The sequence below is a fragment of the Rattus norvegicus genome, chromosome 14, assembly GCF_036323735.1.
Source record: "Rattus norvegicus strain BN/NHsdMcwi chromosome 14, GRCr8, whole genome shotgun sequence".
Taxonomy (NCBI): domain Eukaryota; kingdom Metazoa; phylum Chordata; class Mammalia; order Rodentia; family Muridae; genus Rattus; species Rattus norvegicus.
In genome coordinates this window covers 19,796,621-19,868,709 of record NC_086032.1, presented here as the reverse complement: position 1 = coordinate 19,868,709, position 72,089 = coordinate 19,796,621, and the positions used below count along the sequence as shown (strand labels likewise).

At 40.0% G+C, this 72,089-nt stretch overlaps 4 protein-coding genes across 4 annotated transcripts; 2 read left to right on the top strand and 2 right to left on the bottom strand.

The window, feature by feature from the left end:
• The first annotated feature begins 3,233 nt into the window (after positions 1–3,233).
• On the top strand, positions 3,234–27,937 carry Enam (enamelin). Its single transcript, NM_001106001.1, has 10 exons — positions 3,234–3,448; positions 3,750–3,810; positions 3,944–4,021; positions 5,107–5,163; positions 5,275–5,319; positions 6,803–6,844; positions 8,750–9,022; positions 10,109–10,171; positions 21,385–21,435; positions 24,576–27,937. Exons 1-10 carry the CDS (start codon positions 3,309–3,311, stop codon positions 27,906–27,908), a joined length of 4,143 nt encoding a protein of 1,380 aa, NP_001099471.1. The 5' UTR covers positions 3,234–3,308; the 3' UTR covers positions 27,909–27,937.
• Positions 27,938–37,637: 9,700 nt separating this feature from the next.
• Positions 37,638–45,734, bottom strand: Jchain (joining chain of multimeric IgA and IgM). Its single transcript, NM_001402445.1, has 4 exons — positions 45,642–45,734; positions 44,041–44,161; positions 40,280–40,360; positions 37,638–39,329 (listed from the first exon to the last, which is right to left on the bottom strand). The coding sequence occupies exons 1-4, from the start codon at positions 45,703–45,705 to the stop codon at positions 39,116–39,118; spliced, it is 480 nt and encodes a 159-aa protein (NP_001389374.1). The 5' UTR covers positions 45,706–45,734; the 3' UTR covers positions 37,638–39,115.
• An 11,453-nt stretch (positions 45,735–57,187) lies between these two features.
• On the bottom strand, positions 57,188–59,508 carry Mgst3l1 (microsomal glutathione S-transferase 3 like 1). The gene has a single exon (XM_063273814.1). It carries the CDS (start codon positions 59,100–59,102, stop codon positions 58,644–58,646), a length of 459 nt encoding a protein of 152 aa, XP_063129884.1. The 5' UTR covers positions 59,103–59,508; the 3' UTR covers positions 57,188–58,643.
• A 7,781-nt stretch (positions 59,509–67,289) lies between these two features.
• Positions 67,290–68,944, top strand: Utp3 (UTP3, small subunit processome component). The gene has a single exon (NM_001012036.1). It carries the CDS (start codon positions 67,470–67,472, stop codon positions 68,880–68,882), a length of 1,413 nt encoding a protein of 470 aa, NP_001012036.1. The 5' UTR covers positions 67,290–67,469; the 3' UTR covers positions 68,883–68,944.
• Positions 68,945–72,089: the final 3,145 nt, after the last annotated feature.

Sequence of the window (72,089 nt, the reverse complement as noted above, 5' to 3'; positions counted from 1 at the left end):
CTATAACTTTATTACTCTTCGGTCATAAGTAAGTCATTAAAAGTTAACATACCTCCACAAAAGTGCCTAGGGATATTGATGAGTCAATCACTGGTTACTAATTGCATTGTATATTATTTCATTTATTCTTTAAAAGAAACTTAGGGGTCATTTAATATTACCCCCATTTTACGCAACAAAAAAAATCAAACAAATTTCTAATGGTAAGCATACATTTCGGGACGGTAACTCAAAATCTAGTGGTATTCACCATATCCAAAAGTATTAAGTCAAAAGACTCTTCTGCTCCCAGTAACTTAAAATCTAAATCAGTTGGGGATGGTGACACACAACTTTAATGCCAACACTCAGGTTGCAAAGGCAAGTAGATCTTGGTGAGTTCAAAGCCAGCCTGGTCCACATACTGAGATCCGGGAAAGCCAGGGATACATTGTGAGACCCTATCTCAAACAAGCATATCAACCTAGAGAATCTAAACAAACAGAGACAAAGAGAAGGATAGTGTTCTCTTTTGTGGGGAGGAGGATACTTAAACACAAATGCACAAATTCTGGTCCCAGACTAAGAAGAGTCTTTTTAATGAGAATTAAATTAAATCCTGAATAACAAAAAACAGAAACAGATATACATAATAAAACAAATTTTAAGCCACATTATAAAACATGTTCACAGCAGTTGTAATTGCTTGGAGAGAAAAATAATTATAAAATAAGAAATAATGAATGGAGTAAATGGAGAAAAGTTACAGCCTGGTTCCCAAATAATTTATAGAGTTAGGCACATTTTTAAGTTTCTGTGGGGGGAGGTTGAAGAAAAAAAAGAATTCGTTATTTTTCATAATCTAATTCTATCCCACTAAGTGGATAGATTGGATTTTCATGATCAACACCCAACACTGTAGCACAAACAACTAATATAAGCAAGCAAACAACAGTCATTTTGTGACAACACCTAGTAAGTAACCAAAGCATTTATAAAAATCACGACATCTCACCCCAGGTTCAAAACCCATGCATTTACGTAAACATAGGCTTTTCCCTTCTGAAACAGAACACATCCTCAAAGGCTGGGAGGAAGGAAGGTAAACTGAGAAAGCAATCAAGAACAGGATTTGGTAGCTCCCAGTAGCCTATCTATTAAAGCCAAAATAAAGTATAGGATTTTGTGGGAAGCACATGGATAGCTCAAGGCTGTCAATACCGTGATTCATATTCCATCCCCACTGCTGCTAAGTGACCTACCTTTTGCAAATTCATGTCAACGTAAACAGTGCTATACTTGCTACTTGATTACTATAGAATCAAACAAGGGCAGCCTGACACTGATGGCTGCCTTTATCAGATACACCTTGGAAAATCTTGCATAAATACAGATTGTAAAGTATTTCTAATTCACTCAAACGGTCTTTAGGTTCTTTCTAACAATATCCTATTCTTTGTATCACTAAACTTTGGAACTAGGGTCCCTAAAAACTGCAGTGATGTATGGCCCGAGATGAGACATTGCACTTCCCATGCCTTGGAAGAATGGTAAATGCATAACCACTTGGTAGAGAGAGACATAAGTAGGAGACAGTGGCAGGAGTTGGACATCAACTCACCTGTAAAACATTCAACCCAAACTGTCCTGCCTGCAAGATGCACAGGGATAGAGATGGAGCAGAGAGAGAGAGAACAGCCAACCAATGCCTGGCCCAACTGCGGGCCCATCCCATGGGAAAGAGCCAACCCCTGACATTATTAATGATACTGTGCTATGTTTGCGGACAAGAACCTAGCATAACTGTCTCCTGAGAGACTTCATCCAGCATTGGATGGAAACAGATGCAGAGACCCACAACCAAACATCGGGCAGAGCTCTGGGAGTCTTGTGGAAAAGGAGGGGATAGGATTGAGCAAGCTGGAGGGGTCAAAGACACTACAAGAAGACCTACGGAGTCCATTAACCTGGACCCATGGGGGCTCACAGAGACTGAACCACCAACCAAAGAGCATGAAGTTGCTGGACCTAGGCCCCCTACACATCTGTAGCAGATGTGCTGCTTGGTTTTCATGTGGGTTGCTCAACGATCGAAGCGGAGGCTGTATCTGTTGCCTGCCATTGGATCTCTTTCTCCTAGCTGGACCGCCTAGTTGGACCTTAGTGGGAGAGGGTGTTCTTAGTCCTGCTGCAACTTATCCCAGGGAAGGGTGTTACCCAAGAGAGGCTTCCCCTTCTCCTCAGAGAAGGGGGTAATGGGAGAAGGGATTTGTGAGGGTAGGATTGGAGAAGAGGAGGGAGGGGGCTACAATCAGGATGTAAATTGAATACATAAATGAATTAATGGAAAAAGAAGAAGTAGGAGAGCTTTTGGCAGCAAACTTAGTTCTCCATTTTTTTAATGACAGCATTAAACTAAGCAAACACACTATGACCAATATCTTCTATTAGAAAGACCAGAGTAACCCAGGTCAACCAAAAATGCAAAGCTTGCTCTGTCAGTAAAAAGGAAAATTAAGTTTATTTAGAAGGGAAGTCTTTGATCATGATGTAAAGTGAATAAATAAATAATGAAAAATAAAGAAGGAAACTAAAAACAAAAAAGGAAAGTCTATTTTATAAAAAATCATGCTGTTGAAAAAATAATAATCACAACTCCAAGTGAATTCCTCAACTACAGCTTTTCCAACATTGTATCATCATAAGCATCTGAGAGGTACTTGTCATTTTGGCCAGCTCCTCTAAAATTCTAAATCCCCAACAACAAAGCTACATCTGATTTTTAAAGGGAACTATACCCTAGGCTTTTATATAATACACAGTAAATAACTGCATTGGTTATAGATATAACCTCTGGTTTAATTACATATTAACTCTATATCAACTAGATCTATATTATTCCAAAACCTTTTGATGGTGGACAGTGATTTATGTCAGTAGCATATAGTTAATAGTCACTTTTGTTCCCAAAATATATTTGTATAAATGAAGTTTCTTTACTTCAAAGCACAAATTCACAGGGAAAGCGCCTTCTAAATCTTCCTGCTGTAAGCTTGTTTTCTAAGCTGTTATTACAGATAATCAGAGACTTCGCTCCATGGCTTCTGTAATAACACATTATACATTTTGCACTGTTTTTTTTTCCACTTACTCTTGTGATGGCAAAACCATTTTTCTCAAAGCTGATTGGTTGTGCATGTCTACAACAGTGCTTAAATGTGACCCTGATATCAAGCCTCCTGACAAGGAGGGATCTTTTTATGTTAAGTCTTTTGGGCACTGAACATGACACCTTCTTAAAGAATTTTTGTTTTATTATTAAGAAATAAATGTGTCTTGCTCCTTGGCTCTCTGTGGCTTCAGCAGTTTGTAGTCATTTCTACCATAGACTATTAAGAACATATTTCAAAGACAGGTTAACAAGGTTCAAGTTTACTTTTTATATAGTACAGCTTCTAAGTGGCATTGGGTGAGTATCAAAGATTATCAACATATATTGTACAGTACCAAATAATGACCTTGTTTATAGATGTTTATTAACTTTCCTATTTTATTTGCAATGTTTCTAAATCACTTTTGTAGACTAATTTTTGATAAAAGTTTCAACTCTTAGTTTATTTGGTGTTTGTTTCTCTTATAGGTTTTCTTCCCAACTGCTCTGACCTCCTTTACACTGTAACTTTGCACATTTTCCCATAAGGAAGTTTTATCAACAATGCACTAGCAGTGTCTCAAAATACGATGCCTGTCTCATTTTCTCTCTGATTTAGCTCTCATCCTAATCTTAAGGCACCGAAGATTAAGCTCGATTGTGAGGACCCTCTCATAAGGGTATGGTTGAATAAAATGATTATCATGACTTGGGCTACTCTTAGAGGTGATGTTGTGATGTTGGTTTCACTTATTTGCTCTCTCTCCAAATTTGAGCTTCTTCTCATGCCAAAATCCTTATTTTTCCCAAAAGGCTTATGAAAGTTTTGGTGAAAACATGTTGCTGCTTCAGTGCAGAAATACAGCTTCTCCTCCAAAGCCATGTGACATGGTGAGTATTCCCCTCATCTGTCTATTATCTGCTCATTCAGACTATAAAGTTCGTTAAGTGCACTTGAGAGGGCAAACCTCACTTAAGTATGTAAGAAAATGGGGAAGATGTAAACCTTCATGGTCATACCTCAGGGCACCACCGAGTATTATTTTCAATCAAAAAAATCAAAAATGATCAAAAAGCAGCTGTTGTTTAGTTACATTCTTTTACATGTAGAAAAGACATCATCCAAAATAATTTGACAGTTTAGCAAAAACAAAGACATTATATATACACAAAAGAAAGTGAGCTGTCTCCTTTCATGTGTACAAAATCTAGACTCACTGTGACTACTGTAGAGATGAGATGGGTGCCTGAATGAGATGAACACCCAGAGTTTCCCAAAAGTCTTGATCCAGGACCTGAGAGACATTTAAAAAGGAAGCCCTCTATCCACTCTCTCTTCACTTCCTGTGGCTTTGTAACCTACACTAAATATACCAGCTTCGGCAGTTACTTTCCTAAGGAAGAGACAAAATATACATTTCTATCTCTTCATTCTCAATTTGCCCTGGCAAGCCTTTGAGCAAAAGTGCATTTTTAAAGGTCAGTTCATAACAATAATAAAAATACAAATAAAGGAAAAGAGGGCAATTTTAACACTGTGAAATTCTACAGTTTATTTCATCAGAATGTTAACGAATTTCTATATAATGCAGTGTTAGATGCAGTATCTTAGAAAACTTAAGTCCTAACTTTTGAAGTGTGCATTCATTGAACCTGAAGATATGTACGATGAATGTGGTTGGACCTTACTAAGCCTTTCTAAATCAACTTGGTAGAGAAAACTCAGAATGAGAAATACTAAGATTTTGCAGGTTATAAACTGCACATCTCCCCATACTCCCACCCCCTACTCCCCACCATCTTTCCTTCTCAGTCTGACATTGGTAATTAATGTCTCCAAATCAACATAAAGTCACAGAAGAATCCCTTTACATTCCTGAACTCAGATGGAAAGCAAAGACACTAGTGCCTAACTGTAGAGTGCCCAAAGCAAATCACTTTAACGTCCCAAGATAACATTCAGTGTCATATTCTAGGTAAAGATGAGTCTCCTTGTTTTCCTGGGTCTGCTTGGGGTCTCGGCTGCCATGCCAGTGAGTATTCTGTCTGTGTTGGGCATTTCCTTTGTGTTCTGTTGTTGCATGGCTCAGGGACAGCTGACAGATTACTCCAGCTAAGGCTCTACATTTCTCCCTCAGTTCCAGATGCCAATGCCCCGAATGCCTGGATTTAGCAGTAAAAGTGAAGAGGTATGTATTATACTCCGTACCGGAGAAGACATGTGCCAGGTCCTACTTAAAAGGTCAGGAAAGGGAGATTATTGGTACTTTTCTTAGAAAATAAAATTTCTAATGAATAGACCAAGAGAAGTAAAGTTGAAAGTCTTGCATTCAGATCAAAGGAAAATTTTTGTCCCCCCTGAGCCTACTTATGTGTTTCAGTGTTGATTTAGGTTAAAATGTAGTCATTAGCTCTGGGGCCAGTTGTGTTCACTAGTAAAGAGCCATCTGTACCTGGGAGAGTTATAAAGTACACGTTTATATCTTTAGCATAATTAAAACTAGTAATCATTAGTCAAACCCCACGTTCATTAGAAACAGCAATCTTCGTTTGCCTGGGTGTTTTGTTTTTGAGACAAGGTCTCTATTGTGTAGCCCTGGATGTCCTGGAACTCTCATCTTTCCTTCTTAATTTGGCTTTGGTAATTATTGTGTGCTCATTAATACAAAATCACAATAGAATCCCTTTATGTTTGTGAACTCTGCCTCAGGGAAACGTAAAGAAGGTAGTGCCTGACTAACCGTAGAGTTATATAGACCAGGCTGGCCTTGAATTCACATAGACCCACCTGCCTCTGAAAGTGCTGGGGTCAGAGGTGTACCAGAGAAGCAGATATCTTTTTACCATGGGATTATCTTGTTCTAAAATCCTGAATTCTAAATAAACAGAACATTCAAAATCGTCAAAGTAAATTATATTTATTTTCTATCATTCTATATTGATTCAATATGAATTCTGACTCAAATTCAGAAATTCAGGGACTGGAAAATTGGTTCAATTGGTAAAGAGCTTGTGGTACAAGCCTGAAAACTGGAGTCTGATTCCCAGAACCTCCAAGTCTGGTGACACTCACTTGTAATCCCAGCACTATGGCGTAGAGACTAGAGGATTCATGGAGCGCCCTGGCAAGCCAGCAAGGAAGGAAACCCCAAAATCAGGAAGACCCAGATACTAAGGAAAATTTGTCTCACAACAGAAGGTAGATACCTCCTAAGGAACAAAATCTAAGATGCCAGCTTCCATAAGCCCTTTGTGTACATGGGGCTCAAGAGATGGTTCAGCAGTTATGAGCACTGGATATTCTTCCAGGGAATAGGGATATGATTCCCAGCACCCACATAATTATCTGTAACCCCAGTGCCAGGGAGTCTGACACCCTCTCAAGTTTTCTTTGGACAGCAGACACACACTGTAACACACAGACATATGTGCAGGCAAACACCCATACACATTAAATAAATGTTAACAATTTTCAAAAAGCTATACGTGTATAAAAATTACATACTCCAGAATATTTCAACAAATACAAATTTTAAACTCATATATATAATTAAGAAATTATGACTATTGTACCTTCAGACCATGGACTCGACTTATAGTTTATGTTTTGAGGGTTAATTTGAATAAAAGCTTTTCATTTTATGCCACATTAATGGATTCCTTTCATTTCAGATGATGCGATATAATCAATTCAATTTTATGAATGCCCCACCAGTAAGTTCTTTCATACTACTTCTGACACTTTCTTTTTATATCCAGAATATATATCCAGAATATTTTATATCCAGAATATGTGCTGTTTGTCTTAGCTGATAACAATGCTAATTACCATACACATGTCTTAGTTAAAAAATAACCATTAACGCAAGGCCCGTTTCAAGGAGGGCTGGAGAGATGGCTCAGTGGTTAAGAGCACTGACTGCCCTTCCAGAGGTCCTGAGTTCAAATCCCAGAACCCACATGGTGGCTCACAGCCATCTGTAATGAGAGCTGATGCCCTCTTCTGGTATGTCTGAAAACAGCTACAGTGTACTATTGTATAATAAAATAGTTTCAAGGAAAAAAACCACTCCACATGTTCCTAGTGACAAACATTCTCCTAATTCATTTCTGTTTTTTTCTACAAATGAATATCATCTACTAATAACAAATATTCTTTGTGTCTCAGAAAACGTTGTTCTGGGGTTGGGGATTTAGCTCAGTGGTAGAGCACTTGCCTAGCAAGCTCAAGGCCCTGGGTTTGGTCCTCATCTCAGGGGAAAAAAAAAGAAAGAAAGGAAGGAAGGGAGGGAGGAAGGGAGGGAGGGAGGGAGGGAGGGAGGGAGGAAGGAAGGAAGGAAGGAAGGAAGGAAGGAAGGAAGGAAGGAAGGAAGAAAACGTTCTAACTAAAGTTTCTTGGAATTCTTTCCATGATGAATGACAACAAACGTAGGATAGTGAATACTATTCAAGGAGCTAGATCTCTTTGTGTTATCCTACACAATTCTAAAACTGAGAATCTTTCTGTATTTCGCTGGAGTAAGCATGGGAAATTCTTGTGGTTGTATGCTAATTCTAGAGCAAACTAAACCATGACCATCAGCTGATCTGACAAAATTGTGTGATAGCCCAAAGTACAGATCTCATGTTGCTGTTGTGACATGATTACAGGCTTCATCAACTCTGTCCTAACCTTTCCATTCAGTAATTGTTTCTTAAGGTCTTTACCTAAAGTCACTGTTTTCAATGCTCCCCTACTAGATTCTGGTTGGCCCAACTTTCCTTGCTATTTTTGTGTCTGTAAACTGAAATTTCTACCAACGTAAAATCATGCATCTGTTTCTGGGTTTTACTTGTTTGTTGTTTGGTTGGTTTTGGTTTAGGTTACTTTGGTTTTGGATGTTTTATTTAACTTCTCCCTCATTTTACCTGGCCTTATACATACCAAGTCACATAAGTTTTGAATTTGTCATAATTTTACATAAAAATCTGTATACTGAGAAAAAAAACGTAAGATTCTTATGCAAGGTGTGGTGGTGCACTCCAAAAATCCCCATACTCAGGATTTTAGTGACCTGAAGATTGCTCTGTGTGTATGCATGTTTGTACATAAAGTGTGTGTTTGTGTGTGTGTGTGTGTGTGTGTGTGTGTGTGCATCAGTGCTTGCCTTCAACCTTTTGTGAGACAGTATCTCTTTGTTGCTTACACTGCACAGACCAGGCTACCTGGATATTGAGATTCCAGGGATTCTCTTGTGTCCTTTTCCCATGTCAGCGATAGGAACACTGGGGTATCACACTATTGTGCCCAACTTTAGATGCATGGTTTCTTGTGAGTCAGAATTAGGGTCTCACATTTGTGCACAAGCACTTTGCCCACTCACCCACTCTATAAGCCACCAAGTTCTTGAACTGACATCTGTTACTGAAGTCTGTCTTTGGTTAGTTTGACAGGCTTTCTAGAAAACTGAGATCTCATCCAGTAAGACAAAAACGTGATGAGGTCTTCATTAAAGATCTTAAAATCAAATTCTACTGGATTTTTAAACTTCTTGACTTGGTTTTGGAAGCTTAACTTTAGAAGGTGGGAGAAACTGAACTCAAACTCATTCGCTGTTACTGCTTTTGCTGCTCTTTCAGATGATGCATATGGGCCCATGGCAAAACGGTTTGCCGATGCCTCCGCACATGCCTCCGCAGTACCCTCCATACCAGATGCCCATGTGGCCTCCGCCAGTCCCCAATGGATGGCAGCAACCCCCAATGCCCAATTTCCCAAGCAAAACTGAACAAACCCAGGAGACCGCCAAACCCAACCAGACCGATCCACAAGAGCCACAACCACAAAAGCAGCCTTTAAAGGAACCACCAAATGAAGCAGCACGAGCCAAAGATGAAGCCCAGCCACCTCAGGTGAGGCTTGAGTAGAAAATGTCCATATCAGATGTATAAGCATACCTTAAAATAGAGGTCCATGCCTTTCCAACATACGTACTTCCTCCAAAATTCAGTACAGGTATTGCTATGAAAGGATATGATGATTAATTTTGACATTTATTAAAAGTTGCCTGACAGGTTAATTCCAACCTTATTTAGTTCACCCTTATTTAGTTTACACAAAAGTTGTTGCCTTAAAGATCCTTTTAAAACACAGAATCAAGCTGTGGGTTGTAGATATGCTGATAATACCAGCAATAGGAAGGCTGAGGTGGAATCATAAGGGAAGGCCTCCATGGCTATGTGCTAAGATACTCTTTGAAAATAAAAAAATATATATAATATTATAGTCTTATAATAGAGTCGCCTGACTCTTGCAGAGAGTCAGGAAAGAAAGATCAAGTTCTACCCCAGCCTCCATTGGTCAGACAATGTTGAGGAAGACACCTCACCTTTCTAGACTTGTTTCCCCATGAATAAGTTAAATGGCTTTTAAATTATTTTTAGACCTATGCTTTGATGCTACAGATTTCTTTAACTTCTTTCAGTACTTCTAGATGACTCAAATGCAGTCGTAACGCAAGGCAAGAAGATGTACAGATGGTATCCCAAGATCCCCTGCAGGGCAGAACTTCAGAAACAGTGGCTTTTGGTTGTTTGTTATCACATATGGTTATACACACAAGAGATGCAAAACTGAATAAAAAGGCACTCCTAGATTTGAGTCCTGATTTCAGTCACTCCTCTGCCATTTGGAGCAAATAATTTCTCTGAGCTTCAGCTTCTCCGGCCAAACAAGAACAACAATAGTGAATGGCTGTCTGAGGTCTAAAGGAGTCCCATGACTGACTACTATTTGAATACATGTTTAATAACACTATTATCATCCTCTCCCCCCGAAATATGCAGAGAGGGAGAGAGAAAAGGGGGGAGAAGAGAAAAAAGATTTGATGCAAACAAAAATGCAAGCAGTCTCCAGTTTTCAAATAATTATTATCTATTTCTGTCATTTCTCATTTTCGATCTCACTAACAAATAACTCTAACTTGTCTTTCTTTCTAGCCATTCCCACCATTTGGCAATGGGCTTTACCCCTATCAACAACCACCATGGCCAATTCCACAGGTAAGAATATGCTATATGCTATAAATTAAAAATAATATCAGTATGTAAAACTAATATAGGCTCACATACTAACAGTCAGCAGAGAGTATGAAACAGACTATCAAGTTAGTAGCTATTCAGAAAAAATGATTAAAAATTGAATATATTTTTTACCCAGACCAGTTTTCAACATGAACAGAGCCACTGATAGCATAATTTAACCATTTAATTTTAAATGGTTGTGCTATAATGCCCTCACGTAAGAGATTAAAATATCTTCAATGAATATCATCACTTAATATAATACAAGAATAGCACTAGACCAGACACAGTTTAAAACTAAGAAGCAAGCCATGATTACATTGTAATCTCTCCATTATATATTTTTCTAACAACAGATATGCCATTATAAAGAATTTTGCAAAATAATACATGAATTCTCAAAGAGTTCTTAAAGTTTAAATTAACAAAATAAAGTATAATATTTAGCTTATTTGAACAAAAAGAATAGTAAAGGCAGTGGTCTCAACCTTCCTAGTGAAAAACCCTTCAATGCAGTTCCTCATGTTGTGGTGACCCCCAACCATAGTATTTTCATTGCTATTTCATATCTGTGATTTTTCTATTGTTTTTTAACAGTAATGTAAACAGCTGTGTTTTCCAGTAGCCTTAGGTTACCTTTGTGAATGGGTCATCAGCTCCCAGAGGGCTTGCAACCCACAGGTTGTGAACCACTGAGTAAGACAAGCTGTTGAAAACAGCTACACACCAAGAAGTACTCAGTGACTGTTTATTTGGCTATGAAACAGGTTTTTCTTGCTTCTAATTTACTGACCAAGAGGGATTTAATGAGGAAAACTTCACTCCTTACTTTTTTCCTTAAAAGGGTGGCTTTTTGCCTCGTGAAAGTAGGAAACATAGACCATCCCAGGTAATTTAAAAGCAACATGATTTTCATGTTGAAATGACTACTAATGTCATCTATATCAATCTATTGATGAGAACCAAAAACAGCTTCTCAAACCCTTGCTACTTTGTAACAATCGCTAAGCTTTCATTTCTTTAAATTTAATATACTCTTACTTTTTTGTAACTTTTGACATTAGTATACAAAATAATGGTTTCATTTTAGCACCTACCATGTTCATGTGTTTGTAGTATGTATGTGTGTCTGTGTAGGTGTGTGCACATGTGGGTGTGGAAGTGGACGTCCATGTATATATGTGGAGCTGGAGGATAGTGTTCACTGTCTTCCTTAATCACTGTAGCTCTGAGACAGGGTCTCCTACTGAATCTGGAGTGCACATCTTTGACTAGGCAACCAGCCCTAGGGATCTGCCCATCTCTGATCCCAACCCTAGAACTGCAAATGCACATGGCCACACCCAGCTGTTTTATGGGGAGGGTCCTGGGAAATTGAACTCTTGGGGCCTCAGCTTGCAAGGAAAGCACTGTTTCAACCCAGCTGTCTCTTCAGCTCATCATAGCACTTCCACATACACTTGCCTTTTCACTTGTTCCTTATTCATCCTCCTCACCAACTGCGTTGGCTCCTCCTTGGCTCCTCTTTTCCTGGTTGCTTCCCTTGCTTCTAAAAGTTCTGACTTTTGCTTTCGTGACACATATATTTCATTATTCTTTTACCCCTCCCTCTCCTCTCACTTCTTTAAGATCTCTTCATCCCCTCTCACAGTCCTCCTTCTATTTTACTGAGCTACACACACACGCGCGCGCACGCACTCACACAAAATCTAGAATTGGCATGTAAGCAAAAACATGGTGTTTTTCTTTTTAAGTTGAACTTATTATATTGAACATAATGATATCCAGTTAGACCCATTTTCCAGGAAATGTCATTATTTCATTTTTATGGCTAAGTAAAATGCATTGTGTAATCTGGTAGTGGTGGAACATGCCTTTAACCCCAGCACATGGAAGGCAGGGGTAAGCAAGTCTATGTGAGTTCAAGGCCAGCCTGGTCTACAGATCAAAGGTTATGCTGAGAAACCCTATCTCAAAAAAAAAAATCGGGGGTTGGGGATTTAGCTCAGTGGTAGAGCGCTTGCCTAGGAAGCGCTAGGCCCTGGGTTCGGTCCCCAGCTCCGGAAAAAAGAACCAAAAAAAAAAAAAAATCCTCATGTAAATGCATACTATCTTTACCCATTCATCTGGTAATAGATATTTTTTAATTTTATTTTCTTGGACATTTTATGAATTTGTACTTCAAATGTTATCTCCCATCCCCCTGCTTCCATGAGGATGTTCCCACTCTCACCCACCTAATCCTACCTGAATGTCCTCGAATTACCCTACATTTGGGAAGTGACCTTTCACAAGAACAAGGGCTTTTCCTCCTATTGATGATGGACAATGCCATCCTCTGCTACATACTTTGCTGAAGTTATGGGTCCCTCCAGGTGTGTTCATTGGTAGGTGGTTTAGCTCCTTGGAGCTCTGGTGGTTGGTTAATGTTGTCCTTCATATGCTGTTACAAACCCCTTCAGCTCCTTCAGTATTTTCTCTAACTCTTCCATTGGGGTTCCCTTGCTCAGTCCAATGGTTGGCTGCAAGCATCCTCATTTGTATCAGTAGGGCTCTGGCAGAGTCTCTCTAGAGAAACCCATATCTGGTTCCTGCCAGCAAGCACTTTTTGGCATCAGCGATAGTCACAGGGCTTGGTGGCTGCATATGGGATAAATCCCCAGGTGGGGCAGTCTCTGGATAACCTTTTCTTCAGTCCCTGCTCCACTCTTTGTCCCACTATTTCCTCCCTTGAGTATTTTGTTCTCCCTGCTAAGAAGGACTAAAGCATCCACATTTTGGTCTTCCTTCTTCTTGGGCTTCATGTGGTCTGTGAACTTTTTTCTTAGGTAGTCCAAGCTTTTGGGCCAATATCCACTTATCAGTGAGTTCATACCATGTGTGTTCTTTTGTGACTGGGTTACCTCACTCAGGATATTTTCTAGTTCCCTCCATTTGCCTAAGAATTTGGTGTAGTCACTGTTTTTAATAGCTGAGTAGTACTCCGCTGTGTAGATATACCACATTTTCTATATCCATTCCTCTGTTAAGACACTTCTGGGTTCTTTCCAGCTTCTGGCTATTATAAATAAGGCTGCTATGAACATAGTGGAGCATGTGTCCTTGTTATGTGTTGGAGCATCTTTGAGTGTATGCCCAGGAGTGGTATAGCTGGCTCCTCAGGTAGTACTGTGTCCAATTTTCTGAGGAACTACGAGATTGATCTCCACAGTGGTTGTGCCAGCTTGCAATCCTACCAAAAAGAGAAGATTGTTCCTATTTCTCCACATCCTCTCCAGGATCTACTGTCACCTGAGTTTTTGATCTTAGCCATTCTGACTGGTGTGAGGTAGAATCTCAGGGTTGTTTTGATTTGCATTTCCCTGATGACTAAGGATGTTGAACATTTCTTTAGGTTCTTCTCAGCCATTCGGTATTCCTCAGTTAAGAATTCTTTGTTTAGCTATGTACCCCATTTTTTGAGACTTTGTAAATTTATTCTTCTCATATAATATATCCTGACTGCAGCCTTCCCTCCCTCCACTTCTTCTACTACCCCACCACCACCCTTCTCTCCCAAATAAATTGCTTCAGAAAGAACAGGCCTTCCAGGGGTAGCAACAGAACTCTACATAATAAGTTGCAATAACTCTAGGCACACACTCTCCTATCAAGGCTGGGTGAGGCAATGCAGTATGAGGAAAAGGGTCCCAAGAGCAGGCAAAAGAGTCAGAGACAGCCCATTCCCACTGTTAGGAAGCCCACACCCAGCTGCATGACCATAATAATATACACAGAGGATATAACCCATACTCATGCAGTCTTGTGGCTGCCATCTGTCTCTGAGAGCCCCTATGAGCCCTGATTAGCTGATTCTGTGGGCCATGTTCTCCTGGTGTCTTTGATTCCTCTGGCTCAGACATATACCCTATTTTTTAATAGGATTATTTCTCTGGAGTCTAACTTCTTGAGTTCTTTCTGTATATTAGATATTTGCTCTCAATTGGATGTAAGATTGATAGAAACCTTTCCCCAATCTGTTGGTTGCTATTTTATTGTAGTGACAGTGTCCTTTGTTGTAGAGAAGCTTTGCAATATTATTAGGTCCCATTTGTCTATTCTTGATCTTAGAGTATAAGTCATTGGTGTTCTGTTCAGGAAATTTTCCCCTGTGTCAATGTGTTTGAGGCTTTTCCCCATTTTCTCTTCTATTAGTTTCAATGTATCAGGTTCTATGTGGAGGTCTTTGATCCACATCCACAAAGACTTGTGCTTTGCATAAGGAGATAAGAATAGGTCAATTTGCATTCTTCTACATGCTGACCTCCAGGTAAACCAGCATCATTTGTTGAAAATGCTGTCTTTTTTCCACTAGACAGTTCTAGCTCTTTTGTCAAAGATCAAGTGACAGTAGGTGTGCGGGTTCATTTCTGGGTCTTCATTTCTTTTCCATTGATCTACCTGCCTGTCTCTATGTAGTTTTTATCACTACTGCTCGTAATACAGCTTGAGGTCAAGGATTGTGATTCCCCCAGAAGTTCTTTTACTGTTGAGAATAGTTTTTGCTGTCCTGCTAATTTCGCTTTTCCAAATGAATTTGCAAATTGCTCTTTCTAATTCTATGAAGAATTGAGTTGGAATTTTGATGGGGATTGCATTGAATCTGTAGGTTGCTTTCTTTTTACTATATTAATTCTGCCATCCATGAGCATGGGAGATTTTTCCATCGTCTGAGATCTTCTTTGATTTCTTTCTTCAGAGACTTGAAGTTCTTGTCATATAGATCTTTCCCTTGCTTGGTTAGAGTCACACAAGGTATTTTATATTATTTCTGGCTATTGTGAAGGGTGTCACTTCCCTAATTTCTTTCTCAGCCTGTTTATCCTTTGAGTAGAAGAAGGCTACTGATTTGTTTGAGTTAATTTTATACCAGGCCACTTTGCTGAAGTTGCTTATCATGCTTAGTAGTTCTCTGGTGGAACTTTTGGGGTCACTTAAATATACTATCATATCATCTGCAAATAGTACTATTTTGACTTCTTCCTCCTCAGTTTGTATCCCTTTGACCTCTTTTTGTCGTCTAATAGCTCTGGCTAGGACTTGAAATACCATATTGAATAGGTATGGATAAAGAGGGTAGCCTTGTGTAGTCCCTGATTTTAGTGGAATTGCTTCAAGTTTCTCTCCATTTAGTTTGATGTTGGCTACTGGTTTGCTGTATATTGCTTTTACTATGTATAGGTATGGGCCTTGAATTCCTGATCTTTCCAAGACTTTTATTATGAAGGGGTATTGAATTTTGTCAAATGCTTTCTCAGCATCTAATAAAATGATCATATGGTTTTTTCCCCTGACTTTTTTTATATAGTAGATTATGCTGATAGATTTCCATATATTGAACCATCCTTGCATCCCTGGAATGATGCTTAGTTGATCATGATGGATGATCATTTTGATGTGTTCTTGGATTTGGTTTGGGAGAATTTCATTGAGTATTTTTGCATCAATATTCATAAAGGAAATTTGTCTGAAGTTAACTTCCTTTGTAGGGTCTTTGTGTGGTTTAGGTATAAGGATAATTGTGGCTTCAAAGAACCAACTAGGTAGTGTTCCTTCTGTTTTTATTTTGTGGAATAGTTTGAAGAGTATTGGTATTGGATCTTCTTTGAAGGTCTGATAGAATTCTGCACTAAACCCATCTGGTTCTGGGCTTTTGGGGGGTGGGAGACGGGGTGACTTTTAATGACTGCTTCTATTTCTTTAGGGGTAACAGGACTGTTTAGATGATTTATCTAATCCTGACTTAACTCTGGTACCTAGTATCTGTCTAGAAAATTGTCCATTTCCTCCAGATTTTCCAGTTTTGTTGAATATAGGCTTTTGTAGTAGGATCTGATAATTGTTTTAATTTCCTCAGTTTCTGTTAGGTCTCCCTTTTCTTTTCTGATTTTGTTAATTTGGATACTGTCTCTGCCCCCTGGTTAGTCTGGCTAAGGGTTTATCTATCTTGTTGATTTTCTCAAAGAACCAGCTCCTGATTTTGTTGATTCTTTGTGTGGTTCTTTTTGTTTCTACTTGGTTGATTTCAGCTCTGAGTTTGATTATTTCCTGCCATCTACTCCTCTTGGGTAAATTTGTTTCTTTTTGTTCTAGAGCTTTCAGGTGTGCTGTCAAGCTGTTAGTGTATGCTCTCTCCAATTTCTTTTTGGAGGCACTCAGAGCTATGAGTTTTCCTTGGAGCAGTGCTTTTATTGTATCACATAAGTTTGGGTATGCTGTGCCTTCATTTTCATTAAATTCTAAAAAGACTTTAATTTCTTTATTTCTTCCTTGACTAAATTGTCGTTGAGTCTCAGAGATTTGTTCAGCTTCCATGTGTATGTGGGCTTTCTGTTGTTTTTATTGTTATTGAAGACCAGCCTAATCCATGGTGATATGACAGAATATATGGGATTATTTCAATCTCTTTGTATGTAATGAGGTCTGTTTTGTGACCAATTATATGCGCAGTTTTTGAGAAGGCACCATGAGGTGTGAGAAGAAGATATATTCTTTTCTTTTAGGATGAAATGTTCTATAGATGTATGTTAAAGCCATTTGGTTCATAACTTCTGTTAGTTTCACTGTGTCTCTGGTTTGTTTGCAAGATCATACCATTGATAAGAGTAGTGTGTTAAAGTCTCCTACTATTATTGTGGGTGATGCAATGTATGCTTTGAGCTTTAATAAAGTTTCTTTTATGAATGTGGGTGCCCTTGCATTTGGAGCATAGAATTCAGAATAGTGTTAATCCTGGTAGATTTTTCCTTTGGTGAGTATGAAGTGTCCTTTCTTATCTTTTTTGATAATTTTTGGTTAAAAGTCGATTTTATTTGATATTACAATGGCTACTCCAGCTTATTTCTTGGGACCATTTGCTTGGAAATTTTTTCCCAGAATTTTACTCTTAGGTAATGTCTGTCTTTGTCACTGAGATTCATTTCCTGTATGCAGCAAAATGCTGGGTTCTGTTTATGTATCCAGTCTGTTAGTCTTTGTGTTTTTATTGGGGAATTGAGTCTATAGATGTTAAGAGATATTAAGGAATAGTGATTGTTTCCTGTTATTTTTGTTGTTAGAGGTGGAATTATGTTTGTGTGGCTGTCTTCTTTTGAAATGTTGCAAGAAGACTGCCTTCTTGCTTTTTCTAGGGTGTAGTTTCCCTCCTTGTGTTGGAGTTTTCCATTTATTATCCTTTGTAGGGCTGGATTTGTGGAAAGATACAATCCATGTTAATTGAGGGTTTTGCTGGATATAGTAGTCTGGGCTGGCAATTGTGTTCTCTTAGGGTCTGTATGACATCTGTCCAGGATCTTCTGGCTTTCACAGTGTCTGCTGTATTCTGGTGTAATTCTGATAGGTCTGCCTTTATATTTTACTTGACCTTCTTCCCTTATTGCTTTTAATACTTTCTTTGTTTTGTGTATTTGGTGTTTAGACTACTACATGACAGGAGAAATTTCTTTCTTTGTCCAATATATTTGGAGTTCTGTTGGCTTCTTGTATGTTTATGGGCATCTCTTTGTTTAGGTTAGGGAAGTTTTCTTCTATAATTTTGTTGACGATATTTACTGGCTCTTTAAGTTGGGAATCTTTGTTCTCTTCTATACCTATTATTCTTAGGTTTGGTCTTCTCATTGTGTCCTGGATTTCCTGGATGTTTTCAGTTAGAAACTTTTGCTTTTTGCATTTTCTTTGATTATTGAGTCAATGTTTTTTATGGTATCTTCTGCCCCTGAGATTCTCTCTTCTATCTCTTGTATTCTGTTGGTGATGCTTGTATCTATGACTCTGATCTCTTTTCTAGGTTTTCTATCTCCAAGGTTGTCTCCCTTTGTGATTTCTTTATTGTTTCTATTTCCATTTTTAGATCCTGGATGGTTTTGTTCAATTTCTTCTCCTGTTTGGTTGTGTTTTCCTATAACTCTTTAAGGGATTTTTGTCTTTCCTTTTTACGGGCTTCTACTTGTTTACCTGTGTTCTCCTGTATTTCTTTGAGGGAATTATTTATGTCCTTCTTAAAGTCCTCTATCATCATCATGAGATGTGATTTTAAATCCAAATCTTGCTTTTCCAGTGTGTTGGGATATCCAGTATTTCCTGTGGTAGGAGAACTGGGTTCTGATGATGCCAAGTAGTCTTGGTTTCTGTTGCTTAGGTTCTTGTGCTTGCCTCTTACCATCTGGTTATCTCTGATGTTTGTTGGTTTTGCTATCTCTGACTGGAGTTTGCCTCTCCTGTGAGCCTGTGAGCCTGTGATCTTAGGAGTTAGAGTGCTCCTGGGAGACCAGCTCTATCAGGGCAGGTTTGGGGTCCAAGAGCTGTGGGATGGCCCCAGCTCTGGGCACAGATGGAGACCAGAAGGGTCCTGTCCTAGGTTGCCCTGTGGCTCCCATGCCCTGTGCACTCCAGGAGTGTCTCTCCTTGGACAGTCAATGGAGAAAAAGTGGGGTCCCACCTGTGGGCTGTGGGCTTAGGAGAGAGAGCGTTCCTGGCAGACCAGCTCACTGTGGGAAGGTTTTGTGTCCCCTGATAATAGATATTTAGACATATTTTACTTGCTAATCATTGTAAATAAATCTAAGAATCTTTGTGATATATCAACTTAAGAGTTCTACAGATATAACCTCCAAAATGGTCCAGCTATGGCAGACAGAGAGCTCTGTTTTTAGATTTGTGAGTAACTTCCACACTAACATCCATAGTGGCTGCATCACTCCATATTAACACCTGCAGTGGCTAACAGTCTAGAGTTGTAACTTCCACACTAACATCTGTAGTGGCTCTGTCACTTCATATTACCACCTGCAGTTTCTAACAGTCCTCTTCCCCATATCCTTGACAATATTCCTTAACATTTATGTGCTGGAATAAAAACCTTTCTGAGTACATTGAAATAGAATCTGAAATTAATTTAAAATAATTCTGATAGTTAAGAATGTTCAATACTTTCATAATTATTGGCCATTTGTACTTTCTCTTTTAATAACTGTCTCTCCACTCCATTAGACCATTTACTATTTCTTTTAATGTTCAGTTTTTGCAGCCCTTTCTATAATCTATACATCTCTTAAGTATAGTTGACAATGATCCCTTCCCACTCTGTGGACTGTGCCTTCACTCTGGTGATTGTATACTCTGGTGTGCAAAAAAACTCTTTAATGTCATGTAATCCTCCCATTTTCAACTGTTGGGAGTCTATTCTGCTACTGGAGACTTTGTCAGAAAATTCTTAACATATGCCTGCATCTTAAACTATTTTATCTCTGTTTTCTTTTATTAACTTCAAAGCTACAGTTCTTATATGTAAGCTTTCAATTCATTTTTAGTTGGTTTTGCTGTAAGGTGAGAGATATAGACTTAGTTTAATTCTTCAACAAGTGAATATCGTTTTCCCAGCACCATTTGTTAAAGAAGTTGTCTTTTTTCTAATGTATGTTCTTGACACCTCTGTTGAAAATTAGGTGTTTGTAGCTACGTGTGTTTAATTCTGTATTTGACTTTCTATTTTTTTTCTGGTTTTTCTAGTGTCTATTTTCTGTTTGTACAAATGTCATACTAGCGTTGTTATAGCTCTGTACTGTGTAGAGCTATATCAGGTATATTACCAGAATTTCTCTTTCTGTTTAAAATTTCTTTTTCTGTTTAAAATATTTGAATCCTTTGTGTTTTCACATAAATTTTATAATTTTTCCTATTTCTGCAAAAGATATAATGGAAATTTTGGTGGAGATTGAGTTAAATATATGGATCAACTTTAGTAATATGATCATTTTTATAATCTTGAATTTGATAAACCCATGTACATTTTCTTTTCTTTTCTTTTCTTTATTTATTTATTTATTTTATGTATGTGAGTACACTGTAGCTGTCTTCAGACACACCAGAAGAGGGCATCAGATCCCATTACAGATGGTTGTGAGCCACCATGTGGTTGCTGGGAATTGAACTCAGGACCTCTGGAAGAGCAGTCAGTGGTGTTAACAACTGAGCCATCTCTCCAGCCCACATTTACTTTTCTTTTGTGAGCATTTAGATTTTAAGAAAATTAACTTTAAATGTACACAAAGAATGTTAAATAGAACATTATGATCTAATCTCATATTGTTGTATGTTCTAATATAGGTGCTTGAAGCCCACATCACTCAAATATCAATATTTATCTCTCTTTCCTTCTCTTCTTTCTCCTTCTTCTCTTACTCTCCCCTCCCCCAAGATAGTGAGGTAAGGTGATTATTAAGATGTGGATATTTTTAGTAAGATAGCCTAGCATCATCTTACAGCTTTATAAAAATGGAAGTCACAGTGGCCGTAAGTATTGGCAGGTAGTGAGTCTAACGACTTGAGAACATAATTCACAAAATGACTAATGAGCAAATTAGACATCCCTCCTGTCTTACAAACAAATAGCGACATAGGACGTCTTCCTAGGGCTGAGGAGCAAGCTTAATGGGTAAAGTGCTTGCTGTACAAGCATGAAGACTTGAGTTCAGATCCCCAGCACTGCCTCTCAACCCTAGTGCTGGGGAAAGGAGACAGGAAATCCCAGATCTTGCTGGCTCAGCTACTCTAGCCAACCAGTGAGCTCCATGTTCAATGAGAAATCTTATCTCAAAAAAATAAAGTGAAGGAGGTAAGAAGAAGGCATCCAACATCAACCTCCAGCCTCCACACAGATGCGCACATGCACGTGTACACAAACACACATGTACACATACACAAACATACATGCTCAAGTACACATAACACATACACAGTCATACACACAGACACACATACACAATCACAAACCACACAGACACATGCAAACACACACACACACACACACACACACAATCATACACACAAACATGCACACATAGACACAATCCCAGACACATTTCTAATCCAGTCTAATGGCACACAACAGTAATCCAAGCACTTGAAGGCTGAGGGAGGAAGATTGCCATGAACTCAAAGACAGCCCAGACACATAATGATCCTGATATAAATCAACATCCTGTCTTAAAAATGAAAAGAAGGGGGGCTGGGGATTTAGCTCAGTGGTAGAGCGCTTGCCTAGGAAGTGCAAGGCCCTGGGTTCGGTCCCCAGCTCCGAAAAAAAGAACGAAAAAAAAAAAGGAAAAGAAGGAAAGTGATTGATTCCTGTGTTCACTGTGCTGTTCATCTTTCAGACAGGACCACCAACAGGGTTCGGACGACCCAAGTTCAGCAATGAAGAAGGAGTAAGTACGAGTGGCTCTGTCACCCTGGTTAAGAATTATAGTCTACCGACTGCTATCTTTTAACCCAGTGTCACAGGAACTTAAAATCATCACTAAAAATGTCTTTAACTCAAGTTCCTAAGTTTTTTTAAGTGAAATAAAATCAAGCCAGTGATGCAAAGAAGTCAGATGTGGTATTGGTCACAGTAGTACATGCATAGTCTCAGCACAGCAGACGGCTGCATAGATTGGTTTCTAAACCCAGACCATTTAAATGGGGCATAATTCCTTTACATGTATTGAAACATTAAGCACATATTTGCTGGGAAAACTATTAGGCTCTTTGCAAACTCGATAATGAGTTCTAGACAGTAAAACACACAGAAAGACATTAAGATCATCTTAGAATATTCTTTTCATAGGAAATTATATTATCACCTAAATATCTCACTGTATAAATACTGAAATACAAAGAAGATAAATTAATATCCAATTTTTTTCTTGGGTTACAAGTCTTATGATACCATACCATTTTTACAATACTCCAGGAAAGTAATCAGATATACCCAGTCAATTCTTAGTATGTTATCAAATAAACTGTTCTAGTGGTTGTGAGTCCATCCTGGACTTCACTTACTCCTTACCTCTAACTCAGTGAAAGCAGAAATTTAGCTTTGCTGGAGGAGGAAGGAACGAGGTTACTAAACTAATGGTGGTGAAAATTTTATTTCGGTAATATCACAGGACATTTAAAATATCACTATAAAATACCCACGTAAGAGTGACTCAGACCGGGGCTGGAGAGATGGCTCAGTGGTTAAGAGCACTGATTGCTCTTCCAGAGGTCCTGAGTTCAATTCTCGGCAACCACATGTTGGCTCACAACCATCTGTAATGGGATCTGATGCCCTCTTCTGGTGTGTCTGAAGATAGCTACAGTGCACTCATATAAATAAAATAAATACATCTTTAAAAAAAAAGTGACTCAGATCATCGGTTGTGGTGGTACACACCAGTAGGATTTGCTGAAGGAGGCAGAGGCAGGAGGATCACTAGTTCGAGGCCAGCCTGGGCTACACAAGAGTGACTCAGATCATTGTTTACAGTAACTTCACTTACAAACTAGAACTTCAGATTTTCATAAAAATTAACAAGTAAAACAGAATAACTCAGGCATAAACATAGACTTACATCTCTTGGGGATACTGTTCAATTTCTTGTGTGACACTAGGAATATTTTCTCACCTGCCTATCTCATCATCTCTATCCCCAAATGAAAATAAAACTATTTTCCCTTCTATTTGTTTTCAAAGAAAAACTAGGACTCCTCAGATACAGCTCAGTTGTAGAAGACTTAACTACCATGCACAGGGGAAAAATGGGTTTAACCACCAGCACAGGGGAAAAATTAAATTAACCAAATGATACATACATATCAAAAAACTCACATAGGTTGCTCATTTAATTCAAAATCATTAAGTATTTCCTACTGATCTAGAACACTAGAATATCAAAACAGTATTTTTACTCAAAAACTTCCCATGGAGGAGTCAAGTGGAAGGGCCCAGTGAGATGAGCACGTAAAGTCAAACCTGCTGTGCTGTCCAGCAGAAGGCGGCAGACGTCGGCAGCCAAGCCTAAGCCAAGCGCCACAGGAGTCAGGGACTGCTGCTGTGGCGCTCAAGCTGCATCTTGAAGGATAAGTGTGCTGGGAGAGGTAAGGGTGTAGGCGGAAACTGGTTAGATAGGAAGAAGCCTTGCACAAAGACTCAGAGAAATGACAGATGCAGTCTGCAACCACATCAGGTTTATGGAAGAGGAAATAAGGTTAAATGCCATGGCCATGACGCAGATAGTGGTAAAAGCTTTAACGATAGTACATTGTATGTACATATGTAGCACTTATTGGAAACAAAATTCCAGATATGAAGATATACAGAAGAGAGATGTAGATATAGATTCTCATTTGACTCTCATGACAAATTGTGTAGCTTATACTCTTCTATTATTATCGTCTCCATTTTACAATTGAACAAAGTGAATTTAGCCAATGGTTATAGCCTGAAAAAGTAGAAAGATACTGCAGTCCACATTTATCTGGCACCAAGACATACTGCTTTCTAAATTATGCTAAAGAATTTAGAGTTCATCCTTTAAGGGAAAGGCAACTCTAAACACATATTTAAAGAGAAAATGTTGCAATTCTCAGAACCCTATCCCTAGTGTCTCCTACTCTGATGGAAATTAAAAAGAAAAATCAGAAAATAAAGTAAGATTACACATACAGAACTAAGAAAGCAACGTTAATAGTTTGCTATTAAAAAAACAGGACAAGGATACAAGTTCAGATGGGAATGTTTGGACTTGGTAATTAATTGTCTGGGGAAATAGAGAGAGCAGAAGCTGTGGCAACTGGGTTTGAGAATAGAAAGTGCTCCTTATATATATGATACGGAAGAATGACGTTTGTGAGGGGATAAACCCTGTTCTGGGCTCGTTCAGTCGGCAGAGTCTGGAGCCTTACTGACTGGACTTTGGAAAGAACTGTGGGACAGGATTTTTGCCGTTATGAAATAAAAGCATGAATCCATATTTGAGGTTCAGGCTCAACAACACAGGAGGGCAAAATGAGAACACAGAAATGAGGAGGAAAAGGGATGGAATCAAAAACAAAAACTAAATCATGTTGTTGCCCACCTGTGACCCCAGCACTCTGAAGGCCAAGCGGGACGGTCACTGCAAGTTTAGAGCTACACCGATCTACACAGCAAGTTACAGGCCAGTCAGGGTTTGAGGGCAAAAACTCTACCTCAAAAATAAGTAACTAGATACTATTAAAAATTATAAAAGTTGGGGTTGGGAATTTAGCTCAGTGGTAGAGAGCTTGCCTAGCAAGTGCAAGGCCCTGGGTTCGGTCCCCAGCTCCGAAAAAAAGAAAAAAAAAAAAAGAATTATAAAAGTTAACCTGGCCACTGTGGCTCACGTGTGTAACCTCAGCATTCAGGGAGCTCAAGCATGTAGGCTGTCGTGGTAAGAGAAGCCTGTGAGGGAGATTTCCCTGTTACACTAAGCAATTCCAAGCAACACCATGAAAGGAAACAAAAAAAACAACAACAACAAAAAAAAAAAAAATCTCTCCTTTTCTGTCTTCTTTCCTACAGAATCCTTATTATGCATATTTTGGATATCACGGCTTTGGGGGCCGTCCTTATTACTCAGAAGAGATGTTTGAAGATTATGAAAAACCCAAAGAAAAAGATCCTCCTAAACCTGAGGACCCGCCCCCAGATGACCCACCCCCAGAGGCCTCTACAAATTCAACAGTGCCTGATGCTAATGCCACTCAATCAATTCCTGGAGGGGGTCAAGGTGGAAATGACTCTAGCCCAGTAGGAAACACAGGCCCTGGGCCTAATGCTGGGAACAATCCTACAGTTCTAAATGGTGTCTTCCCTCTCCCTAAAGTTAATGTTTCAGGCCAGGGAGTACCGAAAAACCAAATTCCGTGGAGACCAAGTCAGCCAAATATTTATGAAAATTATCCTTATCCAAATTATCCTTCAGAAAGACAATGGCAAACCACTGATACCCAGGGGCCTAAACAGAACGGACCTGGTTACCAAAATCCACAAATCCAAAGGGGTCCTCAGTGGAATTCCTTTGCTTGGGAAGGCAAACAAGCTACTACTCATCCAGGAAATCCAACTTACCACAAACCTTCCCCTCCTACCTCAAGAGTTAATTATCCCAACTATGCAGGAAATCCAGTCAATTTCGGAAGAAAACTGCCAGGGCCAAAAAAACCCTTTATGGGAGCCAATCCAGCTTCAAACAAACCCTTTGTGGGAGCCAATCCAGCTTCAAACAAACCCTTTGTGGGAACCAATCCAGCCTCAAACAAACCCTTTGTGGGAGCCAATCCAGCCTCAAACAAACCCTTTGTGGGAGCCAATCCAGCCTCAAACAAACCCTTTGTGGGAGCCAATCCAGCCTCAAACAAACCCTTTGTGGGAGCCAACCCAGCCTCAAACAAACCCTTTATGGGCACCAATCCTGCTGCAAATAAACCATCTATAGGAACCAATGCAGCCTCAAACAAACCATTTGTGGGAACCAATGCAGGTACAAATAAACCGTTTATGGGAATCAATGTTGCCTCAAATAAACCCTTTATGGGAACCAATCCGGCCTCAAATAAACCCTTTGTGGGAACCAATCCAGCCTCAAATAAACCATTTGTGAGAAGCAATCATGCCTCAAATAAACCATTTGTAGGAGCCAATGCTGCTTCAAATAAACCATTTGTGGGAACCAATGTGCCCTCAGTGGGTCCTAAACAGGTTACTGTTAGCCACAATATGAAAACCCAAAATCCAAAGGAAAAGTCACTAGGTCAAAAAGAAAGAACAGTCACTCCTACCAAAGATACAGGCAACCCCTGGAGAAGCTCTAAACAATATGGAATTAACAATCCAAACTATAATTTGCCTCACCCTGAGGGTAGCATGGTAGGCCCAAATTTTAATTCCTTTGATCAACAAGAAAACACCTACTTCTCAAGAGGAGATTCCAGAAAAGTAGCAAGTCCTAATAGACAAATCCAAAGTCAGAATTTGCCCAAAGGAATTGCTTTAGAGCCAAGAAGAACCCCATTTGAATCAGAAACTAAAAGACCTGAATTAAAGCATAGTACAAACATGCCTGTGTACCCTAAGAAAAACCCTTCTCCTACAAGAGGACATTTCCCTGCTGGAAGAAATAACTGGAATCACCAAAAAACCCTTCCGCCCTTAAAAGAAGGCCATGGGAGGAAAGAAGAAAATTTACGTCATCCTCCCTATGGCTCTAGAGGAAATGTTTTTTACCATGAATATAACAATCCTTATCCTAATGAGAAATCACCGTACCTTAGAGGCAATACATGGGATAAGAGGATCAGCACTCCCGGTACTATGATGCAACCAGAAAATCCACAGTATACCATGTCTTCTCTAGACCAGAAGGAAACAGAGCAGTACAATGAAGAGGACCCAATTGATCCAAATGAAGATGAATCTTTTCCAGGACAAAGTAGATGGGGTGATGACGAGCTGAGCTTCAAAGGAAACCCAACACTTAGGCAGTATGAAGGTGAGCAATACACCTCAACCCTGGCGAAGGAATACCTTCCCTATTCCCTAAGTAATCCACCAAAGCCCAGTGAAGACTTTCCTTACAGTGAATTCTATCCCTGGAACCCACATGAAACTTTTCCAATCTATAACCCAGGACCTACTATAGCACCACCTGTGGACCCCAGAAGTTATTATGTTAACAATGCAGTAGGACAAGAAGAAAGCACTCTCTTTCCTTCATGGACCTCCTGGGACCACAGGAATCAAGCTGAGAGGCAGAAAGAAAGTGAGCCGTATTTCAACAGAAATGTCTGGGATCAGTCAATGAGTTTACACAAATCTAATATACAAAACCCAAACCATCCTTATTCCACTACATCCCCTGCTGGATTTCCAAAAGATCCAACGTGGCTTGAAGGTGAGAATTTGAACTATGATTTACAAATTACTAGTTTAAGTCAACCAGAGAGAGAACAGTTGGCTTTCCCAGACTTGAGGCCTCAAAGTTACCCAACAGGCCAAAATGAAGACCATTTATTTCACCAAAGTCAGAGAGGGTCTTGCTGCATTGGTGGCTCCACAGGACATAAAGAAAATGTGCTGGCTTTACACGACTACACTTCATCCTATGGCCTTCCACCAAGAAAGACCCAAGAAATCAGTCCTGTGCATACAGAAAGCAGTTATACCAAATATGCAAAACCTAATGTTTCCCCAGCAAGCATCCTACCTAATCAAAGAAATATCTCAGAGAACAAACTGACTGCAGAAAGCCCAAACCCAAGTCCATTTGGAGATGATGTGCCTACTGTGAGAAAAAACACTCCAAATTCTGGAAAGAATCAACTGGAGACAGGAATTATAGCCCTTTCTGAAGCCAGCTCTTCTCAGCCAAAAAACACAGCCTGTCTTAAAAGTGACCTTGGAGGAGATCGGAGGGATGTTCTGAAACAGTTTTTCGAAGGCACCCAGCTCGGTGAAAGAACTGCTGGCCTGACCCCTGAGCAGCTCGTCATTGGTAGTCCTGATAAAGGCTCTGGCCCAGATGGCACACACAGTGAAGTCCAAGGCAGTGAGGGTGAAATGCAGCAGCAGAGGCCACCCACCATCCGGAAGTTGCCATGCTTTGGTTCCAAATTAGCAAAACTTCACTCTTCTAGCACTGGACCTCCAACTAACAATGGAGGGCCAAGCCTACCTAATGGTGCTCTCTCCACACCCACCGAAAGTCCTGACACATTGGTTGGGTTAGCTACTAGGGAACAATTTAAAAGTATAAATGTCGATCAACTTAATGCAGATGGACACACAACACTTGAATCTTTTCAAGACACCAGTCAACAGGACCAAGCACACGGCTGTTTACTGCTTCAGGCTTAGGTATTACTTCAACTGAACATTCGTGGGGGACGGAAAAAATAAGCAATCCTTTGTCAATGATTCTGCAACTTTGTACCCTGAGACTCCATTACCTTCTTATGATTCCCTAAGCTTTTAACTCTCCCAACAGTAGAAATAGTGGCCCAAGTAGAGTTAATGAGATTGGGCCTCTGGGGCTGGCTGGATCCAGCACTGTAACAAGTTAGTGCTCATCTAAGAAAAAGCATGAAGGCCATGACCATTCCTGCCTTGAAACTTGTAAGCTATTTGATTGTCCGAGTTAGTTCCCTCTTTCTTGTTAACTTTATCCTGTTTCTCTCAAGTTACTTACAATGCTCTCTGATTCTGCACATCTAGCAGGCTGTTGAGTTTTCCATTTTGCAAACAGAGGTCTGCACACCAATATAGTGCACGATACACTTTTTCCTGTAAGTTGTTTCTGTGTGTTCTATTTCTAGTTAAGAGTCTCTTTGGCTTGTTTTTCTCCCACTGTCTCCTTCTCTCTCCTTCCTTCTCCTTGCAGTTTTAAACGTCCCTGAACATTCTCCATCCGTCCCTTCTCACATGCTAAGGTACTGACCTGTCACCACTGGCGGTTCCTTGTATTTCACACCTCCTTTGGTTTTCCTTCCCTTCAGTTTTCTGCTCTGTTTCCAAATATGTAACTTTGAACTTTTACCAAAATTAACCTTTCCTCTGTGACATTTTTCTCTTCAAATATCACCCCCCCAACCTTATATGCTATTTTCATGCTTTGAGACTATCCATCACTTTCCCTCTCTGAACCCACTCTGCAAATTCTCCTCTCTCTCTCTCTCTCTCTCTCCCTCCCCCCTCTCCCTCCCTCCCCCCCCCTTTCTCTCTGTTTCTCAGCCAAACCATCGCTGTAGATGACACATAGGAAGTAGCTGCTTTCGTTGTTAATTTTCTCATGACCTCTCCACACAGACAGCCTGGGTGGGTAAAATGCATTCTAGGAGAATAGAAGACAGCCTAGTAACCAGAAAGATCATAGGGCTTAGGAAAGTGGAAAATGAAGAAGAGAAGAAATTGTTGCTCTGGGACTGAGTGTCTAGGGATAAAAGACTAATGCTCACTATACTATGTCACCAATTCACAATCTCCAAGATCTGCAGAGGACATTTCTTGAAACACTACCTTATGCAGATAAAGCACTCAATGTTTAGTTTTCCTTACTAGTTCAGTATAAATTATTGTACCATTATATATTAGGACTGTTATGTTTATACTTCATATCCTTGTAGATTTTTCCCAGACACAACTTCTGGGTATCATGATTAAATAGTGTAAATTATTTTGTAAAGTAGATGTTTCTATATTGTCTTGCTTAGAATATATTTGAGTTTTATTGATATTATTTTTACTGTTATTAAAGGCATTTTAGCCTGTTATCTGAATATTACCTGTTTTGAGTCTGGGTGTAAATTTTCTCTAAATTTTCTACAATGTTACTTTCTATTCCTAAAGACATTCTTGGAGAAATCTTCTTGTGATAGATTTTATATGACCCCAAATTTGGTGAAACCTTCCTGAGAAAATTAACTTTGCCCTTGACTCTAGTATAATGTCTTACCAAAAGGAGATTCCTAGTAACTGTTTACTGGATGGCTGGCTCTTGAATACCTGTAAGCACTCACACTGCCACTCACCCTTCCTGTGAGAGGTGTGGGGATACAGAGTAAAGCACCATGTTTTCTAGCCTGTGTTCAGAAGCAGCTGCACTGGCCCACTGCAGATTGTGCTGCCCACTGATGCCCTAAGGTCCTTCCCACCCCACCAGTTTTATATTTTAATCATATTAAAAAAAAAAACACTAGCTTATTGTTTTCCCCAAAATTTCACTGTGAATACTTGTACTACCAAATTTCACTTTCTGTTTCACCATAATGAATGGTGGCACAGTTGTATTGGCAAACAGTATCATGCCAAGAGTGGTGAGCCCAAGGCACAGGGATAGAAGAATTTATCAAGTCAAAACTGATTTAAAAGTTTTGATGAAGAACAGACACTGTAGACAAAAACACAGTGGACAGAATCCCACCCATGAAAAGGAATGACGTGTTTTTTTTAAGAGAGCTTGCCTTGTGAGCCATTCATGCTGTGTCGCATCTGAATAAAGTTGGAGTGGCAGCTCCCTATCTTGAGGTAGCCAATTTTATATGGCATCTTCGCCTCCTTGGGGTGAGGTGCCAGGAACCATTACGAATGAGACCATGGTAAAAGGTGTTCTGATGGGGTTGGGGATTTAGCTCAGTGGTAGAGCGCTTGCCTAGGAATCGCAAGGCCCTGGGTTCGGTCCCCAGCTCCGGAAAAAAAGAACCAAAAAAAAAAAAAAAAAAAAAGGTGTTCTGAGTCACTGTGTCTGACACCAAGCCGTGATGATCCAACTACTACCAAGTGAGTAAGTCTCCTCTTTAGGGGACTTTGGTTTTTGGGGTTTTTTTTTTTAATTTAATTTAATTTTTATTGTTTTGTGGTAGGGATGTAGTGTTTAATTTTCTTCCTTTGGTTTTGGCTTTTTGTCTCTATAAATTGTTGGCACCTTCATATCTGTGAGATAATAACACTGTCATCTGTAATGCAAAGTGTAAAAGCAGAATGTGACCAAAAGCAAACTTATTAAACTTGAGAACATAATAAAGAGAATGGAAACTGTTCCTGCAGAAGATAATGCTTCTTCCTACTAGCCCAGGGATGCTTCTCCAAGCCTGCCTAATGGGCTTGAGTTCCTTCCGTTAAATATGTCCTTTACTCTGTGTCCTGCTCAGGATGCCCATAAAGCTCGTGACGTCTAAAGTTAAGGGGCATGTACTAAAGCTTCTGACAACAGCACACACTTTAGCTCTTGTACCTCCGTCCTGCTCCTGCCACCCACCTCTCTAGTGGATGACTATATCTAACAGTCACCCCTGCTGACTCTAACATAGCTAGGTATAACCTCCTTGCCCCTAGAAGACAACTTATACAGACTAATCATGTCTGAAGGTAACAGAACGTGAGACACCACAGAGGCACATACATACCATGTCACAGTGTCTCCTGAGGCACAAGCCAGTAGTCTTGGGAAAGCTTGAGCTTCTCAGTGCATGCGTGGTAAAGCAGAACGATGACACGCAGGGTCCAGCTGACCTTCTGAGCATTAGACGTGGCAGGCATTATCATGGAGACTCTTCCTCCAGGTTTCTGGAGCATCTAAAGATGTAGACAGCACATCTAAATTTGGCCACTCAAACCAGAGTAACAAATTTTATACATTTTGGTGGTGGTGGTGGTGGTGGGTTTTATTTGGTTGGCTGGTCTCTGTTGCTGCTGTTTGTTTGCTTGCTTGTTTGTTCTGTTTTCAAGACAGAGATTCTCTGTGTAGCACCCCTGAATGTCCTAGAAGTCACTTCATAGAACAACAGGCTGGCCTCGAACTCACAGAGGTCCACATGCCTCTCCCTCCCAGGCTGGAATTAAGGGGTGCCCATCATGCCCAGACATTTAATACATCTTTAAAGAGAATGTTGAGTTACTTTTATCGCTTATTTAGGTATTCCTATCTGTTCCTCTCTCTTGTCTCATTTAATCCAGTTTCAACTACCACCTTCAAAATATAATTTATCACATACCTCTAAAACCAAAAGTCGTTAATAAAAGCCAAAAAGGGAACCAAAAATGTTGGACTTAAAACAGGCATGTCTGTTTCTACTTCATTAAACATGAAAGGTTTCACTGTGAGTCAGGCCACCGGCTAACCCCCAAAGGAAAATGTAATTGACCGAAAATAAATAATCACCATTTTACCCCAGGATGTAATATTTGGTTTTATCCACCTGTACCTCCTTGCCTCTCTGCCTCTCCCTGTTCAATTAACAACCTTTTACTCTCTCTTTGAATGTAGAGTCCATTCAATTTAAAAAACACCAATCAGCTGATTACAAGGAAAGAAAGGAAGGAAGGAAGGAGGGAGGGAGGGAGGGAGGGAAGGAAGGAAGGAAGGAAGGAAGAAAGAAAGAAAGAAAGAAAGAAAGAAAGAAAGAAAGAAAGAAAGAAAGAAAGATTTTAAAAAAAACATGCTAGCAGAGGAAAAGCCTTGCAAAGAAGCAAGAAATAAGCTGAGCTGTAGTCTGACACAGAAAGAACTGTTCAAGGAATAAAACTGTGCCCAGGATCCCAGCCCCTGCAGCATCCTGGGCAACACCCTCTGCTTTCATAGTGCCTCATTTAACACACACCTCTGTCTCGGTGCCCAGAAACATGTATAAGGAGAGGCAGGATTCTTAGATTTCCCAAATGATTCTTCCTCTTTGTCTGGCTTACATAATTTTACAAGATTCTAACATTCCAAGTGTGAAAATCCTATCTGGTTAACATCTTTCCCAAGACTCGGCCCAGCCCTAATGACTCAGGGCTCACAGTGCAACTCATCTCTTACCCTCAACCATATTTGTAAAATATTGTGTGCAAAGTTTCTCTTGTTAGTTTTTCCTATAGGTGAAATAGGAAAACTTCTAGAGAGTAAAATGAGTTGTTTTTCTTTATGTATCTTTCAGAGCAACTAGCAATTGTACTAGCAAGTAAATGAATGCTCCACAAACATCACTTTCTCTTTAAATACTTATGAGTACATAGAAATGCATAATTTCAAAACAAAATAATTGTTTCTCAGATAATAATAAGCATGTTCTAAAACATAATGGTGTATAGAAAATGTATACTAGTTACAGAATATTTGAATAAAGAGGAAATGGAAACAAAAAATATCATATTTTGACCTATTTCCACCAAATCTTTTGTCATGTGTGGATGTATAAGGAGTGTTCTAAAAGTCATTATTTCCTATAATATACTCCATTTTTCTCTTGTTGTATCATCAATTTCTATAAAATATAAAAATTTCACTCTTATGCCCATCAAGAGTTCTGAAGTATAGCATTGTGTTGGTTCTTTCATTGAATGATCAAACATCCAACAAGCACAACTTACGGGGCAGCAAGATTGCTCAGTGGGTAACGCTCACTTGCTGCCTTGCCTGCAAACCTCAGAACAATGCCCAGGCAGGGCCCACATCTTGGAAGGAAAGAACTGACTCCTACAAGTTGTATCTGACCTCCACACATACACTACAGAACACATGTACACACACAGACACACACACATACACACACACACACACACACCCCAATAAATAAAAAAATATAATTTAACTTCTAAGTAGAATGAGTCAAGCAGAAGATGGACAATCAGAACCTAAAAAACAAAAAATCTGAAGCAAATGTGCAGGAAACGTGGGATACCGTATGCGGATAATAGGAAAAAATCAGGGAGAAGCAGCCCGGGTCAGTGGCACAGATCAGATTTTAACAAGAACATAGGAGAAAACTTCCCCAGACTCAAGAATGACACACCCATACAGATGTAAGGACACAGACGGCCAACTAAACAAGACCAGGAAAGAACTACACCATAGCACAACACAGTGAAGACATTAAATATACACTACAAAGAAAATACACTGAAAGCACAAGAGAAAGCACAAATGGCATGAAGAGAAGCACATCTGAATAACAACTGGCTTCCCAGTGGAAATTCTGAAAGCAAGAAAAGCCTGGAGCTGGGCAGTCCAAGTCCCCAGTAATCACAATTGCTGTGCCCAGCAAAACTACCTGCCTTGGTTGGAAGAGAAATAAAATTTTTCCATGTTACAAACATTTTAAAACATTCAGACCTACTAAGTGTGGGAGAGCTGGCCCCACCCCTCATCTGCCATGGAGTAGCACTGGCAAGGGAGAGATGTCCCTCTCACCTGCCTGTGGCAGGCTGGAGAACTGACCCTGAGAGCTGAAGAGCTGATCCCGACCCTCATTGACAGCCGCACCTGGGAGAGCAGGTCCTGAACCCTTCCTGGGCAGCAAAGTAGAGGTGACTCTGTTAGTGGGGGGGAGGGGAGGGGAGGGGAGACAACTCCCCAGCAGGGAGCTGACCTGCCCTGCTGTTAACCAGCTCCATCACTGGGTGAGCTACCTGGGGCCATGCTGGAGAGCTTGTTCTGGTGGTTCAGGGGCAGGAGAGCTGGCAGTCCGACTAACTCAGCTACCTCACATAATAATGGTTGCAACTGTGTTAGTTAGAGTTACTACTGCTATGACGAAACACCATAATCAACACAACTGAGGGAAGAAAGAATTTATTCTATGTATACTTCTATATCACTGCTAATCATCAAAGGAAGTCAGGACAGGAATTCAAAAAGGAAAGGAAGCTGGAGGCAGGAACTGATGCAGAGGCCATGGAAGGGTGCTGCTTACTGGCTTGCTCCCTGGGGCTTGCCATTCTAATATCTGACAAAACAGACTTAAAACTAAAACTAATGAGAAGAGACAGAGAAGGGTATTCTAACCCATGGATCAATTAATTAAGAATACATGACAAAACTATACATATATGCACCAAACTTTTATTCGCCCAACTCACAAGGAGCATACTAATGGAATTTAAAGTATAGATTAACACAAACCTGATGACAGGTGATTTCAACACCTCACTCTCTCCAAAAGACAGTCATTCATCTGGACAAAAAATAAAACAGAGAAACTTCAAGATTAAATGAAATAAACCTAGAAGATGTCTACAGAATATTCTACCCAAACACCAAAGAATATACATTCTACTCAGCAGCACATGGAAGCTTATACAGACCATATACTGGGATAATAAATAAATAAATAAAATTAATAAATAAATAAACAGTCTCATATTTCCTACTGGCCATACACAATAAAAGTTAAAATTGACAGCAAAAGAGGCAACGAAAACAATAATTAAAAAGCCTTCCAACAAAGGAGGAGGAGGAAGGAAGAAAAGAAGACAGCTCAGATTCACAGGAGAACTCTAACAGAATTTCAAAGATCTATAGCCAATACTTCCTCTATAAGAGTAATAAACTCTTAACTACTGAGCTATCTCTCCAGTCACACAAAATGACCTATCACCTGTGCCTATAAAAGAAGCCAAATGTTCCCAACAGGCCATGGCCCAAAATAAGCACTCCTGTTTCAAAAGTGAGGAGTGGAGACACGGCCAAAAAAGGCTGAACCAAAGCCAGACAAATCCCAGAAGGGCAAACTCCAAGTCCTACAGCTGCACATCTAACATCTGGGCTTTTGGTGGCCTTATCCAGGCTTCAACAGTGTTCAGCAGTACCACTCCTGCAGCTCTACCACCCATAGTACAAACGCAATGGCTCTCAGACTGACTCCATTCTGTCCACCCAACTTCCCTTAGTGGACATCCCAAGATTCTAGCATCTTCAACATCCTGAGGTCTCTGTTGCTACTTCGGTGTCACCCTCATGGCTTCTAAGTAAGACTCAAGGAAATGGCTTCTTGGACCCTCCCTGCAGGGAATATCACTGTGCTATACACATCAGCTTTCCAAAACCGTGGTCCAAGCCTCCGTGACCCTGGAGTTTATGCATGTTGGTTTGCCTGCAAATCCAGTCCACATGGACAATGCCGCCATATTCTGATGCCAGTTCAAGATGTAGTTTGGCTCCCTTCTCCTGTAGTTGTAGTGGCCTCTGTGTACCTTGAAGGCTGAACCTATCGAGTTATTTTCAAGAAGAGAGACCTTCAACTGCATTCTTGGTTTAAGCTGTCACCTTTCAAATAATTTATATTTCACAAGATCGAGTCTTTGGTGGGCAGGAACATGCTCCAAAGTTACTTTTCCTATTGTCCCAGTGTGACGAGTAAGGTCTCCACTTCATTGTGCTTACTCTTTAACAATTATAGCTGCTTTCTTTACTCTTCATCATCAACTTTATATAAGCTTTCTCACACTCCTCTCCTTGCCAAAAATGCACATATTTCATATCTTTCTGTTCCATAAGATATTCTTGCTCACTGTGAACCTGGATACGAACAGTAATCAGAAATAAGCCACAGCCTGAATGCTATGCTGTCTTGAAATTTCCTCTCCCCACCATTTTAGGCTATCATTTTTTAACTCAGCCTAACTCCAATTCTCAGGGCACTGGCAGAATGCAGTCACATCCCATTCTAGAATGTACCATGAATAGACCAGTTCTCAACAGAGGTTTTCCCCTCTGAGATCTCATCAAAGAGGAATACACTGTTCACATTTCTCTTTTAACAGTCTGATCTTCTCAATGTTGCCCTCCCCAAAGGTTTGGTGACCTGAATACGCTTGGTCCATAGGAGGTGTGGCCTTATTGGAGGAAGTGTGTCACAGTGAGGGTGGGCTTTGAAGCTCTGTCCAGTGCAGAGAAGTCAGTTTTTCTTCTGGTGGCAGTCAGATTAAGATGCAGAACTCTCTGCTTCTCCTGTGCCATGCCTGCCTAGAAGCTGCCATACTCCCACTTTGATGATAACAGACTGAACCTATGAATCTATAAGCCAGCTCCAATTAAATGTTGTCCTTTATAAGAGTTGCCTTGGTCATGATGTCTCTTCACAGCAATAGAAGCCCTAACTAAAACAGCATAACAATCTGTTACATTTGGTTTATAGCAGTCAAGACTTCTCTAGCCTATAGTTCTAAACTAGTCCACGTTTCTGCAGTTAGACAGTCCCAAAGGCCTCTGAACCACATGTCAGACTCGTCACAGTCACAGACCCACTACTCAGTACTAAATTTTCTGTATCTGTTATTTTTGGTGCTCTGAAAAGGCAGTTTGTTAGGTCCACAGTTTGCAAGCACAGCCCTTCATGTCAGAGAAGGCACGATGTCACGAGCATCTGTATTCAGGAGACCGAGAGCAAGGACTGCTGGTGCTCAGCTAGCTTTCTTCTCTTTACTCAGTCTGTACGATCTCAACCCACGGAAGGATGCCGTCCACCTAGAGATTCCCTCAGGAATCTACCTAGAGATTTGTCTCCCGACTGACTCTAGGTCCTATCATGTAGAAAGCATTAAGAATAACAGCAACAGGCAGTGGTGGTGCATGCCTTTCATCCCAGTAAAGGCAGGTGAATTCCTGTGAGTTCAAGGCCAGCCTGGTCTACAGAGCACGTTCAGGAACAGCCAGAGATTGACACAGAAAACTCTGTCTCAAAAAGAAAAGTATCACAACAACTTAAGGACGGAAGCTGGCTCGTGGTTTGGGGTACAGCCCATAACAGTGGGAATATTATGGCAGTCAGAGTGTTACTTACTACAACAGCCATCCTAAGTGACACATAAGCACACACACATGTATGAATATATCCATCGTTTCATGGACACATACTAAATAAATAAATATGAACTTTAAGCATGCTACTTACAAAATGAAGCTAGAACTCTTTTCATATGAAGGTTAAAGGAGGAAAAAAAAAAAAAAAAAAAAAAAAAAAACCTCCTAGTCGCTTTACTTTGCAACCACTAGGTGGAAGTGGAGGCTCGTACTCCTGCCACTACAGTTGCGTCATTCCCCACAGCAGCAGAATTTGAGAATTTGTAAGAGTTGCAGTTTCTCCAGCTTCTGCACCCAAAACTACTTATCAGCATCTCTAGGGAAGGAAATTAGTAATCATCTTTTCTGAGTCCTTCAGTATCTGCAGGTAAGAACTACAGCACATACTTGTATTTTTCACTAGTTTGTTGTGTCAGAGAGGAGCCAAGAGAAAATTCGCACATAACAACTGTATTTGCTATTGTAATGACTATTGTTAACCACTGTGACTGCCATACTCAGTGACATATAAACACATATATCCATATACTGGATGTATCGTCATTCTTATAAAATCTAGGAAATAGTTATTTGTAATCTCATTTTAAAAGAAGAAATGATCTTAAATTTAATTACCTTGCCTGATATTAGTTCAGCCTTGTAAGAATATAAATTTCAATTGGGCCATTAGCGTTGCCTCCTAGACCTCATATGCACTGCTGGCATACAGCTCAGACCTGGACACTGAACCCCTGTTCCCAGCTCAGAAGTATCTTCACATGAGCCTCTGAATCAGCAGTTACTTTCTGTAGTGCCCTTAGATAAATGCATCAATTGACCATGGTGTCCTACCATAATGTTTCTTTGTATGTGACGAGTTATTCCTTTGAAATAAGCCTACCATTAAAGTGAGATTCTACTGGGATGAAGTTGTAAAAGTTTTGTGGTTGTTTGTTTTGTTTTGCTATGCTTTGTTTTGCTCCCTTCTGTTCACAGTGGTGGACATCAAGGTCTTAAGCATGATAAGCAAGCTCCCTACCACAGAGTACACCTCCTGCTTCCAAAAGGTGCTATGTGCCATGGACTCTGCCTTTGGACTTAATTTTACCTGTGAAATAACAAAGATTTCTCAAATATGTGCTCGTATAAGCTAAGTGACAAGTGCACCATTGCATCATACTTAGAAACCGTTTGCCAATAATAATATATTTAATTTACATACAAGAAGGTTAAACACAAGCAAATTTTTTCCAAAGAATCATTCACACAGGTATATGCTTATCGATCTATTTAATTGTTCAAACTGTACTAGAGAATACATATTTTGCAATACAGATTTCATTAGATTCAGCTGAGATGCCAAAGAGTCCCCTAAGAATTTCAGACAATAATCTCACTGTCAAAAAATTTTAAAGAAAATCTAATGTCAAGTCTATGTATTCTATCAACATTCATTTTTTCATTTGTGCATCAAATTATATGACTTTCATAAACATTAGTAGATAGTTCCAAACCACAACCCTTATAACTTCTCATGAAGATATAACCTGCCCTATGTTTATGTGATGTTTTCTCTGCACAGTGAGAAAGACTAGGATAGAGTGCAGAAGCTCCAGCTCTCCACAGCGAAGGAAGGAAGGAAGGAAGGAAGGAAGGAAGGAAGGAAGGAAGGAAGGGAGGGAGGGAGGGAGGGAGGGAGGGAGGGAGGGAGGAAGGGAGGGAGGGAGGAAGGAAGGGGATTGAATTGAATTATGCCTTTTGATTTTTACCCTTGGAATTTTACTTTCTCCCCTTGCTTACAATTTTTAACACCAGAAAATGAACTCTTAAACACACCTCCTTGGCCAGGCATGAGGATTTACTAATAATAATAATGACAGCAATGCTGATATTCTAACTGTTGAAAGGGAACATTAGTTTTGTACCACAAGAAAATAAAGCACTCGTTTCAAATTCACTAGCAGTGAGTATAACTTCTGGGTGCAATGGAGAGCCTCTGAAGACAGCGCTGCACGGCGAGTGACTCAAACTAGTCAGGGTAGCAAGAATCAGGGGTCAGGGCCGTTTGCACCATTTTGGTCTCACCATGATACCTAAGTGGGACCATAGCTGTATAGCACTTGTTTCTGTCATACATGTAGCAGGTCTCAGGAACACCGCTGTCTCCACTGCAGATATTGCTCTGGGTGGCAGTAACGACCTGATCTTCCAGCTCCACTTCCACAGGATCGCATTTCTTACAGCTGAAAACATACACACGCATTAGAACCCCCAGCAAATGTCATCTCAATACCCAAGCCACTGTGGATGTTAGCGGAGGTCTATTTGTTCTTGCAGCTCTAACCTACAGTAAATGACGATTCTTTCCAGACCTAATCATCTGCACAGCAAGGGAGATAGTATAAAATTCTTGACCTTTCATGTGAAAAATACTTGAAAATAAGCAATATAATTAATAATTTGATGAGAGGATCATCTCACCTATACTGTACAGCAGTTTCCACTGCATTAGTTTATCCCTAGCTGTATACATGTTTCAATAAATTCAGTTTTAGTGACAAGGGGAATCTATTAATGTAGAAATATACATGTACATCCAAATGTATTTAGGGGAACAGTGCCTCGCTATGCTTCTCATTCTGGCCTGGAACTGCCAGTTCTCCTTTTCCTGCACTGTACTCCTGAGGGGAGTTTTTGTGTGGTATTTTTTTGGCATGGGGGAGGGGGGTTCAAGACAGAGTTTCTCTGCACAGCCCTGGCAGTACACATTCTGTAGACCACACTGGCCTCGAACTCAGTGACCCATCTACCTCTGCCTCCAGAGTGCCGGGAATAAAGCCAGGTACCACCACGCCCCAGTGAGAGAATTTTCTTAACTGTTTAACACTGGATTCTATCATCTCCAAAGAAACACATGAATATTAAAATCTAAACACCACTTATTTAAATGTTGAAGAAAATTTGCCCCTTCTACATAAATGACAATAATTTCTTCTTTGGAATAAACAACACTACTATTTTTCTGTGACCCAATTTTATGAAATTTTGGTACCTAATAATAGCCTAAGAATCAGTGTAAAGTCCAGACATTTGTCAATATTTACACCTGAATGTATTTTTGGAAATATCATTATTAATGAAGTTAGTTAAAGGTATTAACTTCCACATATGTAAGAATGAAGGAAAATCTTACACGTCTGACAAATGGTACACAAAGTTCGTTCTCACTGGGGAGGTGGGATCGGAGATATTCTCCCTGTTGTTCAAAGGGACACTAAAAAGAGAGAGAAAACAGTTAAACAATTAAGTATAGATATTGTTGTTTCTAGTAGTAGTCTTAACAGATTAGTGTTTACTGCTGAACTATAGCAGTACTCATCACCACTTTACTCAACTGTAAGCATTACATGGGTGTCACAGTAATTTGTTACCAGTTTCTTGTCTACATACCAGCTGGTTTCTTAGGCTATAAATGGCTACATGTGTGGTATGTACAAGGTGTTCATTGTTTATAGAATTAATAGCAAAAATATCTATATTTTTAAATGTATACATGATAAATTATTTTTATTTATTTTATGTGTAAGAGTTTTGTCTCCATATATGTCTGTGTGCACCACCATAACCATGCACTTCTTCTGAAGCATCTTTTGTTTTATGGTTTGTTGGTGGAGAGTTATTTGATTATTTTCATTTTGGGGTGAATTTTACTGTGTTTTCATGTTGCTCATTTGTTTTGAAGGGATTATTGGCTCAGTTTTGATTGTCTCAATGCTGAGATGTGCTTCACACAGCTCGGATCTGCTTCAAACTCATTCTGTAGCAAAGGATGACCTTGAACTCCTGATTACTCAGCTCCATCTCCCTAGTGCTGAGATTATTCCTCTGTTACCATCCTCAGTTCAGCATAGACTACCTCACATAATTTATATTATATTCCCAGTGCTAACCTTCCACACTGACCAAATAAAAATTTTTGAAGAATAAGTATATCTATTCTTTGATTTGATTATATAGGCTCTCATGGTAAGTTTTTTACTATCTGTTTATTTACTATATGTACGTGTTAATGGCAAGTGTGCTCATGTCACTGCACATGTGCGGGGGTCTGAGGTAACCTGTGGGAATTAGTCCTCTCCTTCCATCATGCAGTGTTCCGGAGATCAAATACAAGTTATCAAGCAAACCTTTATGCACTGAGCCATCTCATTAACACCAGAAAAGGTTTTCAATAATGGGAACGACAGAGAAATAAGCATTTGTAGGATTCAACTATGAGCCAAATACTGTTCTTGTATAAATTATTATACAGTAAGAACCCCAAATATGTATATGTATATATATACATAATTATCCTTTTTTTTACAGCTCAGAAATAAGGTTCAAATTAGGCAAGTAACTTCCAAAAAGCCACCCCATTACAGTAAGTGATAGAGTTGGGAATGGTGCCACAGTGACACAGGGATGGCAATATACTGTCAGGAAAAAATCAGGAAACATCACAACACATCAAGACATAGCTAAATTATTTGTTTTCAGTAAAATATAATACAAGTAAGAGATGAGTTAGATGCCTATTTAGGCAACTGTACCCCTGGAGATCCAAGCATAAGTTCTTTAATATCATTATGTACAATGTCATGAGCTAATTCCCTCTAATTGCATGTCTCTGTGAGAATCTATAATCTATAATCTTCCAAGAGTTCTGAAAACTTTTGTCTTCAACTTCTGTAAAATTTCCTCAAGCTTGTTAACAAAACTCAACTTTATTTAAATCATGATTTGATCTCATTAAAGGTGCTACATGGCAAAAGTGGATTAAAGATACATTTAAACAAACCCTGACACTGTTACTGATGCTGTTGTGCTTGTAGACAAGAGCCTAGCATGGCTGTCCTCTGAGAGGCTCTTCCAGCAGCTGACTGTAACAGATGCAGATACTCACAGCCAAGCATTAGACTGAGGTCGCTGGGGATCCCTATGGAGGAGTTAGGGGAAGGATTAAAGGAGCTAAAGGCCCCTGGCACGTAATTAACAGAGGAGTGATTGCCTTATCTGGCCTCAATGGGAGGGGATATGACTAATCCTGTAGAGACTTGATGTCTCTACAAGGGAGGGAGGCCAGGTGGGCACTCTCTCAAAAGCTAAGAGGAGGAGGAAGGGTTGGGAAACTCTGGGAAGGGGGGACCTGGAGAGAGTGCAACATTTGGGATGTAAATAAATAAATTAATAAAAAGTTGAAATGAGGCCCCAGGGAGTGGGGAGGTCTGGTGAGGTGGGAGGGTAAGGAAGGGAGGACATCCTCTCAGAGACAGGGGTGAGGTGGGGGGTGGGGGGATAGGGGTGGATAGGGGTGGGATGGGGGGTTGGGGGCAAGGGCAGACCAGGAAGGGGATAACAACTGGACTGTAAAAAAAAGATTTAAGAAGAAGAAGAAGAAGAAGAAGAAGAAGAAGAAGAAGAAGAAGAAGAAGAAGAAGAAGAAGAAGAAGAAGAAGAAGAAGAAGAAGAAGAAGTAGTAATTCAGACCCTCTAAAACTCACTTTATGAATTATACTCTGAATTCCAATTAAATAAATAAATTTCTACAGTGTTTTGGCAAAAAAACTTTGAAGTGTCAACATTTAAAATAAAGACCTTGCTTTTGAGACCCCCTCCCTGCTATAGGAAGCTGTTTCAGAAAAGCTCCCATGGGACTCAGTGGCTAAATTTAGACACACAAACTGAGGAAGAGTTAACCAAGCTGAGAGGGGTAACAAGAGGGAATTCTTAAACACGGGATCCATTAGATGTAAAAATAGAAAAGGTAAAAACCACTGTGAGTGTGGGGAAATAAGGACGCACTCCAGGACTCCTGGAGCTTGGTGTTTTGTTTCATTTTGTTTACCAGGAATGAAATAGAGGGCACAATGAAGAATCAAACTAGCTTTGTAGGGAGTAAGACACATCTGCAGTGCTACTGACAAAATACTGGGGAACACTCCACGGCATTTTATCATGACAATAAAATAAGATTAGCAAACACATAGTTAAGTAAATAATAGTATTGTTAAGATATGTGACAGGTACTACACAACCTTTACAAACAATAACTAGTCTCAATTTTTAATAATCCTAAAGTTGTTTTTTCTTCTATTTAAATATGAGAAATTTTAGATTTGGAGTAGACAAATGATATTTGTAAGAGTGCACAGTTACAAACTGATGCAGTTAGACCTTGAAACAATTTTTTAAACATCATAATTTTCCCATTGATAGCTGGGATTGACTGCTATGTTCTTTTCCTACAAGAAGTATTTGATTGGAGCAAACTATTAAAGTGAGAGTATTTAGCAAGAAAAACTTGTCAGTGATTGGATCAAGTAGAAATTGCATTTCTCAAGTATTATCAATATTCTTGCTATTGATTTAATGCTACCAAGTATATAAGTCTGGGCTATATGAGAAATAAAATGAATAGGTTCAATTTAGGAGCAAAAAGTCATTACAATCAATTTTAATTAGTCTTTTAGGAGCACAGTATAGAATGCTCAATAGTCAGTAATTGTGGAACAAAAGTTGAGTGTTTCCTGTTGTCTGAAGTTGCAGTTTAAAGTGATAACGAATAACTGAAAGTTCTGATTCACACTGAATCACTGCATCCGAACGGGGATGTTAGTGACTAAGTAGGAGTCTCTGGTTCCCTTTGCTTCTGCCCTCCAGGTCTGTAAAATTTCCTTGTTATCAAAACTCAATTTCATCTAACTCATGACTCAATCTCGTTAACGGTGCTACACATCAGAAGTGGATTAAAGACACTACATTTAAACAAGGCAAGCACTGTCAAGACCCCTCCCTGCTATAGAAATGTTTCAGAAAACCTTGCATGATTCCCTTTAAAAAGAAAAGAAAGCTTAATAATACAAAGTATCTTCTTACAACAGAGAAAAGAAAAGAAATGTGAATGTCACATACACAATTCGGATACTCCTCTCCACAATGTCCTCATTAGGATCCTCGGGGGAAGGGATGATCCTGGAAGTAATTCGGGTACACATGCATTTGTTGTCGGCAAGAATGGTCCCTTTATTGTCACCTGGGGTTTGAAAGGCAAACTATATCATGAAAAGGAAAACAGAATTCCATGCTATCTTTGGTGTCAAGGTGCAGGCCAGCTATCCCAGCGCTTGGGAAATTGAGGAGGGATGATGGGAAATTCAAGGCCTGCCTGGGCAACCTCGGAACCTCCGAGACACCCTGCATTACATAAAGAGGTAGCGTTTGTCTTTTTTTTAAGTGTGTATGTGCTAAGATGAGTTAATTTGCCTTTCTTACCTGAAGATAGCAAACAGAGTCTCATGTAGCCCAGGCTAGCCTAAGACTCACTATGTAGCTGTGGTTGGTTCTACCTCCTGAGTGCTGAGGTACGAGTGTGCACCACCATGCCTAGATCAAACCTTTAACTTTTATTTTATTGTTCACAAGTCCTAGTTTTTCTATTTGTTTTCTTTCCTAATCTAAAAAAGCAAAGAAAATCTAAATTTTCTTTTTCTTTATTGGAAAAATTAAGGAGCAGCTAGGCTGAAGGATTTCTGATTTATATCTAATGCTTCTAATTATTTTAGTGATGACACATAGTAAACTTCAGTGATAAACACCAAAATGAAAAATAAAACAAAAATTTACACTATTCCCCAATCAAAGCAATTGTGAAAGTTAACTATGATGTCAGTCTTTATCCAACTGCAAACACTGAGTTCTTCCGCAATTCCCACTTCTTCTTATAAAAAATTATTCCCTGTAAATCGTATTAGAAGCAGTATCTTTTCTCCCAAGACTATCTTATTTTGTAATATTTAATATTCTCCACCAAAACTTTCCTAAACTATCGATATGTTTTCATACTAATAATCATAGTCAATACACAGATTCAACAAGAAAGAGCAACAAGGCCTGTATTAACTTTTCCTAGAACGCCATTAAAGGAGAGAGTGTCTATCAGTGTAAAATACTGTCTGCAAGTTTCTGCTGAAAAAACAATGTAAATATTGTTAGCTATGTGCTCCATTTGATGTACAATGTCACTCCACAGAACATGAATAAGTGCAAAGGTAGGCACTGAAGCTCTAACTCTGAGAGTCAGTATTCACTCTGATTCCATTTCTCTGTGGAGATAAAAATCAAAATACAGTCTATATCATAATTACCACAGTTATTACCTGACTTCTCTAGAATAGTAATTAAAGAGACTCAAGGAAAGGGCTATTGGTTTTAAAGTTATACATGGGAATTTATAAGTGTGGCTACTATAGCTACTCCCAAAATAGTTATTTTCTTATGCTATAGGCTGGAGTAGCCAAACAGAAGCAAAAAGAACAAAGAGAGTACAATGAATCATATATATATATATATATATATATATATATATATATATATATATATATATATATAAAATGAGGTTAAAAGGCAGCTAGCCATCCAGCTAGCCAGCAGAAGATTAAAGTCTTTAGACCTGAAACATATATCTGTTCTATATTTTCCCTTTTATTTGGCTTTATTGTATAGGTACCACCTACCTGTTACAATGACAGCCTTAACAAAAATGGCCAGGACTCCCCAGAGAAGCAAGTGGGTCTTCATCTTGTCTTCACTTTTGAAAGACTGAAGCCAAAAAGCCACGGCCAAGTGTGTGTCTATAAGGGGTGTGCAAATGATGCTGCTTCTGCTTTCTTAAAATAACATCCCAAAACAAGAACTGCCGTGATCACAATGGTGCTTCAGGTTTGAACTGTATGCTACACATGGTTCATACTTAGGTATTTCCCTCTACCTAAAGCTTTCCTACAAAGCTGGAATTTGATGAATCGTTTGGTTCATACCCCAAGACAAACTAGAATGTCGAGTCAGGACTCTGTTGAGAATATTTAAATATGAGTTCTCTACTTCAACATCTACATATACTCGGATTAGTCCTCCAATCAGTTGTTTCTCACAGCTGGAATGATGACTGAAGGGAAGGAGAAGAAAAGAAATGAAGGAAGAGAAGTATTGAAGGCCTTTCAGGTTCCTAAGAGTATCCTATAGCAGCTTCTCTTGTGATCTTTAATTAACAAATTATTCTATTTAAGCATCCATGTGCTTACTCTTACTACTTTCAGTTATTTTATAAGTTCAGACACACATGTAGATTTTGGAATTAATAGATCCTGAACTAATGCTTCATTTTACTCTGACAGGACACACAGACTTCCTGCTTTTCTGCCTACGTGTACTACAATATCCATGTTGTCTCCACAGGAAAAGTGAGTCACTGGAGTATTTGGCCTCATACTTTTGTTTTGGGGTGAGAAACTCCTAGCCCATCTCCAACATCCTAGAATTTCCTATCTTGGAAACAGGATGACTACAGTTTATGTAACTGCAGCAACTGTGTATTATTTTGATTCTTATCTTTAATTTTCTGACTTCTGTATTTTTGAGAGGTAATAAACAATGCTTTATGGTCATAAGTAGGCAGCCTAAATGTAAGAAGCCAGAGAAATATGAAACCCTAGCACATAATTGTATCCCTTCAAAGAATCTGCCACCTTGGCCTGGAGAGATGACTCAGCAGTTAAGAGCACTGGCTGCTCTTGCAGAGGACCCAGGTTCAATTCCCACCACTCGCATGGCAGCTTACAACTGTCTGTAACTCAAGTTCCAGTGGATCTGGCACCTTCTTGTGTCCTCCATAAGCAACAGACATACACAGGCAAAAACCTATACATATAAAATAATTTTTAAAAATTAAACAGAATCTTTAGTAAAAGTCCAGCAAAAAGAAAATGGTAGGCACTAGAATAAATGATGTCACTAAACAATCAAAGTGTATTCTAGTTTTAAATACCACTCTGAATGGACTTAATTATTCAGGTTTAAGGAAAATCCATTCTCCTGGTAACCAAGGAGTCAAAAAGCTAAGAATCATGAGTTCAAAGCCAGCCTACCTACCCATGTAGCAAGACCCTAACTGCAAAAAAAAAAAAATAAATAAAAAATAAATAAATAAAAAAATAGAAGAGAGGGAGAAATGGGGAGAGAGGGCATGACTGGAATCATGAAAGTAATTTTATCTATCAGAAAAGCAAACACATTTAAAAGGAAGTTTGTGGTTATTATGGAAATCAACACAAGTATCAACCACTTAAGATTTCTTACTCCAACTATAGTTTCTAAATGACTGACTTGGGCTATAGCACACAGACTGAGAATATGAATGAGAATTAATGGATGAATAGCTGACCACTAGAGAGATAGAAGCAAAAAGATGGTAAGTTCAAGGCCAACCTAGACTACATAGCAAATTAAAGGTCAATCTGGGAAACAGGAGACCTTGACTCCCTTTTCCCCTCAAAGGTTAGTGGATAGTATAAGTCACGATTTTCTTGAAAATATACTCAAGTCTCAACTGCCTCCCTCAAGAAACTTGGATATATCCCTGGAACCTCAAATGTTCCAATGTTTTCTCAAAACCTTCTTTTGTCTAAAAGCAAAGAATATATTTGTGATTGCTAGCATGAAAGAAAGCTCTGTGTTTGGTCTTTCCATCTCTTATTCTTACCCCACCCCCTTTTCTCATTATCTTGGAGCTCTGGTGTGACTATTGTGTATAAATCGTATGTTATGTATGTGACTTTAAATATCATTCTGTACTGCATTTATCACTGGAAGAGAGTAGCTGAGACTGGGTCTCATACAGGGTCTGAGACCAGTGTTTGCCTGTGTAGTCTAGGGATCATTCACCTGGAATCACTTGAAGTACTAGTTAAAATAAAATTTCCTGGTTACAATGAGCCAATGTCTGAGATATGGTCTAAGAATATGTTTTCAAAAGACAGCCAATGTGATGTACTTTAAGGTTTGAAAACACTGATGGATCTGAAGCCTATGGACAGAGTGGGCACAAGTATTATTTATGAAAGGTTAATAAAGATTAAAATGGGCTGGAGAGATGGTTCAGCAGTTAAGAGCACTGATTGCTCTTCCAGAGGACCTGAGTTCAATTCCCAGCAACCACATGATTGTTCGCAATCATCTGTAATGGGATCTGATGCCCTCTTCTGCTGTGCCTGAAGACAGCTACAGTGCACTCATATAAATAAAATAAATACATCTTTAAAAAATAAATGTTTAAAACAAATAGAATCAAATTGAAAAACAAGTTACCTGAACTGTTGCTTGATTTTAGGGGCAGGGTTGTTGCTTTGAAACAGGGTGGTCCTATGTAATGCTAGCTGGCCTGGTACTCACTGTGTAGCCCAAGGTGACCTTGCACTCTGAGTAATTCTCCTACTTCATCTTTCAAAGTGCTGGAGTTATAGACCACGCCACCACACTTGGCTTCTTCACATTTAATGCTTTGAATTTACATTTGTGAGTGAGATTTGGCCATGATCTCTAAGTGTTGTCTTGCTAAATTTAGACAAACTTGGCTTCTTCACATTTAATGCTTTGAATTTACATTTGTGAGTGAGATTTGGCCATGATCTCTAAGTGTTGTCTTGCTAAATTTAGACAAACATTACAATCATTTTGAATCAATGTTTTACAAACCAGCTTGTAGTTAATTTCCCACAATTTCACAATATTTGCAAACATGTACATGTGCCATCAGTTTTAAATTTCATTTATTTTTTTAATTTTATTTTTCTTGGATATTTTATGTATTTACATTTTAAATGTTATCCCCTTTCCCCTCTCCCATACCATCTCCCTACCCCCCCTGCTTCTATGAGGATGCTCCCACTCCCACCTCAATACCCTGGCATTCCCCTATATTGGGGAAAGGGGCCTTCACAGGACCAAGGGCTTCTCCTCCTACTGATGCCGGACAATGCCATCCTCTGCTACATATGTGGCTGGAGCCATGGGTCCTCCCATGTGTACTCATTGGTTGGTGGTTCAGTCCCTGGGAGCTCTGGTGGGCTTTGGTTGGTTGATATTGTTGTTCTTCCTGTGGTGTTGCAAACCCCTTCAGCTCCTTTAGTCTTTTCTCTAACTCCTCCATTGGGGTCCCCTTGTTTAATCCAATGGTTAGTTGCAACCATCCTCATCTGTATCAGTAGGGCTCTGGCAGAGCCTCTCAGGAGACAGCCATATCAGGCTCCTGTCAGCAAGCACTTCTTGGCATCAGCAACAGTGACTGAGTTTGGCGGCTACATATGGGATGGATCCCCAGGTAGGGCAGTGTCTGGATGACCTTCTCTTCAGTCCCTGCTCCACTCTTTGTCCCTGTATTTTAAATTTCATTTATGTTATTAAGAAACATGTTCAGTGGGATAGTTCTAGGAGAGTTTTCTAAGATATACCTCTAAAGTCTTACCTACAGCCTAACAGGACATTAATAAGTACATTTGTGTGCATCACCTCATTTCAAGTAAAGTCACATGATCATAGGATATATAACCACAAAGACTGAATTTTTGTTTTGTTGTTGGTATTGGAGGAGGATACGGGGTCTCACGGTGCACCTCAGAGTGAACTAAAACTTCCTGTGTGGCTCTGTATGAGCTTGCACTCTAGTCTTAGCCTCAGAAGTGCTGGGATTACAGGCATGAGCAGCCACAGCCAGCTTCAGACTGAAATCTCCCTTTTCATCCAACAGAGAACAAGGAGTACTTGGCAAAATTCTCCATGTCTCCTTTATCCGTCTTCAGTGACGTTTCTCCCTATGCAAGCCTTCTCTTGTATAAAGGGATCTTTGATAGCAACCTGGCATTCTGCTCCTTAGACACTTTAAAGAGGTGATGTGTTAATAGCCTTCTTGACTGCATGTCTAAGATGGAGCAGAAATCTCTCCATTTTCTTTTTTTTTTAACCAGAATAAATATTTACTCCAGTAAGGACAAAGTGTTGTCCTTAGAGCTCCAGAGATTTAGTCCATTATTGTCATGACAGAATGGAAGACATGATACTGGAGAACGAGCTGCTAGTTTTACATTTGGATCAGCAGGCAGCAGGAAGAACAATTGACCACACTAGGCCTGAGTTGACCATCTGAGACGTGCGAGCCCATCCCTTAATGATACACATCCAACAAAGCCACACCTATTCCAACAAGGCCATACCTCCTTAAAGTTTCACTTCCTATATGCCTTTGGAGGTCGTTTTCCTTCAAACCACCACCAGTATCTTTGGTCCTTCCCCATTTGAAGAGATCTAGCCACATACTTCTGAAGATTACTTTCTCACCAATTTTCCAATCATACATTTTCTCTAAGTCCCTGACTATCCAACCAATCAATTGGTCATAGCTCATGACTCAGTGAATAATCATACATCTGTGCATTTCTCTTTCCAAACAAAATGTAACACCATGTGACTGCCTAGTTCTGCCTACTGTGATAGATTTCCCTTCACATGTATGTTTCTGTTTGTAATTCTACTGCTATCCACTTCGGGGTGGTACCTGCAGAATGTGCAAAATCATCTGTAAATCAGGCCCTAGTTCTTTATTCCTCAGTCAATTGATTGTAGAATACACCCCATGAGGTTATGTGCATAGAGTTGGTAGCAAATGACATTGTAATGAGAGTAGAAATCATAGACATTGGGGTAGATTCATCATGCAAGTTTTTTGTGCCCTCAGGACCTGCTCAGGTCTAATCTAATATACCCCACTTCTACTTGATAATGGCTGCTTCTGTGCATGTCCTATGTTATGATTTTAGGGGGTCATATAACACTGAGATCATGATGGACAACTGCATGAAAACTTGCAGTCACTTTTCCCAAAGTGTTGCTGTGAACAAATAATTCCATTTTATTTCCATCCATTATTCTTTTTTAAGTATCTCTTACCTTACTACATTAATGATAATATCTAATTATATACTTAATTTGAATAAACATGGGTAGATATCTCCTCTTTACTCTCAGTATTTATAGAAGGAAACTAATATTTCACTACTCAGAACCAAATGACACCTCATAATGTTTTCCAAATTGGTATCTTTTATAGAATAAAAAAAGTTCCTTCTTAATCTTATGTTTTAGTTTCTTTTCTGTTGATGTGATAAGACATACTAAAAAAAATAAATTAGGAGAGGAAAAGGTTTATTTCGTATAATAGGTATAACATTGAGGAAGTGTAGAACAAGAATTCAAGTCTGGAGGAATATTGCTAGCAGGTCTTGCTTTAACTTCTGCTTAAATAGCTTTTTTTATATAGCCCAGGATCACCTACCTAGAAATAGTGCCACCACAATAGACTTGGCCCTCCAACATCAATAATAATCAAGACAATCATTCCCCACAGACATGCCAACAGGCCAATATGATCTGGGCGATCAATTTTCAAATAGAACTCCCTTCACCAGTGACTGTGGTTGTCTCAAGGTGAAAATTAACGATAACTAGTACATAATGATACCATACCAATTTTTATAATGAGTGATTTTTCTGTATCTATAATATTATTATATAATTATCCTTACTGTATAAATGTTGTAAATTTTACTAATTCATACTTGAATATTGTTATGCTTTCCATGTACAATGTGTCACTACTTGGTTTCTAGCTGGCAGTGCTCTTTTGGCAGGTTGTGAAACATTGGAAGGTGAGTTTTGTGCATCTGGAAGAAGTGGATCTCAAGGATATGAACCGTGCAGTTCATAACCGGGCCTCAGGTCCTGTTCTTTAGCGAGATACAAGGAGGAATGAGATAAGAACTCCCAGGTGCATACCAGTGCCGTCCATTGTGCATCAACCTACTGCCTTGTCCTTCCTTCCTTCCTTCCATTACTTCTGTCAGACATTCTTTTTTTAATTTCTTCCTTTTTTTAATAATCATTCCATTCGTTTACTCCATTTTCTTTATAATGGATTACACTCTACATTTAGTGTGATGCTTCATATTTCCCATTTGTCCTCGAAATACAAGTGGAAAAATGAGTTTTAATAATAAATAAAATTTCCCAGCCCCAACAAACAGGAAAGCACTCCTTAACATATTTGATAGTTCCTTTGATATTATCATAAAGGATATATGAGGCAAAAGAGAATAGTCACCCTTCAAATTCTCTAAAAATTTATCTGCCTTCAGATTTTTCTTAGCATTCCTGTAAACAGACTGTAAAACACACCAACTCTAAAAAGGAAAAATTAATAATTTAAAAGAAGGCTAGCACGTGTGCCTGAGATGCTGCATGGTACACTCAGCTACACTCAGTTACAGAGGCGCTCCATAGCTCCGTAACTAAGCTTATAACCGAGGACACCTAACACGAGAATCCACAGTCAACTGACACTCCCACAAGGACATATAGAAGGAGAAAACTGACATGGAGATCTCTCTCCCCAAATCTCAGCTCACCATGTAGCTATGATAGTGACCCATCAGAAACACAGCATTTACCATATCTCCATATAAACTCTTTCTCTAACTTGTAGAACTCTGACAAGAAAGGCAGAGCAGAGATGGTTAGAGTTAGGACTAGGGGAAGGTAAGAGTTGTTGGGTCAACTCAGAGAAGGAAACTAAAGGAAGACTCTGTTAGTACTAGAGGTAAAAATCTTCAAAGCAGAGAGCAGTGCATTCATAAAGACAAAGCATGCACAAGTGGAAACTGATGTTTGTACAAAACACATGTGACTGTTATCAGTGCAACATTAAACAAACTAAAGCTTCCCAACCGTCCCAGGTTACCACCATCACTCATGTACCTGGTTACTATAGAGGATAGAGTTCCTCAGCTGGGCACAGTAGCTCACTCCTGCAATCTCAGCATTCAGGTGGCTGATGCAGGAGGACTGCCATGAGCTCAAAGCCAGCCAAGATGCTGTCTGAAAAGGGGTGATGGTGGATTTCCCTGTGGTAAACCATACTGGCAATATATCCTCCCCAGCACGACCCTTGCTTGCTGTGTTGTTTTCAACGCTCTAAAAGGCCTTGTCTTCCAGACATCATATTCTGATGAGGAAGACTGACAAAAAAAGAAAGGTAAATAAAAAATTCACACGCTATGATGAGTGCTCAAAAGGAAACCTGCACAGGAATTAAATGGTGAGGCCGAGAAGCAGGGCTGGGGTCACCTCCATCAGAGCATACTTGGGAAAGAGGAGGCACATCAGACAGAAACATGAACAAGGTGAAGCTTACGTTGGCATAACAATTGACCATACAGAGTAATTTCAAACACCGACATTGATTATTTCCAAAGCTCTGTTATATCCCTAGGTAGCTAAGCTAATCAGCTCACTCCATGCTTGCACCGCAGTCTAACTGGGGATTGGGAGTTCTTGTGATGTTTGCCCTGATGGGCAGTAAACTGGACATCCATGTGCTAAACAGCAGTCTGTCACCAAGCTACATTCCTCGTCCCCAGACTTTTATCTCAACATTCTGAGAGATAATCCACTTTCAAGCTCATTCAAACTGTTGGCAGAAATTATCCCTGCTTTTGTTAAAACCTACTCCCCATTTATTTGCTGGCTACAAGTTTTTCTAAGATTCTAGAACCTGAGACCATCCCCTTTAACACTGCTTTAACATCAAAATCAGCAAGTGGGGTCAGCAGAGGGCATTGGATCCCCTGGAACCAGAGTTATGAATGGTGTAACCATAACTCAAGGGTGCTGGGAATAGAACCTGGGTCCCCTGCAAGAACAAGAACTATTACATCGTCTCTCCTGCACAAGGCATGGGTATTATGAAGGAGTCAGTTTTCTGCCTAGTACAGGAACAAAAGAAAAAAAGGAAAAAAATAGAGACATCAAGTAAATGGAATTTGATGGAGATGACATGGTCTGCACAGGTCATGGAGCAAGGAAGAAAACCCCCATATGCAGGAGAGTGAGGAGGAAAATGTAAATGACACTCACTATGTGCTTCCTTATAAGAGAAATGTTAACAGTCACTTGATTGATTGATTGATTGATTGATTGACTGATTTATTATCACTGTGTGTGTGTGACTGTGTGAGTGCAGCCATGTGTGCACAGTGCATATGTGGAGGTCAGAAAACAGCATTTGAGTATCAGTACTGTCCTTCCACTGTGGGTCCTGGGGATCAACCTGCAGGTTAGGCTTCTGCCATAAGTTTCTCTATACATTAAGCCATCTCAGTGGCCCAAATGAATTTTCCTATTTACTTTGTACACATTTTTCTAGGCACAGTGGCTCAGGGCTATAATCCTAACACTTGGTGAGATGGAGGTAGAAGGATCCCAAGTTTGAAATCATTTTTCAATTACATAGTAATTTAGGTCACCTGAGATCCTGTCCCAAAAAAGAAAAACGAAAGAAAGAAAATAAATAAATAAAAATATTATCTATTTTAGATTTTTGTTTGTTTCCTTCTTTGTTGAAACAGGGTTTCATGCAACCCAGCAACCCAGGCTAGCCTCGAACATGGCGTGGAGATGAGGCCAGCTCTGAACTTGTGACTTCCCTGCCTGCAGCTGAGAAGTGCTGGAATCAGCGGCACGCGGTGCACACACTAGACGAGACTCTAACTTGAATTTTAGAATCAGCCCTGGTCATCCTAAAGACAAGGTGTAACCCGGAACTAATCCACTTCACTTTACTGCTCAAAGTACCAAAAATACTAGACACTCATTTTTCCCACATATGTATGGAACAATCTCTAATTGGCATTTTACAGCCCTAAATATTTTGGTTTTTGCATGCAGAAATTGCAATATTAGTATCAATCACAGTATTTGTCAAATTTCTATTTGGATATCAGAAAGCAAAATCTTAAATTTAAAAAGAACTCAAAACATGGGGAGAAACTTTATTTCAAATGTTTCTAAAAAACAAAAATTTAACACAGCTAAAAAGTTAAACTCGTTTTTTTCCAAAAGCTTTCCACACAGACTCTTGGGGCAGGTCTGTGGTTAAAATGTCTATAAGGAGAATTGCACCTGCGCTGTGGTCTGTTTTTAAATAAACCTGCACCTGCAGTGGCTTTTCATAGAATTCTATTGGGACCCGCCTGTTGGCTGACTGGCATAACCCAGAGCTAACCCCCACCCACAGGTCCTAGCATGATCATTTTTCTGCTGACACAATAATAAACATGGTACCAAGGGAATCCTTCAAATGACAATAGGCCACGTTTAGTCCATCAGCCCCAGTGTTCCAGTCTAGCTGTGCTTTAAAGAGGTGGGGAGGTGGCTGCTGCTAGAGGCAAATATGGTTTCTTTCCTTTCCTGTAATACACGGGTTGCTATTTCCTGTTTTAGAATCCTTTTATTCTGCCATTTCCTTAACAAAAAATTAACTTTCTACCATACAATCCTTATCAAAAATCCAAAGTATTTTAATTTAATCTTATCTAGTCACTACTTAATTCAAGTCACTCTTTACTATTAAAATAGATTGCAATAAACTTCACTTGTGTCCCCACATTACCTTACAGATTAGCACATTCCTTCACCTTTTTAAAGTCATTTTCTTCATATGTATGTAAATTCTCTCTTACACTAAATGAATGCTTCCTTGAAGCACAGTGGGGTTCTTAAAGAGCAGTTTCAAATAGCAATATAAAAAAGAATAGGAAGAGAAAACAAACAGAACCATAGGGCTGGGAATACGGCTCAATGAGTTCTACCACCATCATCATACACACATAAATACATACACATATGAGCACACATTTGTGTATACACACACATACACACATACACACATACACATGCATACACACATGAGCCCACACAAGCACACATACATATACAGCAGATTTGTTTGGTTAAAGAGCAAGACTCGTTTCTATAATTCTGGTACTCAGGAGACTGATGCAGGAGGATTGTCCTGAGCCTGAAGACAGCCTGGGCTACATAGTAAACCCCAGGCCAGTATCAGTTACTGTGAGACCCAGCACGGCAGTTCTCAGCCTGAGGTCATGACCCCCACAGTGGTCACATATATCCTGCCTATAAGATATTTACATTCCAATTCATAACAGTAGCAAAACTCCACTTATGAAGTAGCAACAAAAATAACTTTATGCTTAAGGGTCACCAAACTCGAGGAACTGTGTTAAAGGGTTGCAGCATTAAGTTGTATTAAAGAAACACTGTTCTAGAGAGAGTAAGAAAGGGAGAGAGAGAAGAGACATTTTCCTTATTCTTTTTTTTTTAATTTTTTTAACTTTTTAATTAATGTCTCTTTATATGAGTACACTGTAGCTGTCTTCAGACACACCAGAAGAGGGCACCAGATCTCATTACAGATGGTTGTGAGCCACCATGTGGGTGCTGGGAATTGAACTCAGAACCTCTGGAAGAGCAGTCAGTGTTCTTAACCACTGAGCCATCTCTCCAGCACCCATTTTCCTTATTCTAATTATTTTATCAGTGTTTATATTTGCCATGATTACTACATTAAATACATTTTTCTTGAGAACAAGGAAAAGAATAATATATGAGAAATAACTAATCAGATATTTAAAAATATCAAATGCGGGGCTGGGGATTTAGCTCAGTGGTAGAGCGCTTACCTAGGAAGCGCAAGGCCCTGGGTTCGGTCCCCAGCTCCGAAAAAAAAAAAAAGAACCAAAAAAAAAAAAAAAAATATCAAATGCAGGGCTGTGGTTTGGCTGGTCAGAAAAAACACTTGCCGGGTTGGGGATTTAGCTCAGTGGTAGAGCGCTTGCCTAGCAAGCACAGGCCCTGGGTTCGGTCCCAAGCTCCGGAAAAAAAAAAAAAAAAAAAAAAAAAAAGATTGCGTGCTAGAAAAAACACTTGCCCTGTAAGCACAAGGACCTGAATGTTTAGAACCCATGCAATTTCAGGTGGGCTGGCAGGGCAGTGCTCATAATCTCAATGCTGAGGATGTAGGCACAGGAGGGTCTGTGGTTCTCATGGGCCAGTGCAGCCTAGTTGGTGAGCTCTGAACCAATGAGAGACTCTATCTCAAAGGAAGTGGACTCCTGAGGATGAGACCCCAGGTTGTCCCTCCTGCCTCCACAAACACATACATCTATGCTATTGCACACACAACACACATGTATCCTACACACACATGAACATACATACTCATAGCATAAAAATATGTAAGAGATCCAACTATAAAGATGTGTTGAAAAGTATCACAATTTTTCTACTTATCAAAAGCAAGGAATCTATAAGCAGATATTGTCTGGGTTCAGTACGACTTTGAAAGCTATTTAAAATTTCTTTTTCTGGGCTAAGTCTGTAGAGAAATAGCCCTGTGTTGATCTCTAGCATTGAAAAAATAAAAACAAATCTATTTTCTTTGGTTTCATTTATAAAACAGGCATAGCTAAGGTATATATGTCATTAAAACTGATGGTAAATTGTAGGATGTCATACAGGTGAAGGCAGGTACAAGATAGAACAAGGCCTGTTATTGAACAAGAAGGAAGAATGGGTGGGAGAAAAGTTTTAGAGAGAGGAGGAGACTGGAGCAGGCTGGAGAAGCAGCAGAGAGAACATGGAGGCAGATGTTAAGATTCCTCTCTGCACATTTACAGGTTGTTATGAATATTCTTAAGGGATGGATGTGTACAGGGCTTTGTATGTCTAGGTGGGCAATCATATCTTATCAATTAGATCAGAGGTTATTGTGCTGTGTGTTCTTTCGTGTGGTGATTTAAGTTCAAGAGAGTGTGTGGCAGCTGGAGACACTAGGTCATCACAGAATTGGGATGTATATGTTTGGCATGGTGGCAACCTGCCTTGGGAACTAGATGGGTAGAGAGATTGCTGCCAGGCTCAGAGACAAGCCATCAGCAGTGTGATACGGGATGGAGCAGATCCAGTGAGAGGCTTTGCTGACTGAGATGAAGATATCCACCAGATATCTTGGGGCACTGCAGTGCCAGACCTACTGTGGGGTAAAAGACAGCGTTTTTTATAATTTTACAGCAACAGTAATTAATAAGTATAAAGTACCTAGAATACGGTTGAAATGTGCACTTGATTCTTTTGGCATTAATCATTATTATTAACATTACTGAAGAACAACCGTTTTTTATTCAGATCAACTTGAATGCTAGATCTGGCCATGTCTGTATTTTAGAATCTGTGAATAAGCTACATTACACAGCAATGTGGAATTTAGGTTGCAGCTGAAATTAAGGCTGCTACCCATCTATGAGATCATCATGAGTTGTCAAGTGGGTACAAGTTAGCCAACCACAAGGTTCTTATTGCGGAGAGGTCACACGAGCATGAGTGAGCGATGCTAAGATCCTGAATCACTGTAAAGGAAGGAGCCACAGCAGGGGAATGTGGCAGCACTGTCCCTAGAGCTCAGAGAGGCATCAAACACTCTCCTCTTGAGACTCCAGAAGGAACACAGCCCTCCCAACACCTTGATTTTGATCCAAAGAGACCACAGCAGGCCTCTAACCTACTTGACATAACAATCCTTGTTTGACGGTGAGCTTTTGGGTCCATACGGTCTGTCCATGGGGTCTTTTCTCTGTCGAAACCTTTAACCCAGATGTGGCCACATTTTTTTTATGAGGCTGACGCCAGATAAGTTCTTATTATATTTAAAAAACAGTGGAGCTGGAAGTAAGGGCAGGTCGTTGAAGGTGACTGAGAGGTGAAAGGCCTCCCATTCCTCAGTGGCAGGATCTGGACCCACTGCCTAGGCCGGGTTTAATCCAGCCGAGATGCTGGAAAGCAGAGCACACGGTTGTGCCCATCAGGGCAAAGAGGGCAAGAGAGCTCACAGCTCCTTGATATCGCTTGCTAGGGTCTCCTGTGTAGTAGCCATATGCGTAAAGAACTCGCCCAATAATCCACGCCACGCCCAGGCCAGAAGCTATGCGCGGGTGGTAAACACCTCCCACGGTTAGGAAGAATAGGAAGGGAGGGTACACCTCCAACGTGTTCTGGTGGGCGCGCTGAATGCAACTGAACATATACCCATTCTCAGGATCTGTGCTGTACATGACAGGGTACTCTATCTTGTACTTCTTGCGGGCTTTGCCCAGGTTGATGGCTAGGTGGAGCACCATCATAAAGCTGGCGGCACCAGTGAGAAGCACGAATCCATATTCCTTAGAGAGGACAGCCATCTTGGCTCTAGCTCACCTTGACGCGCCTGGTGCAGACCTAGATGTGGCCACATTTAATTCGTTCTTGAATTTCTGATGGGGTTAAAGACTAACTATAGTCTGATAATCAAACCTAGGCTGTTTGACACTGAGGAAGACTTGAAAGGATAGTTTTCAGATTGTAATACAAGTTAAAAGCAGAATCTAATTCAGGTATAAAATTGTAAACTCTTTAAGTTAGGATAGATGGTAAAGTCCTTTATCTAAATTGAGAAAATTGATGGACTAGACGTTTTAAGCATATATTATACCTCATAGTTTACATAACTGTTATAATTGTGTTCAGTGTATAATAGAAAGAAAAGGCCTTTTTAGTGGACAAAGGGTAGGGCTTGTGCTCTCATGCTAATTGTGTTACCCGAAAAAAAAAAACCTGTTTGCAGTGTCCCACGTGTAGATAAAGAAGCCTGCCCCCAGTTGGATCTGATTGGGAAATAAAGTCGGCAACGGACAACGGCTGTGCAGGGAGAGAGGCCGGACTTTTAGATTTCCGGGACTAAGGAAGGAAGAAGGGATTCTGCCAGAAGAGGCATGTAGGACTGACCACGCTGTGGAGGTTGAGATGGCTGAAATGCAGTTACAAAAAAAAAAAAGAGCAGCCCCATGGGAGGACGGTCCAGAAGGAAACAGGGCAGCAAAGATTTAAAGTGTTAACTCAGGAATACTGGAAGGGAGTGTGTGTTAGCCTCCAGAAGGTTCAGGAAGTGCCCAACCATTGAGCTAGTAAGTCTCTGGCTCTGTTTGTGTGTGGGGGGTGGGGGGGGAGGAACCAACTCTGCGTGGGTGGCAAGAAATGCAATCACCTGCCAGGAGCTCAGAGAGGATTAACAATTCACCACAACAGCCACGTGACTGGAAAATTTCAGGCACTAAGGCCTGGGTTGAAGGTCTTCTGAGGGAATACCGGGCAGAAGTGCAGAAATGGGGCCTTGGATAAAAGTATCATAAAGACTGTCCAAGCTCTGCTTGCAGAGCCATCTCCAGGAGCAAGCTAAACAATATACAAAATGTGCCTGGGAAATAAGAGTTATCTATTCCTGAAGTGAACCCATAGTCCTGTGTCTCTGTCTACAGCTGCTCTTTTGAGGTCCCTGTGTTGTTCATACTTCTGCTGGCTGAATCGTTACACCATGAGGTTTGTGGTCATTATTATAGCAGCAATAAGAGAGCTATAATAATTTGGGGCTCAGAATTTTCTTGTATAGTCGGGGCAAGCACATGTCTTCATTTAAAATAATTTCTCTTTAAAACAAATGAAACAGAGTGCTAGCAGTAAGGCCAAAGCTGCTTTCTCCGTCTTTCCCTCATTAAATATACATTGGCATTTATTATACACGGCAGGACTGAAAGGGAAAAATTATAACCTTTAATCAGACTCAAATACAGCATAGTAGATAATTGTGATATTTTCATTATGGTAAAACACAGATTTGTAGGCTGGAGGAATAATTCATGTTAGAGAAGGCCTCCTAGAGGAAGTGAGATACAAGCCAAGGGTAAAAAATTAGTAGAAATCAGGCACAAGAGGGATGAATGCAGTCCAGGTGAAGACTGTAATATCATTGGCAAACTGGGAGTTCAGAGAAATCATGACCATTCAAGGAAGTAAATCTCAGTATGTCAAGAAGAGTTCAGAGACTCTATACTCCATTTATTTCAACATATAAATCCTTATATAAAACAGTTCTGTAGAAAGCTAAAACATTCTATAGGAGTATAAATTTGGGTGTTTATAAATGATTGTACTGCATATTTGGTTACCTGGTTCAATTCATTATCAACATAAAATACATTTTCTGATACAATATCAGAATATTAGAAATTTACTCAGACCTAAAAGTAAACACTTAGGTAATACATTCTTTCTATTTTAAATGTGTACTGGAACAGTGTACTAGGTAACAATCATAGTATGAAGGAATGCTCTAATACACCAATTAGGATAAACAAAAGTGCTTTGAAAGGAAAAATTTACAGTAAGTAGACAATTTTTTATTTTAAAAAAAAATGGTTCTTGGGGTTGGGGATTTAGCTCGGTGGTAGAGCACTTGCCTAGCAAGCACAAGGCCCTGGGTTCAGTCCCCAGCTCTGAAAAAAAGAAAAAAGAAAAAAAAATGGTTCTTTCTTATTCTGTGTGAGTGTGTGAGAGGAAAACTTCCAGGAATCACTTTCTCCTTCCACAGAGTAAATCCTGAGGCTCGAACCCAGGATAACAGGAAGTATCCGCCTGCAATGCCACGGCGTTAAATCTACAGTGATGGGGGGGGGGCACGGTGGTAGAACTGGTACAGCACACGCAAGACCCTGGATTCAATCCCAGTGCCACAAAAAAGACTAATAACTAAATAAGTACATGCTTTTATCTTATCACAGACAGACAGACAGACAGACAGACAGACAGAAGGAAAGAAAGAAAGAAAGAAAGAAAGAAAGAAAGAAAGAAAGAAAGAGAGAAAGAAAGAAACTTCCCAAAATTAACTAATGAGGGAACAACAGAACAATCTCAGAGTAAAATCCTCAAATTACACTTTCTGGTGTTTGCCTGTACTGCAAACATACTAAATTGCTAAAAATGGTTTCCAAGGCTCCCAACTGGAAAGTAGAGGAAGACGACATAGCCGATGCTCACGTTTATTCACATGTCTGTCACTATACTGGGCATCACTGATAGTTTCCGAGTCCTCTCCCTCTATAACCTGAGGGTTCCAGTTCTTCCAGTGCAAACTAGGAAACAAGACAAGTGGGAAAATAAGAGGTAGAGAAAGGGGGCCTGTATGTTAAGTGAAGGATGAAGAGGCTGTTTTGTTTGCTTGTTTGTACAGAATCAGAAGAGATTAGATCTAGAGCATAGTTCCCTGGATGGATACAGCTGGAGTTCAGTCCCCAGTACCCGGTAAGACTGAGAATGGTGGCACAGGCCTATACACCTCCGTAGTCATCTTTAGCTATCTAGAGAGTATTGGACCATCTTAGGCTACATATAACCATTTCAAAAAAGAAAAGAAAAAAGTCAAAGCAGCTCTTCATTTTGTCATTCAGGCAATCAAACCAAAGACACAAGCTTTTAACTTTCAACACCTACCACACATTGCCATGGGAGTTTCCTGTCACACTTCCAGCTCATTTCTAGGTGTTTTTGTGACTTAAAATAGATACAGACCTTATTTGCAAAAGGTTTCTATCAATATTAGCTCATAATAAGTGGTTTCTAACAGAAGCCAGTGGAAACTACACTTCAACTCCTCCATTTTCTTTCTTATGCCTAAAAATAATCCTTCTTTCTTTTTTTGTTCCAAAAATAGTGACCTGTGTGATATTGGTGTGTCTCAGTAAGTCACAGTTACTACACTGACTATACATTCCCTACCATTCTTATATCAGCCATTATTATTACTGTCACTACCTCATTGAAAGTAAATAAAAACTACTTTTGATAACTTCAATCTTCTGAAACTAGTCTATAATTCTGGGATATAAATAAATATTCATTCAACTATTATATTATGTTCATAAAAACCATATTTAATATTCCACCATTCAACTATAAATTATTATAAAAAATTAAAAGCCTATACTGCAGGCCATGACAGTAAATATTTTTTTCTTTTTTTTTTCTTTTTTTTTGGAGCTGGGGACCAAACCCAGGGCCCAAGCGCTCTACCGCTGAGCTAAATCCCCAATATTTTTAATCCCTTCATCCAAGAGGTTGGAGTGGAAGAATCACAAATTCAAGGCCAGCCTAGGCTACATACATGACATAATCAAAAATAAATAAGAATGTGGCTGTGGTGTCAGACATCCTTAATCTCAGTGCTCAGGAGGCAGAGCAAGCAGAGCCAGGAGTCAATCCAGTCTGCGATACGTGGCAAGTTAGGAGACTGTCTCCAAACAAAAGCAAATATACAAAGACAAAAGTGATGTTAGACACATGACCCATTCACTGTTGGAGTGCCTGTTGCTCTTTAAAGGACCCAGGTTTGATTCCTAGCACACACAAGCTGGCCCACAGACATCCACAGCTCCACTTTCAGAGTCTCCAACACCTCTTACCCCTTTCTGGCCATCACAGGGTACCAGGTGAAAGGCTTCTCCATGTAAAGTAAATTAATACATCTAAAAAGGTAAGAAAAACATAGATATGGCAGAATCTGTTACGTGCAATGACTGGTAACATTATATATCATGACTTTACTATTACTTCACTAGTCCAATACAATAGAGTCTAGGAGTAAGACAATACTTTCACAACCCAGAACACATTCCCTGAAGTAAGTATCCTAGCATTATCTAGGCTCTCAAATGTCATTCATAAAACCCTATGCTCTGTGAGAAAACACTGTAAATGTCTTATAAAGAAAAAAGGAGTTATCTTACTAACTCCTGGACATCAAAATAATGTAATTAACTTTCAAGGCAATGAATAATTGTAGCTTCCACAGATACAGAAGTGAACTGTAGACTAGTAAGATGGCTCAGCAGGAAAGACAGCCTGACAGACGACCTGAGTTAGATCCCTAGAACTCATGTACCACAGTGCACACCTACACACATGAAATAACTTTTTTTTCCACTTAAAGAAAAACCCAAGTGTTTTCTAATAGCTGCTCATTTTCTCTGGGAATTCATGTTTTTCTTTTTAGTTGACATGGGCTTACATTCTCTAGCATCACTTAAATCAATCTTATTTTCAGGAATAAAAAATTGCTTTGTGATAGGGTCTGGCCCTATAATACACTGGCCAGTGTAGCCTAGAACTTATAGTATGGAACAGGATGTTCTTAAAAATCAAAATCCTCCTGCCTAAGTCCCCTTCTAATAGGACTACAGTACTTCTGGCAGAAATATAATTTTCTTGCAAAAAAATTCTCAATTAAATGGTAAGTAACCCTAATATCAGGCTTAGAGAAATATATAATGGAACTACTGGAATACAAAAAATAATAGGAATGAAAGCTATTCTTTATTAAAAGAATAATTAAATAATTAAAATATTAATTTAGTCATTCACATTTAAAATATTTGAAATAGTTTTTAACTTACCTATAATGTGTGCATTTTGATCAAAATATGACTAAGATTTCACATACTTTGAGATAAAAATGAACAGAACACAAAACGATTTCACAGTTAGTGGAAATTTTAATATAGTATTATTATAGCCCCAGTTTCTTGAAATGATCTTTAAGCCCCAGTGCGATCCGAGTGTCCTGCACCTGGTGAAGAGCTTTGTGAGGCCCTACTTTTCTATCTGATGACTCTGTGTTTGCCTTTGGCTCTTCTGCAGTATAAACTGAACACAGAATGACACAATGTGTGTCACAGCCCACACGCCATTAGAACTTGCTATTATCATAGACCACAGGCAGTTAATGTCGTGTCTACTAAACTTTACATTCAAGGATGCCACTCTCAATTTTTCCTTACTTTTCCTTAATAATTTTTGTTCACTTTGCCTTTAAAAAAAAGGGAAGCTGGAGAGATGCTCAGTGATTAAGAGCACCGACTGCTCTTCCAGAGATTCTGAGTTCAAATCCCAGCATCCACATGGTGGCTCATAACCATCTATAATAGGATCTGATGCTCTCTTAAAAAAAGCTACAGTGTACTCACATGAATAAAACAAATACATCTTTTTTCAGAAAGAAAATGTAAATTCAAATATGAGGTTTATGCTTATTATCAGAACATGTGTTTCTAACCACATCCTATTCATTAAACTGTATTTTCTAGCTGGTCACTGGTGGCTCAGACCTTTAATTCCACCACTCAGGAAGAGAGGCAGAAAGATCTCTTTGAGTTGGAGGTCAGCCTGGTCTACTGAGCTTGTTCCAGGGCAGCCAAGGCTACATAAGGAAACCCTGTTTTCTAAAACTGGGTAAGGGCTTGTAAAGGTTTCAGACACCCTTGAGCACGTAAGGTATTGTATACTTTAAAATACCACTTTTCTGAAAGATATATTAATGTTCTCTTCTTATAAGAAAAACATTTTATTAAAGAATTAGAACTGTCATTTTATGATACTGTTAAGACTACTATGATGCTCAAATCAATATGGGCGTCAGCTAGTGCACAAGGAACCAACTCTAATGGATTTTCTTGATGTAAAATCCTGGTGCAGGATTTTATGGCTCTGATTTCTATAGCAGACTCCCTAGTTAAAATTGTCTGCGAGTCTGTTTCCAAATATGTTAAACTAAAGTTGAAAGTGATGACTACTGAATCCTTTCTAGTTCAGTTTATGTCTCGGAGATGCTTACATGTGTATACATCATCCCCTAAGCTTTATATAGCACCTAGGATACGAAGTGAAATACTCTTTAAACAAATTGAACATATTCATTAAACAAATTGAACATTCCTCTGTACCAAACTTGGGGTAGGAGGTTAACTAGAGGATTTTTCAAGCTGTTTTGAGATTTATTATATATAAGCACACCGTAGCTGTCTTCAGACACACCAGAAGAGAACGTCAGCTCTCATTACAGATGGTTGTGCGCCACCATGTGGTTGCTGGGATTTGAACTCGAGACCTCTGGAACAACAGTCAGTGCTCTTAACCATCTCTCCAGCCCTCACACTGTTTTGAATACAACACAAATCCATTGATTTTGAACAGAAATGGTAAACCCTTTTGGAGAGTTTTTGTTTGTTTGTTTGTTTGTTTGTTTGTTTGTTTGTTTGTTTTACAGTTTCTAGCAGGAGAATGTAGCAAATAGCTATCCATATTCCCTCAACCAAAGAACAAAGACTGTCCTTCTCCATCTGGGAAGGCTATCTTCTTTAATCTGTCCTATCACCCAGGGAGCAGTGAGAACGGAGACATGGACCTGGAGTCAACTGTGGCGATGAGGGGAGTAGCAGGCAAATCACCCTCGGGTCTTTAAATCCTTTTATGATCGCGCGAGCCTATGCATGCGTGCGTGCCTGTGTCTGTTTGGATAGTTGTACTTATTGCTGTCTTATTTTATAAGACAAGGCCCCATGTGGTGTGTATAATCGCGACTTTGTATATCCTTTTAAATAAGGACGCTGACACATAACAAGACACACATTTGAGATGGCTTAGCTGGTAAAGGCGCTGTCTACTAAGCTTGACAACAGTTCGATCCCTCAGACCCGCATGATGGAAGGAGTCTATTCGCCCGCCCGTACTCTTGTTTTCAAAACATATGTAAAGCCTATGCTGGGATCCCAGCACTGAACGCTGGCTAACAATGGTCTTGTGAGCTCCAGCAGTCATTTCTCCCATTTGACTGAGTTCTGCCCTCCTAGTTCTGCCCTCCTAGACCACAAGGTCTCCAAACACGGAAAAATCATCTATTTTGGCCATTATTTCTCTCTCAGAGCCTAACACGCTGCCAGGCATGTTGGTGCTTGACCAATGTTGAAGAACACAACAATGAATGATTATTAAGTACTGCCATCCAATTCTATACCGGCGGGCGGGGGAGGGGGGCTGTCCTTTAATGGCGGTCCACCGCTGACAGCTTCAGTGTTTTCCAGAACGTCTAGAAAAGCGAAAACTGTTCCAGCAGAAGAACACTATCGCGTCTTTTTCCTTTTCCCGGGGGATGGGGGGCTGCCCTCAGAAAACCGCCAAAGTCCGCCCTCGGCTCGCCTAAAAGCACACACTCGCCGTGCGGGGCCCAGAAACCCCGCCAGACAAAAACCCCGCTGTTTCGGTAGCAACCGCCAGACAGAAACAGAGAAAAGAACCAAGCCGGGAGGCTGAGACTAGCCTGGACAACATGGCGAGGCCCGGCTTCAGAAGTCAAGACAGACCAAAAAAACAAAACGAAACAACCAAACTTCCACTCGGGAGGACCGAAGAAACTAACCGAGAGCTGGGAAACTGTCTAGCGTAGCTCACTGGGCGCCCTGCTGACGCATGGAGACGTAGAGGCCCAGCGCCCTCTGTCGGCCGCAGGCTGTCTCGCAGCGACGCTGACGGGTTTCGACTCCACGCCGGAACTCGCGCGAGAGAGCGCGGAAGTCGCCACAAAAGGCTCGGCGGAACGGAAGGTCCTTAGCCTGCCGTTCCTATCCGGAAGTGTTTTAATTCGCCGGAATCGACTGCTTTTAGAAAGGCACAGCGGGACTACGCTTCCGAGGGCGAGCGGAAGTTCAGGCTCGCCGCTGTGCGAAGAGCACCCTGGGAGCGGAAGGAAATGGGCTTTTCCCAGACTCTGGGATCCGGTATTCACCAACTTGTGTGGCGTGGAGCGTGGTGGTGCTGAAAACCTCCGGTTGCTGGAATCGTTTCTGCGCGGACATCAGAAGTGGCGGAAATCGCGGCATCGCTGGGGAACCCGAGACCGCTGGTGAGCCATGGTGAAGCGATCACGGCGGCGTGGAGCGGCCCAGTGGGCCACCGTGCGGGCCAAGGCTGGTCGCACTGCCACGGACGAAAATGAGGACGATTTAGGGTCGCCGCCTTCTCCAGGGGACTCCAGCTACTACCAAGACCAGGTAGATGAGTTCCATGAAGCGCGATCTCGGGCAGTCCTGGCTAAGGGCTGGAACGAAGTCGAGAGTGGGGAGGAGGATGACGATGAGGAGGAAGAGGTGCTACCTCTAAATATTGACGATGAAAATGACGAAGATGGAGAGAGTTCCGAGGAGGAGGAGGATGGCGAAGATGATGATGGTGGGAGCTCCGTACAGAGTGAGGCTGAGGCCTCTGTGGATCCCAGCTTGTCCTGGGGTCAGAGAAAAAGGCTTTATTATGATACAGACTACGGTTCCAAATCCCGAGGCCGTCAGAGTCAGCAAGAAGTAGAAGAGGAGGAAAGAGAGGAAGAAGAGGAGGCACAGGTAATTCAGCGGCGCTTAACCCAAGCCCTGCAAGAGGATGATTTTGGAGTCGCTTGGGTGGAGGCCTTTGCAAAACCCGTGCCACAAGTAGACGAAGCTGAGACTCGGGTTGTGAAGGATTTGGCTAAAGTCTCGGTAAAAGAGAAGCTGAAAATGTTGAGGAAAGAGTCACCAGAGCTCTTAGAACTGATAGAAGACCTCAAAGTCAAGTTGACAGAAGTGAAGGATGAGTTAGAGCCTTTGATACAGTTGGTGGAAAAGGGGGTCATTCCGCCTGGAAAAGGAAGCCAGTACCTGAAGACTAAGTATAACCTCTACTTGAATTATTGCGCCAACATCAGTTTTTATTTGATCTTAAAAGCCAGGAGAGTCCCCGCACATGGACATCCTGTTATAGAAAGGCTTGTTACCTACAGAAATCTGATCAACAAGCTCTCAGTTGTGGATCAGAAACTGTCCTCCGAAATCCGTCACCTACTCACAGCCAAGGAGGGTGCTGGAAAGAAAGACCTGAATCCAAAAGCAAAATTAACCAAGACCAAGCCAAAGTCTGCAAAGCAGACTGATGTTAACGCTGACCTGACTGAAGAGCCTGAGTTTGATGAGGCTGCACTAGAGTTCTACAAGGAAATGGAAGACAGGCCAGAGTTGAAGAGAAAGAAAGAAGAAAATAGTGCTGAAGAACAGGCTCTTGAAGAGCAAAACGCCAAGCGAGCCATTACCTACCAGATCGCCAAAAATAGGGGACTTACACCCAGGAGAAAGAAGATTGATAGAAATCCCAGAGTCAAACATAGGGAAAAGTTCCGAAGAGCCAAAATCCGAAGACGAGGCCAGGTTCGTGAAGTTCGTAGAGAAGAACAGCGGTATAGTGGTGAACTCTCTGGCATTCGCGCTGGAGTTAAAAAGAGCATTAAGCTTAAGTAAAGTTGCTCTTAGGCCTAGCTTTTGCCACTTACCGTAGGTCAATAAAAGTGTTTTTGCAGTAATGTGATTGTTTGTGTGTGATAACTAATTTTTAAGTTTAAAATTTTTCAACAGGGAAATGGGGTTGTTGCTTTGGGTTTTTTGTTGGTTTTTTGTACTGGGTGCTGGGAATTTAAACCTGGAGCCCGTGCATAACTACTCATAAGCTGTCTCCAGCCCTGGGTTACTATGTTATTTGCCCATTAAAGTCCTATTAAGAATTATAATTGAAGGGTTAAAAAAAAAATACTGTGTTGAAGTATTCCAATATTTTAGCAAATGTTAGCCTAGAAGATTTTCCCAGTTTAGGACACTTATGTAAGTTTTCATATGGGAAGAATATACCTTTGACAATCATGGGTTTTGTAAAATAGCATGCAAAAGTAACCAACAGGTTTCAATTATAATTGTAACTCCTGGGGCAGAATATTTGTATATGTGTGTTTGATGTTAAAGTCGATTGCATCTGTGGTAAAAGGCAGCTTTGGTTAAATGTGACAGAAAGGAAAAGATGCCTTAGTTACATCAATTGTATTTTTTTTAATAATTCTCTTTATGGTAAATAAGATGGAGATCCCATATTCCCTCTGCTGGTGATTGGCTGTGGTTGCTGTTTGTGCTGATTCTCGATTTGCTGAGAATTTTAAGTTTACAGGTACTATATGCATCCTTACAGTAAAAAAGATGATGCGGTTGTACTAGTCACAGATGTAGAGGCTATACAATTCGAGGTTGAGCTGATTAAGTGAGTTGGGGCCCTTGTACTACAAACATGCAGACCTGAGTTTCAGTCCCAAACAACAACAAAAGCAGTTATCTGTGCCCATAACCCCAGTCTTGGGAAGTAGAAATAGGTAGGTGGATCCCTAGAACTCACTGGCCTGCCAGCCTAGCCAAAAGCAAGCTTCCAGCTCAGTAAGGGAACTATTCAAGGGAATAAGGCAGAAAGCATAGAGGAAGGCACCACGGTACCCTGCTCCAGCTGGCATGCATGCATTTCACTGGCCCTATTAGCCACATTTTGAAAATGAGATTGGGGGCAGAGAGAATTAACTTTTTCAAATCACAAAACTTCTGTGCATCACAGGATGTCATGCCAGCCTTGCTGACTAAAGAGCTTAACTCCTTTTCAGATGAAGTAGAAAAGCTGGCATTTAGAAGTTTGCTGGGTGACTCTGGAGTAAATTGAGTTTCATTTTCTTCATCTCTTGAATAACTTTACCAGCAAGCTGATTCGACCACTTGAATTTTAAACCAAAGTCTTATTTAGTTTAGTAGCTATGACTTTAATCAAAATACTTGGTGTCTGTGTTCCTCTGTTCTGTTTTTGTTCTTTTGTGGAAAACCTGGGCAGTGGGGCCTGAGGGTGTAGTTTTTATTTTTTTAGTATAGTGCCTGGTTTCCAGGAAGTCCTTGGGGTCAGTCCTGCTTACCTCTTAAACTGGACTTGATGGGATCAGCATATAATCCCAGCACTTGAAATGGAAATGTCCAGATTAGAAGTTGTGCAGGGATATTTAACAGTTCAAGGCCAGGTTGCCTTAAAACCCCAGTGGCTATGAGTAGTGCCTACTTAAGACCTAAGAGAATTAAGTGAACTAATACACTGAATAGTTAGAACATCAGTTGCACAGGTGTCACTGATGAATGTTGGGTTAATGCCTACACGGGACCCCTAATTTAGCCAGCTCGTGTGTGCCCCCGGTGGCTCTGGCTTTAACAGGCACTGTAGGAGATTCTGATTCAGGTGGAACACTGCAAAATCCTAGGCTGAGCAGACAGCACTTCCCCCCCAGCTTGTAACATTCCGTTAACTACAGGAATGAGGGAAGAAACTAAAACTGGATAGTTCTAGAGAACACTTTCCCAACAGTGGCATTCTTCCTCTACAACTACAGACAAAGTCAGTTTATACCTTGTTAAGTAAGGAGTTCAGCTCCAGGAAACCAGAAAGCCATAGATTTTGGTTAAAAAAAAAAAAAAAGGACAAAAATTAATTTGGGGTGGGGAGACTGGGCTCCATGGTAACGTGCTTAGCTAGAGTGCTGTCAATCCAAGAACTGTGAGACAACCACAGTAAAACTGAAGGTTTGGGAGGATGGTGCTGGAGGATTGCCATTAGTTCAAGACCGTTGGGGATTTAGCTCAGTGGTAGAGCGCTTGCCTAGCAAGCACAAGGTCCTGGGTTCGGTCCCCAGCTCCAAAAAAAAAAAAAGAAAAGAAAAGAAAATGTCGCCATTAGTTCAAGACCAACATTGGCCATAAACCCATACCTTATATTACAGGCCTACATTAAAGGTGCACACTTTTAATCCCAACACCCTGGAGACAGAGACAGGTGGATCCCTGAGTTCATGGCCAGCTTAGAACAGAGAAGCTCCAGGACAGCCAGGGCTGCACATACAACCCCTGAATCAAGAAACAAAAAGGGGGAATTAGATACACTATGTTCCCATAGTGTTCTTTTGTTCTGGGTTAAAGTCATAGCTACTGGATAAGATTTTGGTTTAAAATTCAGTCTGCTGGTAAACAGCCATTTTGTACTTTAGGTAAATGAGGGAATTAGTGAAATCAAGTTAAGTGTATTAATATTAATACCTTGAATTTTTTAATAAAGTGATCAATTGGTAGACATTTCTACTGTGCTGAGTATACCTTAGCAGGAGTAAAAGCCAAGTTATTTTTAAACCTTAAGAATTTTGATAAACTTTTCTAAGGAAAGGCATCAGAAAACCTAACACAATCTTGTGCATTACAAAATCAAAAAATAATACAGGCTGAAGAGAGGGCTCATTGGTTACAACCATCTGTAATAGTATCTGATGCCCTCTTCTGGTTTGTCTGAAGACAGCAACAGTGTGTGTGTGTGTATATATATATATATATATATATATATATATAAAATCTTAAAAAATAATAATAAAAGATGTCAACTGTGGGAACAAATATGACTATAATAAAATTAACAACTTATAAAAGCCTCAAAAAATCAGGGAACATAAACCTCTAGACAGGAAGAGGAGAAAAGGTGTGTATCTACAGGAGCAAAATGCTGACAGGAACTTGGGAGTATTAGGGATAGCAACCAAAGGAATGCCAAGAATGTTAGGCCGGAAGCAAGAATGGGAAGCAAGGTAGGAGGTAATCCTAGAAAGGTAGGGAGGAGTT

Bases quoted from the DNA above. Each gene is read 5' to 3' on its own strand.
- Mgst3l1 (XM_063273814.1), bottom strand. From the start codon at position 59,102: ATGGCTGTCCTCTCTAAGGAATATGGATTCGTGCTTCTCACTGGTGCC.
- Enam (NM_001106001.1), top strand. From the start codon at position 3,309: ATGTGTCTTGCTCCTTGGCTCTCTGTGGCTTCAGCAGTTTGTAGTCAT. The intron at 5,164-5,274 runs GTGAGTATTCTG...CCTCAGTTCCAG, and splicing joins GGGTCTCGGCTGCCATGCCA to ATGCCAATGCCCCGAATGCC. The intron at 21,436-24,575 runs GTAAGTACGAGT...TCTTTCCTACAG, and splicing joins AGTTCAGCAATGAAGAAGGA to AATCCTTATTATGCATATTT.
- Jchain (NM_001402445.1), bottom strand. From the start codon at position 45,705: ATGAAGACCCACTTGCTTCTCTGGGGAGTCCTGGCCATTTTTGTTAAG. The intron at 40,361-44,040 runs GTATGTGACATT...CTCTCTTTTTAG, and splicing joins GAGAGGAGTATCCGAATTGT to TGTCCCTTTGAACAACAGGG. The intron at 39,330-40,279 runs GTAAGATTTTCC...GTATGTTTTCAG, and splicing joins GTGTACCATTTGTCAGACGT to CTGTAAGAAATGCGATCCTG.
- Utp3 (NM_001012036.1), top strand. From the start codon at position 67,470: ATGGTGAAGCGATCACGGCGGCGTGGAGCGGCCCAGTGGGCCACCGTG.